Genomic DNA, 60948 nt, shown 5'->3' with positions numbered 1-60948 from the left:
TTACAATAACTAGAGCATGCAGAAAAGTTCAGTATAGGCAAACTGATCCCAGTCGGGGAGGATCTACATAGCTGAATTTTAATGGTTTACAATGCGGTAATGAAGAAATTTTGTCAGCAGCTCAAATAATTAAGGCACTTCCAATTATTAAATGAAAGTTCTTCCAAAAACAGATATTCCAAGGGATATGGAGCTGTGCAATAGCAGGGCATGCACTAACAAAGCAAAAATGGAACCAAAAGTGTGACTGCTCCTTGGGGGTTTTAACAAATGCTTGTTGACCTCAGTATACTGGGGTATTTGACACCAAATCCCCTGTTTTGCCCCACCCTTCCCATAGTGGGGAGGTGGCTTGTGCATAGCTACTAGATCGGTAGCTATGATCATGATGGAAGTAAAATCGAAGTGAACGAACGCTACACATGTACACCAACATCTCAGATACAACTCAAAGGCATGCAGGTTGAGGTTAATTTGTTCCCAGGTGTACCAATGACCATACACAATAAGATATCGAGATTGGGAGAATGGGCTGGAGCACTGTAGCCTTGAGACTTGACCCTTAATTTGTCATGTGAGATCACTTGACCCTCCAAGATTGGGTAATGGTAAATGTGTACCCCAATATCTACAGTTCTCCTTATCATAAACTTCCGAAATATTTAAAAAAAAATTTTTTTCAACTTTACAATAGCAAATCCTAACCACCTCATAAACTTTTATGTTGCTTTATATGAATTATTAAACAAAAATCAAGCCAATTAGCTTAGATTATCACATATTTTAAATTAATTTCATAAAATTTTGAAGCAAGAATTTCTGCATGCCTGCAGAGGTTGAGTAATATATGTACAAGCAAATACGCTATGCTAAAATTGCTCTGTAATGTTTTCTACATTGCAGTATGGATTCTGCTCCACACAAAAGAATTTTAGTCCCTATAAGTATATGGTAGTACATACGCTTTTTGGGTTTGTCACATAACTGTTCACATAAATCATTTAAAAGTAGCAATCAAAAAAATGCTCTGTATTTTCTTTACTTTACCATAGGTGAGCACATTAAATCTTGTAAATGTAGAATGTTACAATTTTCATTTGAACTGTTACATTTTTCATGAAAATCAGAGATTTTCAAGCTCAAATATCAATGTCTCCTTGCAAACACTTTGCAAATAGGTTCTCAAAATAAATATCTAATTTTGTGTCATAGTTTCAAATTGAATGGTAATATCATTTTCCATTGCTGAGTTATGATTTTTAAGAATCGTGACAAAATTTCGGAAGTTTATGGTAAGGAGAACTATATGATAAGGCTCTGGCTGGTATATTTGGTGGTATGCCATCTTACCCACACTAGATGCCCTATATGGTCCCTCCTAGCTGATATGCTACTGCGCAACCCATGTCACACTAACCAGCCATAGTTTGATACTATGAGTTAGTGGAAAGAAAGAGAAGAGGAGGGACCTTTGGGTGGGATAAAACCTTTCCAGCACTGCAAACAATTGGAGATACTGCTGCTCCTTAGCTGCCACTACTGCCCTGCTATAGCATAGAATGATCTAGAACAGGCTAGCTGCTACATATGGTACCACCTCAAACCTGTTGTTGATACCCTCTAACGTATACCACAATGCATAGCAAGCTAGCCCTATAATGTTAGTTGTTTAGACACCTTGCCTGCACATACGTAGCTAGTGCTTAACCTTAGTCTCATACACTAATGTTACTATGGCCACCTTCAAGTTAACACTGTTATATTATTATTATTATATTTTATAATTGTAAGACTCATATGCATGAGCATAGTACAATGATTAGTTACAAATTAAATTAGAATGTAAGTAAATAAGTAAGTAAATTAATTAAGTATAAGTAATTAAGTAAGTAAATTAATTAAGGATAAGTAATTAAGTAATTGAAGAGATCACTAGTGTACAAGTGTAGAGAATTGTTGTAGAGTTGGTGCATTGACAGTGACACTTGGTAAAGCATTCCACTGAGGGACTACTCGTGGAAAAAAACTGTACTTATAGCTATTAACTGTTGAAGATATTGTAACAAATCTTTTGTTGTGACCTCTAGTGATAAGAGAGTTTTTAATCATACATTCTGGGAGTGAAACATCTATTAAACCATTTAAGATTTTATAAAGGACGCATAGAGACTGAATATCTCGTCTTTTCTTCAAACTGTCCCACTGTAAAGTTGATAACATTTCACCAACACTGCTGTATCTGTTAAAATCAGACATCACAAAGCTCTCCTTTGAACAGATTCTAATTTGTTAATGTTAATGTTGGTATAGGGGGACCAAACAAAAGCTGCGTACTCCAAAATTGGTCTGACATATGTACAATAAGCATCAACTCTAATATTCCTCTGACAGAAATGAGTGTTTCTTCTTATAAATGCTAGGGCAGAGTTAGCTCTTTTACAGATACACTCAATATGCTTGTTGAAAGTAAGTTTACTGTCTAATGTAAGTCCTAAGTATTTAGCTTCCTGTACATGGGCAAGCATTTGATCATACAGTGTGTAGTGTGTGACAATTGGATGCACTTTGTGAGTAATTGTTAAAACAACACATTTAATTGGGTTAAATTGCATAAACCATTTGTTTGCCCAATGTTCCAGACAATGTAAATCATTCTGTAGGACATCGGAGTCATGCTTAGAGTGAATTTGGCGATACAATAGACAGTCATCTGCAAATAGGCGACAAGTAGATTTGATACAGCTGGGTAAGTCATTTGTAAAAACAAGGAACAGTAAGGGGCCCAATACAGAGCCCTGAGGTACTCCACTGGTAACATTGACAACTTCTGAAATAGAACCATCACAAATGCTGTTTACGGTTGGTTAAAAAAGACTGAATCCAGTTAATTGTCTCTCCGGTAATTCCGTAGTACCTTAACTTTAACAGTAAGAGTTTATGGGAAACTTTGTCGAAAGCCTTGCTGAAATCCAGCAGTATGCAATCAGTTTGTGCATTGCCATTTAAACTGGATGCTAAGTCATGGACGGTTAATAGTAGTTGAAGATCAGCAGAGCGTTTTTGGCGGAAGCCAAACTGATTGGTTGAGAGGATATTGTTACGTTCTAAATGACCCATCACATGCGAGTAAATAATGTGCTCTAAAGTTTTACATAATAAAGAAGTGAGTGAAATGGGCCTGTAGTTAGCTGGGTCGGATCGTGGTCCTTTCTTGAAAATAGGTGATACTGTTGCTTTTTTCCAATCTGTAGGGATTATGCCTTGTTTAAGGGAAGCTGAAAACAAAATGAACAAACATGGAGTCAAATCTTCAGCAAACATCTTCAGAAATTTAGCAGGGATGTGGTCGGGTCCTGCAGCTTTTGATGGATCAAGATCTGTTAGAAGCTTAGTTATTCCAGAGGCCTGTAAATTGATTTTAGAAATACTTGAGAAAGGAGAGTCCCCAATGCTTGGCAGGTCTTCATCATTTCTGTCTGGTGTAAAAACAGTACAGAAGTACTCGTTCAAGATCCTCGCTTTTTCTTGACTTGTTGTATAGGATTGCCCATTTCTTTCTAAGGAGGGTATACCAGTGTGATCAGATCTTAAAGATTTGATGTACTTATAGAACATTTTCCGCTTACCATACACATAAGGATTGTGGATAGTCTTATACATATACTGATTGAAAGCACATCTAGTTTCCCTTTGCATAGTTCTCTTAATATCTTTAAACCTATTCCAGTCAGAAATTGAATTTGAGGATCTTGCTTTGTTGTAGTACCTCTGCTTACGCCTCCTTAGCTGTTTGATGTTGCGACTAATCCAGCATTGTTTGTGGTTTATACGGACGGTATTAGATGGGATGTAATTGTCCATAATATCCAGTAAGTTATAATGTAAAACATTCCAGAGAAGCTCAACGGGGGTATCTTCAGTAAATACAGATGTGTAGTAGTTTTTAAGTGCCAGTAACTTAGTTTTTATGTCATTATGATTCAAGGAATTCCACAGGAATATTTTACGAGCTGTATTTTCTTGGTAGGATGCCTTCATTTGAAATGTTGTGAGAATGATGTCATGGTCACTAATTCCAGGAACTGGACCAGATCGATGTATTAGGGTTGGCCTGTTTGTAAAAAGTATGTCCAATAGGTTTGATCCTCGAGTTGGGAGCTCAACCATTTGAGTAAACCCACAATCAGAAACTAAGTCCAATGTTATATTATTGATCTCCAGAGGATATCTATATCCACTAACGGAGCTGGTGCTCCAACATATATCAGGTAAGTTTAGGTCACCTGCACAAACAATCACTGCCCTTGGATAGGCTAACACAATGCTATAGATAGCATTACAAAGTGAGTGGTAATTAGATACATCTCTATTAGGGGGTCTGTATACACTTATAAGTATCATTATGTCACTAGAGTTTGAAGATGCTTTCACTTTTACTGCACATATTTCACAGTGGATGTCACAGTCAATAAGTTCCGATTGGTACTGCCTTTTTATACCAATTAGAGTACCTCCATAGCCATCACTTCGATCTTTCCTATAGATTCTATAATTTTCAGGGAGAACTTCACTGTCAAAAACTGATTGGGATAGCCATGTTTCGCAACCAGTAATGAAATCAGGTTGGTACAAGTCAATAGATTCCCACAAAGCTTGCTTTTTACTAACTACGGATTGTATGTTTACTGAAATCAATGTTAATTTTTTAGAAGGTAGATTAGATGTAGGTGTACTATTAACAGGGTCAGGAACAGTTGTTAGAGGGAGGTGGGGTAGCTAAAGTAATGAGTGGCGTTTGATCCATGGCTTGAATTTGAGTTGGTGATGCAGATGTATGGGCAGTAGTAACGGGACCAGGGTTATTATTAACTGGCTTGCTTAACACTACTATTTTGTTATTTCTTATTACCAAGTTAGTTTCTCCACTTAACTTCCTTCTTTTTAATTCATCTCTGAGCATTCTAAATGTATCTCTCTCTTGTCTTGTTCTATCAGGTGAGATAAAATGTTTAACCTTCGATTAAACTTGTATGATGACTTCGGAGCATTTAACATCGCAAGTACTGTCGGGCTGCATCTTGCTCACGTGAAACTAATCAGTATTGTCGGCTCGATTATAGGCGTGGCAGTCATGTATAGGTCTCGATATCGTGTTTCGTCCGGATTATTGGTCGTCTCGGGTCATTCAAAGTCACGCTTTGTCATACAGTGACAACCCGGATTCAGTTTGACCATGAACGGTGAGTGGTGCTATGACCTTATAACTTTCATTGTGAGTTGGTTTACCGTTAAAAATTGTCAACAGGGGAACACGAAAACTCTGCTGAGAAGGATATTACTACGCAACCAACAATGGAAGATGTACTCAATCGTGTGGCGTCACTGGTTGCTCCACATTGGTATCAAATTCGAGATCATATTAGTTTGGCACTAGATTTGGATAGCGACTCCATGGGAAGTGTAGTGAAAATGAATAACAAGTTAGCCTCCACCGACTGTTGTAAAGAAATGCTCAGTAAATGGTTGAAAACTTCTGGTACTACAATCTTTAACCAGTTGATCAAATCTCTGAACTCTATCAAACTTGACAAGATAGCCGAAGAGATCAAACTGTTGAAGAATTCATTGGCCGGTATTGCTGAGCAGTATACAACATCAGGTATGTCCACTGTAGATATAAACACTGTTTTACTACTGCTTATGACTTGTGACATGGTCATAGTTACCATATGGAGCAGGGACATGACCTCATAAATCATGCATGGAAACTGTTGCATGCAAACTGTTGCATGCATGTTTCGTGGTGGGGTACGTTAGGGCTAAAACGGACACACCCATATGTGAGGGTATGACACTTCTATAAATCATGTACGCCCTTCAACTACCCAATCACTAATCAACATAGCTCAAGCAATTCGCCTACGCAAGTAATTCATGCTGCATCTTGAAAACGTACATACAAGCTCATAGTGATACAATACTACTTAATCATGAACTAATGTCCTTCAGAACCCAGTAGTAACCTTGCAAATCATACTGGCAATCACGCGTAATGTTTTCAAATCACAAATCAAGTTTCAAATCAGAAATGATTTCAAATCACATATAGATTTGCGAAGGTGTCGCACCCCTCGCCCATATGCTCTTATTTTATAGATAATCGGATTATTTCTAGACTTTTATAATTACTATGTACATGTGTAAAGCGTTTCTTGTTAGAACTAGGTCAGTTAAACCATTCTTAAAACTGAATTCTATGTGATAATGAAGATGTTTGCCATACATCAATGGAGATACCTGAAGATAACAGTCCATATTGAACATGTCGGACAAGAGTACGTATAGTAGCAGACAAGAAAAGCTTCTGTTGCATTTGCGTTGGATTCATTTGTGTTTGCATTGCACTTTCTAAGCAGACTTAAGTCTACAAAGGGCAGCTGATACTTGTCAGGCTATCCAAAGGGCTGCCATATAGGTAAACTAGGTATAAGTCCAAGCCCAAGTTTGCACGTCACTACTCAGCATTGAAACTGGTTCACTACTGGAGAGCTGAATAGCAATCTGAGCCAGATTACTTAAAACTGGGTGTGCGCTAAGAGCTACTGTATAGTAAAAAATTTTGGCAGTTAAAAAGTTTGGCGAAAACCCACTATTACAAAATTGACGAAAAAAACTTTATCAAATGGGGCTTCAACTGAGCTACCATGTACTGTACTACTTGAATGAAACATTGCAACACGAGAGTGCGAGTGGTTAAACAACTCACCAATTAAGGGGTGTGGAAGCCATTTCAATCATGAGTCTATCCCTCTGGATGAAGACTTATGATGGAAATGGCTGCCACACCCCTTATTTAACAATTGTTTTAATCACTTGTGCGTAGCGACATTGCATTCGAGTGATAGCTACCATACAAGTGTATGCATTATTCGCTGGTTCTAGTAATGCCGAGAACAACGTTTGGATTTTTGTGAACTCTTCAGTATGGAATAATGAACCTTGCGACAATCGAAGAGAACGCTTGGAAATACCCACAATACCTGTCATGATACTTCGATACCCATCCTTTCAACATAGCTAATGTGCTCATGTGATTGCTTAAAATAATTGGTGAATAAAATTTTGGTGATTGTAAGCTATTTGTCAAATTTGCCTTTTTTTTACTGTATGGTACAGTACTTTTGGATGCTCGCTAGAATGGTACAAGGATAGCTATATGAAAACTAAGCAGGTTAGGTTTATGATTAATGATATCAGTTGGTGGGCATGGTTCCACGTAAAATTGTGCATAGCAAGATACGTTTCTTGCAAGTGGGTGTGGCTTTGTGCATGCCAAATACACTGTACTTACAAACAGTATGATACATTCCCGATATTAAAGTGGGCATGGCTCACGATAAACTAACCTACCACAAGTCTAGACCATGTTTCATACAATAACAATCAACTAGTGGGCTCATCACCTATGGGCTGCAATACTAACAATAAATGGGCATGGCTGCACATAGGGCTACAGACAGTCATTCCAATAAGTATGCGTGGCTCACGAAAGAAACTGGGTCACATTAGGACTTGACTATGACTCATTTATACACTTCCTTATCGTCCAACTAATTAATATGCTTTCCAATCTGGTCAGCCCAGATTGCTATCCAAGTCAGTGTGTCATCCAGGTTAGTAGCAATGACTCAGCTTCAATACTTGATTTGTGGAAGTGTGTGTAAGTGTGTGCAATGTGAAAGGGGCTTTCCTTAGTGTTAATACTGTACATTTAAATGATTATTTCTACATATTATGAATTAAGAGTTTTTTATTACCGTTTTCTTGATGTCAGTAGATTAGCCAGTCGGCTATAATCTTCTCTATGCTCGTACTGGCAAGGTAAGCTGTGGACATCTAAGTAGGTAAAAAGAAATGGATACACATGAGTTATATAAATTATAGTAGCCACCAGATACTATACAAGCTAGTGCGGCAGTTTCTCTTTGTAAACACAATGCACTTATAATTAGGTATGCCAATTAATACTCCATCTTTCCTGAAAATTTCAGCTATGTAGCTGGCAAGGTTGGTGCCTTATTGCCATTTTTAAATATAAAATACCATTTCTTTACTAAAGGTCATTGTGCCCAAGTGGTTAGTTATGCAAACTTAGTCCACAATTATATTTGTGATGATTGTAGTAACTTACAGTGTAAGTCTTTCCAAACAGATAACTATCAGCTAAATAAAGTCTTGCAGTTTTTGGTCAAAATCCTATGTGAAATTATTTTTGACTGTTCTGGATGCAAGTATGTACACTATACAGTTGCCATAACCTGATGTAATTCCATTGCCTTTCATTAAGACTTTGTCCACACAATTATGTGTCTGTTGGGAGGCTCTAAAGTGTACTCAAATGAAGTTAATGCGATTGCCCATCCTACCAGATGCTTGCACAGGTACAGGCTTGTCTACTCATGGGAGGAACTGGAGTGGCTTGTGCATGGTCTGTGCCTAACAACCATATGTAAGTAAGAACGGAAACAAGTTACACCAAACACACATGTCAAACCTTCTTTCATGATCTGGGAGTATGCAGTCACTGACAATGTTCTGAAAATCCAATTGGTTTCTCAGTTCTGTTCTGGCAGGCAATAAGAAAGGACTACCCAGATTCCATAGGCAGAGGCATCACAGGCTACCACTATGTCTAATTTGGGGTCAAAATGTGCTAGTACTTAAGAAGACAGCAACAGTTTCTTTGACAGCTGGAGTACTTCCCCCTCCTGAGAAGAATACCAATGTACATTTTTTTCTGTACCAGCTGATAAAGTGGAGCCAAATGTGATGACATATTTGGAAAGAACTTTGAGTAATAGGACAGCAGCCCGAGGCAAGATTTTGGTTTAGTAACATTCCTGGGTTCTGGAGCATCTTTTATAGCTTTGAGCTCTGGATGCAGTCCCTCAGCATCAATACGATTGCCCAGGTATGTAACAGATGAAACTAAAATCTCACACTTTTGTCCTTAAGTTAAAGGCTAGCCTCCTGAAGCTTTGGAACACTGTATCCAGCCTTTGTAGTGATAGGCTTTGACAGAACGTGCACACGCACACACCATTATTGTAACACTTAGGTTATTTTTAGATTGTGCACGTGATGTACTGATAGACACATTTTCCAATTATAACACTACATGGTGGCAGTGTGCTCCGCAACTCATGGCACAAATCCATCTCCAGCCTCCCGATCCCTTTGATTTCAAGACGCCCGATGACTGGCTGTGATGGAGGATATTTGAACAATTTTGTTCCGCTTCTGGCCTGCAGGAGGCCTCTGCAGCGAAGCAGATGAACACCCTTCTATACTGTCTAGGAGAGGAGGCGGAGTCCGTCTTAACCTCTACGGACATTAGTGTAGATGAACGGAAGGACTATGCAGCAGTTCTGGCAAAGTTTGATGGGTTCTTCCAGGTTAGGAGAAACGTTATCTTCGAAAGAGCATGATTCAATTGCCGATGTCAACTGCCTGGCGAGTCAGCAGAGCAGTATATCATGGAACTATACAACCTAGCTGAACATTGCAACTATGGAACTCTCACATTCGAAATGATCCGTGATAGACTCGTTGTGGGCATACAAGATGCTTCATTGTCACAGCGACTCCAGCTAGATCCCGAGCTGACTCTAGAGAAGGTGAAGAAAATCGTCCGTCAGCGTGAGGCGGTACAGGAGCAGCAGCAGGTGCTCAAGGGAGCAACATCGGGTGATCTAGATGAACTGCAACGAGGCTACCATAGAACACCAAGCTATGACACAAGACGACCACAGCAGCAGAACCCAAGGCATTTTAAACAGAGACAATCTGAGGGCAACCTTGTTTTCAGTGTGGAAAGGGACCGGACAACACCCAAGGGAGAAATGTCCCACCAGAGATGCAGTCTGCCATCGCTGTCAGAAAAAAGGCCATTATGGAGCCTGTTGTCTTACAAAAATAGATGAGGTAGTTTCAGACCATTGTTGCACCTACGGCAATAGGAATATGGACACAATCTCGACCATACAAGGCCTTAGCCTAGAATCTGCCTTTTTGGACGCCATTGAGGACACACGGGCCACTACCTGGACAACTACAGTGAAACTAAACATGGTGGATGTACTATTTAAGCTGGATACCGGGGCAGAAGTCTCTGCCATTACAGTTGAAACCTACCAAAAGCTAAACGTCAAGCTGGCAAAGCCATTGAAGACCCTCTATGGACCATCACAGGCCACTCTGACAGTGGACGGACAATTCGAGGGGAAACTTGAGCACCAGGGTAAGCAAACCATTCAATTAGTGTATGTGATACAAAACCTGAAGAGAAACCTGCTAGGCTTACCTGCTATCGAGGCTTTAAACCTTGTAGTTAAAGTGGACTCTATGAGTAAAAACACCCAGTGTGTAGTAGTAGAGAAATTTCAGTCCCTTTTCCAGGACTAGGGAGCTTTGGTGATGAGTACACAATTACACTGAAAGAGGGAGCCATCCCCTATGCTATATTCACACCACATCACATCCCTATGCCACTGCATACCAAGGTGAAAGATGAGCTTAATAGAATGGAGTCATTGAACGTTATCTGTAAAGTAGAAGAACCATCACCTTGGTGCGCAGGGATGGTGGTTGTACCCAAGAAAACAGGTGCTATCCAAATCTGCATAGACCTCAAGCCGCTTAATGAAAATGTACAACGTAAGGTGCACCCTCTACCTTCTGTAGATGACACACTGGCTCAGTTGGCTGGCACCAAAATCTTCAGCACACTCAATGCCAATAGTGGCTTTTGGCAGGTCCCCTTAGAGCAGCCATCAAGGTTATTGACAAACTTTCTAACCCCATACGGATGGTACTGCTTTAACAAGTTGCCGTTTGTGATCTGCAGTGCCCCAGAACATATTTCCAGCGTCAAGTGGACAAAACCTTAGTAGGGTTAGAAGGCGTGCTTTGTCACATGGACGACATAATTGTTTTTGGCGCCAACAAAGAGGAACATGATACTCAATTAGAGCATGTCCTTCAGCGACTTCAATCTGCGGGTGTTACACTTAACACGGACAAATGTAGGTTTGCTAAAATAGAACTCAGGTTCCTGGACCACCTAATCACACAGCAAGGGATCCAGCCAGACCCCAAGAAAACGGCCACTATTGCTAAGATGTCTGCCCCTACAAATGTCACAGAATTGAAACGATTCATGGGGATGGTTAACCACTCTGGAAAATTTTCTTGCTGTCTTGCAAGTCTTAGTCAACCACTTGGTGAGTTACGTAGCAAGAACAATGCGTGGACCTGGGATGCCGCACAAGTAGCTGCTTTTAACCGAATTAAAGAGGAGTTAACAGAGCCAACAGTCCTTGCCCTCTACAACGTAAACGCAGACTTAAAAGTCTCTGCTGACGCCTCCTCTTATGGTTTAGGTTCAGCGCAGTAATCAGGTGTGGCTCCCAGTAGTCTATGCATCCTGTGCCATGACTGACACAGAACGTCGCTATGCACAAGTTGAAAAAGAAGCCCTCGCCATCACCTGGGCTTGTGAAAACTCTCCTCCTACGTTCTGGGCAAGAAGTTCCAGATTGAAACAGACCACAAGCCACTGTTACCTCTGTTAGGAAACATAAGCCTGCATAGCCTTCCACCAAGAATAGTTAGATTTCGATGGAGACTGGCACATTTCGAATACAACATCTCACATACACCAGGCAAGCAGTTGATCACGGCAGATGCATTGTCTTGTTCTCCACAGAGATCCACAGCCTCAGCAGTGGTCTGCTCCCTACAGGAAGAAGCAGAATGTCTTTTAGAGAGCTGTGTTGCTATGCTACCAGTCAGCACTCACAGGCTTAATGAATTTTGCGAAGCCCAAGCCAGTGACCCAGTTTGCTCTAACCTGATTGACTACTGCAAGAATGGTTGGCCATCCAAATGGAATGTCCCACTTAAACTCAAACCGTACTGGCAGTCATCCTACATTGCATAAGAACCTAACTACTGTACGGGCCTAGAATAGTGATTCCCAAGTTGTTGCAAAGAGAGATTCTTTCAAAGATCCATGAAGGCCACCAGGGCATACAGAAGTGCCGCCTTAGAACAAATATATCGGTATGGTGGCCTGGTATTACCACACATTAAGGACATGGTAGAAAACTGTCCAACTTACGTGAGAGTCTCAACACCAAGGAGAGAACCTCTTTTACCAACAGATCTCCTGGAAAAAGATTGGGACAGACCTATTTTTCCTGAACGGAGCCAACTATCTGGTTGCAGTCGACTACTTTTCCGGGTACATTGAGGTTATCAAACTTAAAACTATGACATCACAAACCATTATTGAGGGACTCAAATCCATGTTTTCATGACATGGCATCCCAGAAATGGTTATCAGTGACAATGGGCCTCAGTACTCTTCTCACAAGTTTGCTGAGTTTGCCTCATCATACAAGTTTCATCACATCACCAGCAGCCCGCATTACCCGCAAAGCAACGGACAAGCTGAACGTGCTGTTCAAATTGTAAAAAAGCTGCTTAAAAGCTCGTACAACCCATATTTGGCTCTGCTGACTTACCGCACTACCCCCTACCCTGGTGCAACTTGTCCCCAGCACAACTACTGATGGGACATTCCCTGCGCACCACTTTACCACAGATGGAGGACCAATACAAACCACACTGGCAATACCTTGAATCATTTGAAGAGCTAAATGCCAAATTTAAACTCAAACAGAAGACGGCTTATGATAGACGCCATCAAGCTCACTCTCTTTCTCCTATCTCTGAAGAGGAGGAGGTGTGGGTAACATCTGGCCGGTCAACAATATCTGGCCAAGTCAGGTCTCAAGCTGACACCCCCCGCTCCTATATTGTAAACACACCTCAGAGGCCAATCAGGCATAATTGCTGCCATCTTCGTGTGGTCCCAAACAGTAGCAATACTAATGCTGTACAGCAAGATGGCACCAATCCTGTGGACACAGTAAACCCCACTATGGAGGACACACAACAAGATAGTGGCAACCCCTCACGAATTGTTACCCGATCAATGACTGGAACAGCTATACGTCCACCTGATCGACTACGATTCTGAACCTTAAAGGAGGGGAGATGTAGTGATAGACTTTGACAGAACTTGCACATGCACACACCATGATTGTAACACTTAGGTTATTTTTAGATTGTGCACATGATGTACTGATTGACATGTTTTCCAATTATAACACTACAACCTTCTGAAGTGTTCCTCTGAAATAGTTCCTGAAATTAAAATGTCATCTAAATACACCACCACTCCAGGGATTCCCTGCAGGATACTTTCCATTACTCTTGGAAAATGTCTGGAGCAGAGTAAACACCATATGATAAGCGATTATCATACAGTACAGTAGGGACAGGGAAGGTGTGCAGTGCACGAAATAATTTTTGGGACCCCACTTGACTTACTGTCGGGGCATAATATAAATTGGAAGGACATTCTCAAAGATATCCGGACATGAAGATTTGATTGTAACCATACATATCTTTTAACAAAGTTACTGTACAGTGCAAGTATGTAAAATATATACAATAATAAATTGCAGCCTTATTATAGACTATTATAAATAAAGGGCAAACAAGTTACTGTATGAAGTCTGTATTACTATTACAGTCACAATAATTAGCATATTATATTACACCGTCAATCACAAAGAAATTAAATGGTAACAGTTATCACATAATTACAGATAGCTAGGTAACTAAGGCATTTTAGGCACTGGCACTGTATCTTATATACATCACACTCATGATACTATAATTACACAGTCATCATCACCAGATTCATTGTCATCATCATCAACGCTAGGCAGCTCATCATCAACACTAGGCAGCTCATCATTAGACTCTTCACCAATGCCAACTTGTACCCATTCTTTCCATTCATCCAAGGAAAAAGAATGACTGTCATCTTTATCTTTTGGTTGATCCTCTGACGTATGACCTGTGGTACTGGTAGTTCTACTGCTGGCAGTCAACCGTCTAGATTTTTCCTTGTACCATAATTCTATAGCACTCGAGGCATCCCACTTCTCCAATGGTGAACCTTCAACATTAATCTTTACCAGTTGGTCAAGCCTATTCTCAGACAAGCTGGTGCGGTGATCAGTCTTGATAAGTTTAAGCTGAGAAAATACTCTTTCCAGGTGACTATTGGAAAGTGGGAGACAAAACAGAAGCTCTACTGGCCCTAATACATTGGACCAATGTTTGGAGTCTACACGATTAAACAATTCCACCAAACATTGTTGTAATCTTGCACTAGATTCAGATACCATTTGCTGTACTCCACCATATATCATCCCATTCTTCCTGTATAGTAGAGGTATGTATGCCACCTTTCTCCAAAGGAATGGCAAACCACTGGCTGATTGCTTCTAATGAAGCATGCCCAAAAGAAGGAACAGCAGTCCGCTCCCACCCTCGAGTAGCAAGGAGTGTCATGGCATGTATAAGCAGCACAAGCTCTTCCTCTTGTGCTTTCTGTCGATACACAAGGCATTTATCAACAGCAGTGAGCCAAACCTTATAATCTTTTCTCAAAGAAGATAGAGCCTCAGAATCAAAGTGTAAACCAGTACCTTGATAACAGTAGACTGTCTTAGTACCCGTGTCAGTCGTTATTTCATTTTGTTGAATTCATGTCAAAATCTTTTTCACAGTTGGAATGTCCTCAAAATGCTTTGCTTTTAGTTCCTCCGATTTTTTTGTTTTGATCATTGCTTCAATTGCCCTTACAATACATAACTCATCTTCTTGTGCACTTTGATAAGTATTCCAAGAGGCTTTAATACATCATGGAAAAAGGTGCAACCTAGTAAAACCTTCAACTTCCTCCGTTTCAAGACATAGCCTTTCAATTTCTGTCTATCAAATGATTGGACCGTAGCATCCTGTGAGAGTGCAGTCAAGTGACCAAGGTAAGCTCCATCCATACCTATCGACCAATCTTGCCAGAGCAGACACCTTGTGTGCAATGAATCTCGTTCCACTTGCCCTAAGTGGTCGGGTACCTCCCTTCTTTAGCATTTCTGTCTCTGTTAGACATTGTTTGAGATCATCTACAATATCCTTCAGTTCGTGACACTTCTTCGGCAACTTTTCATGTACATAGTATAATACCCTGTAAAAGCAACTCATCAATTTCCTTTAAAAAGGTATCTTTTAACACATCTTTAACAGAAAGCTCCAGCCTATGAGCAAGACACCATGAAACAATAAGCCAAAGGTTGTGTTTTGTGAGATAACTTTTAAGACCACTCCCACTTCCTGTATTGGCATTAGTCCCATCATACCCCAGCCTAATCATCTTACACTGCCATTCTAATGGTGTCATGCCCATGTAGGCCAGAGTTTTCTTCACACAAATATAAAGACTTTCCCCAGTTCCGCGTGAGAGATGACAAACAGCAAAGAAATTATCCCTCACATGCACCATACCATCTTCTGAACCAGAGTAGGGATCAAAATAAAGCATAAAAAAGCTCTTCATCTATATTAGCACAATTAGTGCTGCTATCTATCATCAAAGAAAAAAACTTGGCCTTGGCCATTCTGTGTTTTAAGTTTTTTTTTTAGGTCTGTGGCAATAGAGTCTACGAATGAAGCACAGCCATAGTCATTTCGATAGCTTGCCCCAACCTCCACTCCATAGCACTCCTCGATGTCACTCAAAGGCTTCATCTTCTTAAAAGCAAGGTTTTCCTTCATTATCATTATATGCAATCTCGAATTTACGCTTCGGTTTCTATCTAGTTGCTTCATCCATCGACGGCTGTAGAATAGCTTTTGCTATTGGTGCGTACTCACAGACATTCGTGGAGTGATGCTTCTTGTATAACATCATAGCACGCTTGTGCATTTCTGTATAGGCGTGTTCCTTAAATTTGGGTGTTCTGGTATTCTTCGATCCATTAACAAAGGCTGGGTTATAATTACGTAGCAAAGTTAGCCGCTCATTAAACTGTATACAAACCCCACACTTGAGAGCAGACACGTGCTCGCGGTCACTAGGTACCATGTCAAACTTTAGCCATATCGTTGTATCTAGCTCTTTATCATTTTTTCTACTATCCATTTTTCAACTGTTCTTCATGCTAGCACTTGTTTCTTGCTTGAATCAGATTGTCCTGGTCCGTGCAGTCTAATTATTGCCTGGACAGGTGCTAATAATTTCCAGATATTGTCCAGTGACCGACCGTTATTTCACGCACTGGTGTGGGTGTGGCTCGTGATATAATATAACCCAAATACCTGCCTCAATTTTTCCTCACAACAGCATGACAGTATTGGTTGGGTAAAATGAAGCCTGAAAGTGTCTTCAGATTGACCCAAAATGTTTCTGTAAAGTTGCTACAGAATTTAAAAAAGTTATTCAACAGAATTTTCTAATGCCTGCCTGCCTGCCTGCCTGTCTGACGCCTTCGGTCAAGCGTAGTGGAAAACTGGCTATAGCTACAGCCCTAATTCTTTCACAGAAACATTTATAATTCAATGAAGAAGAAATCTTTGGTATATTGATAAACATACAATGCTTGTGCTATCGTCTTACCTTTATCCTTCTTTACCATGGCCATCAGTCAAGGTTCTACCGCTGATAATGCTAATAGACTACAGTAGGGCTTCCATCTACAGGTTTATATTGCATCAAACTATTCAAATGCACGTGGTTAGTTTAGCATTGCATTTCAACACACGTGGCTCAGTGGTTTTCGAAGTTGGTAGTTGATATCGATCAGCGAGAGTAACTTGCGGCAAATTATCCACTTGTATTGAAGTCAATAAATATAGTTCAGTAACAGCATTAAAGCCAAGTTGGGTCATCCAGGTCTCACTTTACAGATTATCTGGGTCTGACCCGGATTGGATCACATGCTAAATTAATTAGCATAATGATGTGGATGTGTATTAACACATCATAGCATAGCCCTGCTTCTTTTGTGAGACACGCCCGCTGGTGTGTAAATTACTGCCTGTAGCCATATGGTAGCAGTGCCCATTTATCAGTCTGTAGATATGCATGAATCTACATCCATTATTATCTGCAGTCTTATGTAGAGCCACGCCCACTAACCAGTTATTATTGTATGAGTCATAATTTAGTATAATATTATAATACTGTGATTAACTCTATATAATATTGTGTAAAAAGCAGGCTATTTAGTGGTCATGAGCTTGCAAAAGAAAAGTTCACAACCACGTATAAGAAAAAATTAGGAATTTTAAATTAGAGTAGGGATAGTGTATAGTGCTGCAATAAAAAGTACTGAAACTAGCTGGATTGGAGTAGTACGTAATGTCCAAATACTGTAAAACAATAACAAGTGAATGCTACAAAATGCACAGTAAGGATATCACTTCTTGTTGTTTTACAGTATTTGGACATTACGTACTACTCCGATCCAGCTTGTTTCAGCACTTTTATTGCAGCACTATATATAATGTCCCTACTCTAATCTAAAATTCCTAATTTTTTCTTATACTTGTATTTATACAAACCTCTGTGAGTGTTTATCACTGCCAATGTCTTCGATTCATTGTCATTCTTGGCTCAAGTCCAATTTTGAAAAAAATTCTCTTACCAGGGTATATTCATCACTTGAGGCTTGGTCACTGCTCTCCTTCTCAGTATAAACAGTGGACCCAGTGACCGGGGATCCAAGGACTCAGGGACACAAGGACCCTACGTTTTGTGGAATTTTTGGGAATTTTGTGTGCTTCACAATGTTTATACATTCTATCCTTGTACTAGATACCTTTACAAGTCACAGTGGCTAGCCTAGATCACTCTTTCTCTGTCCTGTCATCATGACAGTTCCTTCCACAATGTCTAGAAATTAAAAGTGCTCCTCATAGGACACTCATTCTTCGTGCTTTCAGTAACTGTAGAGGGCTTCTAACAAGTCATTTACTTCGTGTGCTACATGGCACAAAGCCTGTTTATTGAGCTGCTAGTGTACCTTGCAGTATTCACTTCACTGAAGCCTTCTTCATGTGCACTAAACTTTATTAACTGGTGACTAGCGTGCTCTTTGTGCTGCATGAATAGCCTACTGCAGGCAATTTTCAGAGGCACTCGTTATTTTTAATTGAACTAAATACAATGTGAACAATTGCAACAGACAGAAAGTTGATTGGCCATGTGAGATTAGCCAGCAAAAGTACAGAATGTATATAAGCATTGCGAAGTATGTAAAATTCCATGAAAAGTTGGTTCTCTGCGGGTCCTTGGATCCCGGGTCCACTGTTTATACCTACCCACTTTTCTGTCACCAATGGACTACCTTTGTTATTGGGTAGTGTGATCTGGACTTCCTGTTGCAACATGCCCATTTGATGTGTCCAATTATACCACATTGGTGGCATTTGGCTCCCTTGAATGGACATTGAGCTGGACTATGGCCACAACGAAAGCACTATCAGTCTGAAACACTAAACCCATTTTGTGAATAGAATCTGGTATGCCAGGTGTGACTTCCACTGACAGCCGATTTCTCAAGTGTTCTTTACTGCTGCCTCCAGGTCCTGAGCCAGTGCGAAAGCCCTCTTGAAAGTGAGTGTACTCTCTGGAAGGAGCTTCCACTGAATAACCTCATTATTTATTCCCACGACTAGCCGATCTCACAGCATGTTCTCCAAAGATTCACCAAAATTACACCATATATCAAGCTATCGAATGCAGTTCTGAAATATACTTAGCTACTTGTTGCCTTCTTCTCATGTGGAAGTGATACCTCTGTAACTTTCTGAAAGAGGTGGACAGTAACGGATGGTCATTGCCTTCATCAAAGCGCCGTATCTTTTCTCACCAGATGTCACTGGAGCTACAAGGCTTCCTGACAGTTTGTAGGCCAATAATAAAGAAAAAATAGCGTGCTTTTCTCTGCGTCTTCCACACCATTGGCTATCAGCTAGGTATTGTCTAAACATTTGACATACTGTTTCCACTCTTCCTGCCCTTCCTCGTACGCTCCCACTTGTCTGAAAGTCACCATCCCCATCTAAACAGCTGTTGACATACATAGCACGCCATGACTATATGTGACCAAATCTACAAGAACCCTACATGTTAGCGCAGTTTTCATTTTACATTTTCTTTATCTAGATAGCCAAAGGAATGGTCAACCAAAGTTTCAGCTCTAGAAGCCTTGAAGTTCAAAAGATACAGCGCTACAACAGAAAAATATGATTTATACAGTAGCAATGTGGAAATAAACTACAGGCACTTAATTAAACAGTCATAACTTACAAATGCAATTCTCTACCAAGATGCAACGTACACCATTGGATTCTCCATGAACAGGCGAATCCATTGCTGGATAAGGTTTGTCTTCCGGCCCTTCTTACAACCAGGGTGAATACGAAAACGTGAGAAAAAATAACGATGGTAAACCACTCATCCAACATGAGGCAGACTATCATAATGCTCATATCTTCCATCTCCTTGGGAGTACTGACACAAAACAAAGGTTTCTGAACTCCTCTTGCTTTGAGAATCACGATGCTACCAAGGTTTTTTTTCCATTATCACCTTCTGTCACTATGAAACAAGTGTTTCTCAAACCCTGGCTATGTTCACAGCTTGACTGTTTTTGCATAGAAGGACCCAGTCATATCTCCATGATTAATGGTAAACACTTATGTATAAAGATTTATCTGAAACCACATAGTGGTGTATTGTGCATCCAATAATGCCAGCAAATCACACAAATGTGTTACGTATTAACAAAAACAAACATAAAAAAAACACATTTTCATGCATACCTAATTATCTGAAATAAATGATATTTTACAGTGAAAATTCCCTCATCAACGTACCAGATTTGAGAAAAATTACACTAAGCATTGCAAGATATGTACAAGTTCTCAACAAGTTATTTCTTTTTTTCCATGCACTTTCATACACTTACAAAAAACTGCCATAGATCTATGGGCAAACTCTCTGAATCACAGTTGGTATAAATCTAACAAACAGTCATAAAGTTATGAGTGACTAACGTAATTATGGTACCGATTTTCTGTTACACTTGCAGGGCAAACAGTTGCTGAAATCCTTTGACTTCCATTGTTACAGTACCACTCAAATGTAACATCATCTCACAAGAACACGAGCGATTATAGATACATGTCACAAAACATCACATTGGATAATTTCATATCAAATCATCATAATGTTATTACTAAAGATTTATTATTATGTATGTGGTTTAACAACGTAACAGTGCATGGCTGCTGAAGGAGTTTTGGATGTCAAAATACTCACATCCAAGCTTTGAAATCTCACGGGGTATGCTGCAACTTGGCATGCTTACATATGCTGCTAAGCATTGTCATACAATGTCAGATCATGTCAGATCAACTTTGACTTTGATATGACATAATGTCAGATCAACAAAGACTAGTTATAATCTTCTCTGGCCTAGTAGCATGCTTCAGTTGTGAATAACTAAGTGTCTGTAATGTTTTTGCTGTATTGTTGCTGTGCAAATTGAATTTCTTATTGTTCTAAATGCCTAGTCTTATAATTCCAAGACAATTCATTATAAAAGACTAAAAGTTTGGCAGTCAACTCCTTTGTTACTATAGATACAGTACTGCTCAAATGTAACATCGTCTTGTGGGAGTGCAAACGATTAAAAACTTGCTAATTAAAGGCGTGACACCTGTTTTGCTTACAAGTATTCATCCCAAATGAACTGGATTAATACTTGTAAGTGAAATGGGTGCCATGCCCTTTAATTATCAAGTTTTTAAATTCAATTATGGTCATATACTGCAGGACATTTAAAACCTCTTTAGAAGCCACTAAAACATTGTGTGAACATGTGGTAGAATGGTGTAGATTGTACTTCATTGAAGGTGCAGGTTCGATTCCCTAGTCAGCCAACTGTTTTTGTTGTTTTGAATCTTTTAGGTATACACCTTTTGAAAGCTGTTCAGCTACTCTATTAGAGTTACTGATTCTATTACAGAATATCGATCTTTTTTTAGCAGAAAGCAGTTGGTCATCCTTGACTGGTTCAGTAGGTAATTGGGCATTCTTTGAGGTAATTGGTCGGTAGATGTCTGATGGCCGACCATTATAATCCACTCTGTATGAGGCAAACCATGAACCGGGTAAATCCATTAAGATTTCGGTATACAGGAAATTCAGCTAATGGAAGCCATATGGAAAAGAAGCCATAATGTTACCACAAGAATTCATTTATTGCATCATGCGATTAGATTTATGCAATAACAATATGGCCATGATGCTTGTTACAGCGCATGGCTGTGTAGTAAAAAGAAATTCGTTATTGTTGAGAGAGTAATAGTGAAGAAGACATTTACACAAGTAAGTAGAGTGGCAAAGAATGTTTCTTTAAGACAGTTCGCACTTTTCGCACAAAATTTAGGCAGCAAGATAATTTGTTTTAGTATGGTATCCTAAACAGTGAGTAGAGCACTTCTGCATCAGTTTACTAGCAAGTTAGACCTCTGTATTTGTGTTGGCTTATGTAATATATGTAGGAGTAGTGACCTATCATGTAAAGAAACAGCTTCTGTGGCTGTAGTGAATAGTACGGGCGATGTTTCACAACTCTGCAGATGACAAGAAATTTATAATTGTTAATAGCTCTGTTGCATTAATAGCTACCTAGTCGTCTGTGCTATTGGTCACTAACTAGTAGTCTGTACTAACGTCCAGTGTTGCAACAGTGGCTTGATACTTGTTCTGTTTATTGCAAGTTGATGTCAAATAGTTACTTCGAAGGTGCTGGTAAATTGCGATGTAACTCAGCAGATAAAGAGCTTGCTTATCTGAATTTATAGCTAATAGTAGAGGATACCTTGCTCTTTCAATTGCAATCAATCATCTGTGTTTAACATGTATGGTCTGTGTGCTAGAACTGTAGTTTGTAGAGGATGCATTTAATTGGATTTTAAATGACTTCCAGTATACTGTAACCTTAAGGTATAGTGCTTTTCCTAAATCACTCAGTGTGAACAAAGAAGAAGGAAGGAATGATGACAGTAAATTCTATTTCTACTATATGCATCGTAAATAAGTGTCATTATATGTATGTACCATGAAGCCACCTAACTTCAAAGGCTAATTTCAGGCCCATAAACCCTGGCTGGCCATGGTACAAATCATATGGTACATTTATATGTACCATGATGACCTTGATATGGGAGCAGTACTGCCCATTTCTTTATATAAAAACTTAAGTCGAAATCAATTGTGGGAATTTATTATTGGTCACATGATGAAAACCATTCGTCCAATTTTACATCCTACAGCACTCAGACAGAAGCGATTTGTCACCCTTGCCATTCTATGCATTGATAAACATTGGTGTAAGATGAGAACTAGTGCTATAGCATACATTCACAAGTGGTTCGCTGCATTTTTCAATACGAACATACCCACTTTTCGAGTAACACGAGATAAACACTCTACGCGAAGCTTACCCCTATAGATGTTTAGTAAATGTTGTAAATAGTCTGTAAAATGATGCAGTGGCTTTAAAATACTTGTAGAAGCGCTAAATTGGACTTTTCCGTGATACCCATAGGACTTGCCCGTTCATGTTAACAAACATAATCACAATGTTAGTTGCTGCTGTCCCATAATCGAATTTCACAAGTTGGTCTATATAACGAATTCGGTGGTTGGTCTCATATTGGTTTGGATGATTGATCACCCGCAGGTTCTTAGCCTGCATTGGCATGGTACATATCAGATGTATCACATACCCTCGTGATTTGCCTGATATGTACACCCATGCTCTCAGGCCTGACGGCTCTCAAGCTTGGTTGTACATATCAGGCAAATCACTTGGGTACATGATACAACTATTACATAACTCTTTTGCCTTTTGTTGAATAAATAAAAAACAATGATTTTCTTACTCTCCATGAACAGATTAATCTGATGGTGTATACATAAGTTTTATTGATTTGAACTTTGTTTTACCATGTACAAGTGATTAAAACATGATAATGTTTATATAGCATGCGTATCATTTTGTACTCAGTTTATTTTCAATACGTTTTATAACGAAATTGCATTTTGCAAAACCAACCAGATTTTGCTCAGATATTTATAATTGTAAACTTAAACCTCTAATAGTAGTGCTTAAATCCCAGTGTCAAAGTGCCTTGCTGGGGGATTATTACCATACAGCTAGACAGCTCCTGTGCAAAAGTTATTAGTTATTACATAATGATAGCTAAATTATTACCCTGTGGTCAAGACACTTAGACTGGTTTGTGACATAACAACTGCAAGTGGTATAGTTTACCAATAGAGAAATAGCCTAATATGGAAGAAAACACACCAGAACAGCACCTACATGTACTAAATCTTACAATGAAATGGTTAATCCTTTACATAGTAACACTATAATATTGTAATTTATCAAACAAATGTCAAAAAACAGTCTCTGTCTATTTTCAGTCACTCTGGCAATCAGTTTCAGCAGTGTACAGTGAAGAACTAACTGCTGGCTCCCTTATTCTATCTAAGGAGTAATCCTTGCCTTTTTTAGCCCTTGCACACCACATGATGCCACTCTGACACCATTCCCAGACAAAGGCGAATCGTACCTCCAGAAACTGCTGTCTTGTAAAAGTGTCCATTGCCTCAGTTCATAGCCTATATATCTACTAGCTATGTACGATGTTAAATTCGGACTCAATCTTGAACACACTAACAGGAACTTACTGCAAAGGAACTCAAACATGAACTTCTTTAGTATCCATAAACTGTTGCACAATCCTGCATGCTGCATATTTAGTTATTATAATATCCCATATACTTGGATGATAACATTGTTATTTCACTGGTCCTCACTTTGTCTCAGACTTGAGTAATGACAGTGATATCACCCTCGTAACTATAACATATACTTAAGACATATGTATGTACTAAGCATGTGGTAGAGGAAGCAAGTACTGACCTCTATACATGTCAATTACCCTATGACTGGTTTTGAGATGTTTGTGCAATAATTATAAATCTGCAAGTCTTCGGCTAATGTTTTGGAGATACATAATATTATACTCTTACATTATTTTGTTTGCTATATACATAAACATACTTGTTTATCAGTAACACATATTGGCTTTCCTTTGCCACTACAGTGCATCTTAATTGTAATGTTTGTATATGTAAAATGTGTAGGTGTTGGCACACATGATAAAATCAACCAACCACAATTGAGTCATCACATGAGTGCATATCGCAAGTTTCTGCAGAGCAAGTACAAGTTACTAGAATTGGTCTCTATTGATGACTTCCCAACATCATTGACTCTTGTGAAGATTGATAAACAAGGAAGAACAGTATCAACAGAGAACAGCAGAGATGACAATGTTACTTTATCTGAAGCACTTGATATCGATGATAAAATTAGAACGATGATTCTCATTGAAGGAAATCCGGAAATGGAGAAAACTACCCTTGCAGTCAACATTTGCAAATGTTGGGCAGAAGGCAGTTTATTACAAAACTACAATGCAGTTGTTCTATTGCCGTTGAATAATAAAAAGATACAAAAATCTCAAACAGTTGATGAATTACTACAGACTGCAGATGATGAGTTGAACAAAAATGTCATTTCAGAAATTACAAGGGATTTAGGAGAAAGAATTTGTTTCATACTTGAAGGATACGAAGAGCTACCTCACCAATGTTCTGTGCTTACTAAATTGAAAAAATATCTTCCTGAATGTATGTTGCTTTACATAACCCATCCTGAAGCTTGTGACAAGGACAGCTTGGAAATTTTAACTTCTCGAATTATCAAAATTGAAAAGTGTAAAGAAAATTCAATAGGTAAGTACATATACTTTCATGCACATTTGAACATGTTAAAGTGAGGAAAGTTATTGGAAATCACAAACAAATTCTCCTATACTATAGCATAATGCCATGTACTTAACTTAATTATACTAACTTGTGCTAAGACCATAACTTAATAACAAAAACAGTAGTACCTGTAGCTGCATGATAGGTTTTTCACTATAAACACAGCATGACAACAATGCTCCTTGATGATCTAACTGGACTTATAACAAGTGAGCATGACAACCACACCCCTTAATGGCATAACTACATTTTATCTGTACTATTAAGCCACCTAACTTTAGAGACAAATTTCAAGGTAAGTAGCTAATCATGGTTGGCCATGGTATACATTTAATGGCTGACTGTGGTAAATTTTATGGCTTTGATGTGGGAGCAGCACTGCCAGTTTCTTTTTATAAAAATTTAGGCTGAAATTGATTGTGTAAGTTTGTTATTGCTCACATGATGAACACCATCTGCCTCATTTTTGAATGTGGATAATGCCTACTTTTCTTATAACATGAGGTAACCACCCTATAGTGAAGCTTACCCCTCTAGATGTTCAGTAAACGTTGTAAACAGTTTTGAAATGATGCAGCAGCTTTTAAACAGTTTTGTTTAATTGAACTTTTCCATGATATCTGTAGGATTTGCCTGTTCATACTAGGGCTGGGCGATATTCCGATATTTATCGATATCGACGATATTAAGAACTGGCGGTATTAAGTTTACTACTGACGGTATTATCGAATCATCACGTGCATCATACGTTTCCATCACGTGCGTAAGCATAAGGGCGTCTGACGATGAGGAAGTCAAAGTTGACACCACTGAAAGAGACAACAAGGAGACCGATAGTGATGCTGTACTTGTTTCAAAAAGGAAAGCCAAAGCATTTGTGTGGAAGTATTTCAGCTTCGAAACAGATGGAAATGGCCTTCCTCTCTGTGTCGATTTACCAAAGTGTCGCTTGTGCCCAAACCATACAACGGTCGCTGCGAAGGATTCGAATACTTCGAATTTATACAGCCATTTGAAAACCAAGCATCCCGAGGAGTATGCTCTAGCGTGTCAAGCTAGCAAGAAGAAAAGCGAAAGTTTCAGCACAGAGGAAGCAGCCGCTCCGAAGTTAACACTCTTAGATTCATGGGATAAGCGCCGACCTTTGTCATCATCGTCAAGAGAGCACAAAACTTTGACTAACGCTGTCACATGCTGCCTTGCAAGAGACATGCTACCATTGTCCACTGTAGACAAGCCAGGCTTCCGGAAAATGTTACAACAATTTAATCCAAGGTATCAACTACCCACTCGTAAACACTTTACTAAAGTGGCAGTACCAGCACTAGTCAATGAGGTCAAAAGTGAAATTGAAGAAAAGATTAAAATCAAACAGTTGGACTACTATTCTGCTACTACAGATCTATGGACCTCAGCTGCTGGAGACCCGTATATGACTTTTACTGTCCATTTTATAGATGCCAACTGGGATTTAAAATCATATTGCCTCCAAACTCACTACCTTCCCATGGACCACACTGGGACAAACATTGCTGAGGCTCTTGAGGAAACCATACAGCAATGGGGCCTTGAAGTAGAGAAGCTAGTAGGAATCACTACTGATAGTGGTTCCAACATCAAGCTGGCATGTGACCTGCTTAATTGGAATAGGTTGAGTTGTTTTGGTCACAACTTAAATCTAGCTGTGGGAAAGGGATTAAATGATGCAAGGGTACAACGTACCCTCAGGGTTGTTAGAAGTGCTGTAGCTGCATTTTCAAGAAGTTGGAAGAAGCAGAGAGACTTGGTTATTGCACAAGAACAAAGGGGGCTAGAAATTCACAAGCTAAAAGTTGACGTAGTGACACGATGGGGCTCTGCATATGACATGGTTGAAAGAATGTTGGAGCAAATGGATGCTGTGAGAAATGTTCTTAGTGAAGACAGAGCCTCTTCACATTTATCACCCTCATGGCAAGATCGAGATGTTTTGCAGTCTATTGCTGCTGCTCTAAAGGGATTGAAAACCATGACGGATGCACTTGCTGCTGAAAAGTGTGTTACAGTTTCTGCAGTGAAGCCATTGTTGAGTCATTTAGCAGAGGAAGTGCTTGTGGCAGAAAATGATGACACTGACCTGACAAAGGAAATGAAGAAAAGGATAAAGGATGATTTAGAAGCAAGATATGATGATCCAGAACTCAGCTTTCTTCTAGAACTTTCTTCATTTCTAGATCCTAGATTTAAGCTCAACTATGTCAGCAATAGAGCAGAAATTTTAGAAGAGGTAGAGAAGGAAATGAGAGATTTGACTGACCGTTCAGTGGATGATTCATCACACTTACCTTCAAGTTCACAGTCTGGTAGTTCAGGAATGGCAGCTCCACCATCTAAGAAAGCAAAAGGACTAAGCAAGGTTCTTGGTCGCTGTTTGGGCAATAGTCAGTCGGTTCAGCTGACCCCTCGCCAGCAAGTAAAGCAAGAGTTGGATCAGTATTTAAGTCATCCGCAGCTAGATGTTGAAGCGTCTCCTCTTGACTGGTGGAAGACTGAAGCTGTTAGATACCCAAATGTGGCAAGGCTAGCACGTAAATATCTGTGTTTGTGTGCAACAAGTGTAGCCGCTGAGCGTGTGTTCAGCTGTGGAGGCAACATTGTTTCTTACAGAAGGACATGTCTGAAACCAGAAAGAGTTGACAACTTGGTATTTTTGGCTCTAAACATGAAAAACTAGTGTTGTCTCAGTTGTACCACTTATGTAGTTATCTGATTGTCATGATGGTTTATATATTTTGAAACTTGTACCATGTTAGATGTTGTATGTAACCTATAGTAGTTATCTTGATGGTTTGTAAACTTGTATTACACAACTTGTAATGTCAGACATGTAACCTATAGAAGAGAAAATAACAAGTAATATTGATTAAATAACGTAAAATTATACAATGGTAATATTGCAACACAATATATCGGGATATTTAGTAATATCGTCAAAAACTATGATATGATATATCGCCTTGAAATTTTGGGATATCGCCCAGCTCTAGTTCATACTAACAAATGTAGTTGCAACGTTATTTGCTGCTAACCCATAATCAACTTCATTGCAACCTTTTTGTCTCTGTGGCTGATTAGAATCACTCTTGCTGTGTGTGCAGTCTCATTTGTATTGGCCTTTACTGACTTGTGCATGTCTTCTTCTGTAGCAGCCAAATGGTTGAAGCATATCTGCCAGATCTACATAGTTCTCTTATTTCCATCAACGTTGAAACCGGGTCACTACTGCTGACCCGGATGACCCACTGACCCGGATAGCAATCCGGGTCAGACCCGGATTAATTAAAGCCGAGGTGTGCGATAAGAGCTATGTTTCGGCTAGTCTCGAACGAGCGAGCGAGACTACGTTTTGAGCGTTCGATTCGTGTTGAGTAAATATTGCAACTTCAGCCTAGCTGTAGGTTGAAGACCAAAAAAAAAAAAAAAAAAGTCATCACCTACTAATAGCCATAGATACCCTCAGTTTTGTGCTACATACTGCACTTATCAATAAATGGGCGTAGCTGAGCGTATGTTTGTAACGCGATAAGTGGGCGTGGCTCATGAAAGAGCTACGCGATAGCGTTAATAAGTTTCCACGTCATCAAACGAACAATTTCGTTTCTCACATGATCCAATCCGGGTCAGACCCGGATAATTTGTAAACCGGGTCGGACCCGGATGACCCGGAGAAAATGTGACCTGGATGACCCGACCCGGTTTCAACGCTGATTTCCATACCAGTAGAATCCAGCTAGAAACAATGTTGGACAATGTTGAGTTCTTGACTGGCCCACCTGAATCTGTTTGTCTTCAGGAAAAGAGATCTTAGTCACTGTAACTGCAAGATACTATCCGGTACAGTCACCGCCAAGATAACTTCCTGTTCTTGCCAGTCTCTACTTACTCTCTGTAATCATTGATGTTAGTAGTAGACACGGATGGTAGTAAGGCTGCTAACTTGAGCTGTGGTGGGTGTTCACAAAACACCACTGATGTACTGATCCCACTGCAAGCCAAATTGTACTGCATGTTTGCTGAACATCATCTTAAAACTTCTGCTAAACCTCTCAACTGCTGCATTGCATTGAGAATGATTCACAGTGGTGTTCAATTTTCTCATTCCTGACATCTTACAAATGTCCTTTATCAAGACCAAGAGGTTTGTACCTAGAATTGCTTCAGGCACTATATAACTTCTTCAACTAACAACTGGGCAATATGCACTGCTTTCTGGTCTGGTGTAGGAAAACCATCAGCCATTTCATAAATAAGTTTTGAAACACATTTATGTAATGGTTACCTATAGAAGTGATAGGTAAATCTTCCCCAACTATCTAAAAGGAATGCTATGGGATGTAGTGGTGATCTCTGTCATCTCCGTAAACCTTGCACTATGACACACTTAAGGATAACTGTTAGAATATTCTAAAGCATTAGTGTGCATTCATAGCCACCACCAATTTGCACAAAAGTTCTGTAAAGCTTAGGACCTGAGAAGTACCCTGCCAGCCAATATTCCTGTTTTATCCTTCAATGCATTTGCTGTGGTACCATTACTTGTGACATCTCTGTCTGTTTGGGACCTACATAATAAAGTGTGTCATTGAAAACGGCGTAGCTTTAACTGTTGATTATTACTAGTATATTACAAATTATTAATTTAAAAATGAAGTAGGGATCCAAGTGATCCCTACTTCATATTTAAATTAATACTGTATGCTAGTTTGTTTGGTTTTTGTTATAGCATACAACTAACCGTAAATCAGGAAAAATTCGTCATCTAAAAATTTTCGTCGCTGGCTGTATTGACGAAAATTAAAATGACTTAACTATTACAGGGATAATTCGCACATACAAATATTAACGTATAGCTAGTTATTCCGTCAAAATTTTTTTGTCGATTATGCAAGTGACGAAAATATGTATCGTCAAAATTTTAATAGACGAAAATTTTCTTTGTTGAAATTTTCCTGATTTACAGTATACGTATGACTGTGTTGTATTAGAGTATCTTGAGTCAGCCTTTCACCTACCGGGGATGTGTCACTATTTCATATTTTCACTGTGCTAGCATTATAAATACAGCTAGACTAATAATAAGGGGTGTGGTCATCGCAATCTCGTAAATGTAAATAGATTGTTAAGAGGAACACTAGATTTCTATTAATTTGTTAATGTTGCTCTAATCATGAAATTACAGGTATATACCAAGCATAAGTACTTTAAATAATTTTGTGATATCTAAATATGCTGCTCAAGGAAAGTGTTATGGTAAATTAACACTTTAATATGGTCTCGTTGGATAAAGAAGAGGATGAACAGATTTTTATAGGTGGAATTTTAGGCAACACGTGTCATATTTGGGGATCCCTACTTAGTCACTATCCCACTGGGGACCTACAAAGAAGACTACCGAACGTCTGTGAAGTAGTGAGTCAGAAACATGATACTAAAAATGTGTTGGATGCCCAGACCAGGTGGTGATCGACTTGATCCAGAGACAGTTGGTAATACCTGAGGAGCCACATCTCAGCCCTGGGATCCAGGATTTACTCTGCATCAACACAACATGACTTCTTCTGTTTTATTAGTGGATTGATTTTTAGTTACTACTGTTCAGGAAGTTCTCCTTGTGCTGTCTCAGTGGTTACTTGGGCTCTCTTCCCTTATAACTACATCATGTACATCAATTGAGAGCAGGTTAGATCCACCTCAAAAGAAACTGGAAATTCATCTTTTCTATTGTACCTCTGGCTCTATCTCACTGGCACTTCCAAGCTCTTAACCACTTTTCAGTTGTTGTAAACCAGTATGGTTGAGAAGCCTTGATCAACTGTTACTAATGAGTCATCAACTTGTAGACAATTATTATGAAGTGATTTGTCAGCCTCTACCAAGACAGATACTCTGATATTCTTAACCCTCACTGGTACAGCTGTAGAGTGATATACAGGCAGGTAGCATATAGATCTAATTAAATTTACTGCTGCAGGCTGAGTAGCAATGAGGTCCTTGTTTGACATGTCTAAGGAATCCTAGTTTCCTGTGCCAGTTTAAAAAGACTTGGTAAAGTAACTGGTTTGTGGTCTCTCAGTTTTCATTAAGCACTGCTGCTTCTTCTTGACCTCCTTTCTCTGGTACACAACTCTTTGTAATTCTGAGCATTAGAAAGGTGACTCCATCAAGTTCTAACCTTTCCTTCGGTACTTTAGTAATGGCCTGGTAAGATTCTTATATTCTGGCTTCTTGGATTCTTTAAGTGGTATCCATTCATTCCATCTAGATGCTCTCTGTCTCTCCTTGGTAATGAAAGATCTACTGGTGGTGCCTTTCCTTGGAGAGGAGCACAAGCCCAACTTTTTACTAAATCTAAGTATTTCAGTAGAACTTATTGGTTTACTAGGACATCAGACAACAGTGTTTGACTTATTTATACCTGTTGGCTAGATTGACACTTAAAAGGAAAACTTCTAATTCTGATAAATGATCTTATCTGGAGTTACAGACCTACAAAGTAGCAACAACAGAAAAATCAATTTATACAGCAAGTATAGGGAAAATAAATTACAAATGCTTACTAAAACAATTGTAACTTACGAACGGATTGATGTACTGGGCTGAACTTTTCACCATCGTGTTCACCATGGATAGGGGAATCATTTACTGGGTATGTTTGTCCTTCTATCACCTTTCTTCACTGCATACAAAGGCAAAACTCATGAAGAAAATTGATCGCATACTATTGCTTTGACGTGATGTAAACAAACGCTCATAACTTGCGTATCCTTGGGTCTACTGCAACAAAACAAAGAGTTTCCAACTCCTCATGAGTAGGCGAATGAGATGATATTCAGGTTTTTATTGTTAGTCCCTTCCTTCACTAAGAAAGAGGCATTCAAAAAAATTTATGGAATTTTTTCAACAATACGCAAATATTTCACCCAATGTTTTCAATACTTTATACTGGAAATTTAGGTTTGTGCTGTTGTGTCTGGTTTTTGCAGATTTGGTCACATATGCCAAAGTAGGGACTTTCACACTGATCTATGTTTTAGTACCATCATTTATCTCTTGTTTTACTACTTTTTATTGCATAGATCCCTACTTCATTTTTAATTCTTTTAAAATACCAGTTTGTTTGGTTTTTTTGTTGTAGCACAACTAGGTACAGTGTAGCTTGTGACTGTTCTATTAGAATGTCACACATGACTGTTGTATTAGAGTATCTCAAGTCAGCCAAGGGGTTTATAGCTAGCTAGACCAATAAGGGTTGAGGTTATCTTGTTTACTGTTAAGTAAATAGCTAGATTGTTAAGAGGTGTGGTATCCGTACTCCATCGCTATTAGTCCACCTAGATTTTTATTTGATGGGTGTGGTCATGAACCTATTGCAAATGGGATCCCCATTGCGAAGTTGCAAATATATACTACTAAGCTTGTATACCGTATAGTAAAAAACTTTGGCGGTAAAAACATTTGGTGAAAACCCATTATTGCAAAATTGACAAAAAAAAACTTTGGCAAATGGGGCTTCACCTGAAAATTCTCAGCTACCATGTACTCAAACGCAACATCACTACATGAAAGTGCGAGTGATTAAACAACTCAACAACTCACCAATTAAGGGGCGTAGCAGTAATTTTGATCATGGGTCTTTATCCCTTACATTGAGGGATGACGACTCACGTTAGAAAGTCTTTTTTTTTCAGAAAAAAAATGCCCACACAAAATAAAAAAAGCAGTCCGGCTACGCAAGACTATAGCTACCGTACAAGTATAAGCATTCCTTGCTGGTTCTTGTAATGTCAAGAGCAATCTTTGAATTTTCGTGAACTCTTGTGGGACAATGAACCTCGTGGCAATCAAAGGAAATACCCATGACACCTGTCGCGGTACTTCGATACCCATCTGCTCATGTGATTTCTAAAAATAATTGGCAGATAAAACTCTGTGATTGTAAGGCTATTCGCCAAAGTTTTTTACTATACGGTACCTCTTATAATAGTGCCAGGACTAAAGCGCTTCTGAAATCCAGCTCTGAAATAATTCTGTGGTGTCTAAATATGCTGCCGAAAAAAATGTTGATACAGAAAATTAATGCCTTGATATGGTTTCATTGGATGAAGAAGACAAGTGGCCTGATTGAAGATAACAGAAAGGATGAGGTGCAGAGGGCTTGTACTCATTGGAACCCCAAATCCCACTGGTGAGTTTGTTATTGTGGTGTAAAATGGTGGCCGTGCGCTGTTTCGTTTGGTCTCTAGCCTTGTGACTGTGGTCAGTGAGGCAGTGAGATTAGAATGTGAGGATTTTTAAAAATTCTATATCCAGCCACCTATAAGTGTTTTGCTATATTTAATGTATAATATGGACTCGTAAAAGTGATTTTTGTCGCATAAGATGTCTCTAGGATGAAATCAGAAGCAGAATTTTGGGAAGTCCGCAAAATTTTTGGGGCGATTCCTACTTAAACAACACTACTGTACCATTTGATAAAAAAAATTAATGCCTTGGTATGGTATCTTCTTAAGAAAAAGACAGTGATGACAAGGATTGGTGAATTCAAAGCACAGAAAGCAATTATGTACTTGTTGGAACCCAAAAGGAACACACAAGAGTTTATCATTGTCATGTAAATGGAAGTTGTATTATGCTCTAGCCTTTCAAACTGGCTGACTTAGCAGACAGGCAGGCAGGCAGGCAGGCAGGCAGGCAGGCAGGCAGGCAGGCAGGCAGGCAGAGACAGACAAACAAGCAAACAGACCAATAAATGGATTTTGGTGATTTTTTAATTGGATATTGGCATTAGATCATAGAAGACTAAATTTTCAGTGCTAGAATTGATTCAGCCTCCTGTGAAAATATTTTTCTTCACATAAAATTCTTCTAGGATGGATTTTGGTGCAAACGTTTAGAGTGTGAATGGGATGCCATTTTCTTTGGGGTGACTTCTACTCTACTGTACAGCACTATGATAAAAAAATACTTAGCTAATCAAGTACATAACTACCTATTATAAGGGAATGCTAAAGCTAGAGGATTGTCATCATCATCATCGTCGTCATCATCGGTGCGCTGTAGTGCCCAATACCTCTTGCTTTGTGTCCGATATTTCATACCTCAGGTTTTTTCTTGCATTCTAGCACTCTAGATCATTTCATTATGCTGTCTGACAATCAAATCCATTATTTGAAAGCTTTCAATAGTATTATGTCAAATGTACTGTGCTTAGTGTGCTACAGAAGTTGTAATGGAGAAATTTTTCTTGCTAAGTAAAAATAAGTAGCAAAGGTTACTACTCATATACTAATCTCTGCCACAATACTCTAGGACATGTCAAATAGTCCTGACAAATGGATCTTCATGTATTTGCTCAATTCTACATATTGTACAAGTTTAACCGCAGGTTAAACAGTGTTAACTAGAAGGTTATTTTACATTCATATAGTTAGCACTGTTGATCTAGAAATATGAACAACAGTGTAGTCACGTGTACCAACATAGTGTGGGCAGGAATTTTAAATAAGATTGAGGTGCCCACCAACTGGTTACTTAGCTACGTTCAACAGACAAACCGTAGTGAGCTGGGAAGCTGCTTTTCCCACCCTCCCTCCCTTTAATTCACCTAAATTCGTCTCCATTGATCATGCCTAACCTGGTATGGTTAATGGGACATGAGTTTAGGGTGTCAAAATATGGACAGCTGTGGGGTTGTTTACCACATGAGTTTGTATAATGAAGATTTGTAGTGGCTGAATTGTCTCCCGGATCACGTGAGCATCTCACGTGTCCCCTAAACCAGGAATATGGTTAGCTACACAATAACAATACAAGACAATTCAGCCATTCCACCCTGACACACCCATTCCTCCACACGAGCCTCATATGTATTCATATAATAGTATTGGTTGGTCATAGAAACTGCAACTAGTTAATACTCTTTATACTGTCTTAATTCCAAAAATATAACGTAATGCTATAGAATTAATCTGCCAAGACATCTGTAAATAAGCCTTTTATTTAATTTGTGAGCCGTCAACACATGCTTCCAATGTTTACAGATTAATTTTATTGATGCATCGCTAATCACTATAGAGTAGTGTCTATCATTAGTGGGTATTGTGGCAAAGATAAATAGTAAATTTCATTTTGCTTTACTGCATGTACATACGTTGTGTTATGGTGTTATGTGTGTACGTATACCAACTTGAAAGTTGTACGCTGTCCTTGTATTCACAGATGATGTAATCACCAACATGAAAATTACAAGCATCAAAAATTACAAACAGCTGAATGTTTTTAAACTCTACCAAATTATAGCACTATTAAAAAGTAAAGATGCTACAGCACTTATCACCTTATACGCACTTACCTCAAAAAATAGAGAGAGTAAACCATCCATGTCACCAAAGTTTACAGATATAGAGAAAATTTTTCATAATCCATTTGACAACAATCATAAAAGAGTAATACTTATTGAGGGACGTCCTGGAATTGGTAAGACTACACTTGCTAATGAAATTGGTTTTAGATGGGCTAAGGGTGAGCTGTTGACTTCCTGTAAACTGTTATTTATTTTACCATTAAGAGATCCTACTGTGCAGAAAATCTCCTCATTAAAAGAATTTGTCTCATATTTTACACATTCAACCAAGGAAAAAAACTTACTTTGCAGTTATTTAGAAAATAAAGGTAATGTCACTATAATTCTTGACGGTTTTGATGAGTTAAACAATAAACTGCATGATCGTTCCTTTTTCATGAAATTGATTCAAGGCCAGTGCTTGCCAAAGGCTAGAATAGTGGTGACTTCACGACCTCAAGCCTCAGCTTGTCTGCATGGTAGACTTGATCAAAGAGTTTTAATTTTTGGATTTAGCCGCGATAGCCGGGAACAATATATCCATGATGCCCTTAAAGGCTTTTCTTCAGAAACCTTATGGAAACATCTTCAACAACATCCCAGTATTGATGTATTGTGCTACACACCATCAGTAATGGCTATCATCACCTTTGTTTACTTGCATCAGCCAGATGAACTCCCATCAACTGCATCCAAATTGTACAAAATGTTTGTCTTACTCACAATATATAATTACGTGAAAAAAGAGAAGATGATATCTGACGACATCACCATCAATGAGGTAGAAAAATTTCCACAGTCAATTAGCAAGTTTCTGCAACAGCTACAAAAGTTTGCATTTAAATCTCTTGTAGAAAACAAATCTGTGTTCACTGAAGAAGAAATACTAGACGTATGTCAAGGTAATCTGGCGTGTTTTGGACTGATTCAATCCATTGAGCATGTCCACAGTTCTACCAAGTCTTTTCACTTCGTAAATTTTTCAGTTCAAGAATATTTAGCAGCTTGCTATATCACAAGTCTACAATCAGATGAGGCAGATCAGCTATTTAAAAATTTATTTTCCAGTATTGGTTGTGAGGAAGTTTCTGATCATATGGTTCGCTTCTCCAACATGTGGATGTTTTGTTGCGGTCTTACTGATGGAAAAGATGTTTCTCGATGGCAAACTTATACCACTAAAAATATAGAACTAAAAGGAACTTTTAAGGCTCTAACATTATTGTTCTCTAACAACGATACCTTTTCACAAGAACTTTTAGAAGATCCTACAAAAATCTTTTATTCATCGCAATGTTTTCAAGAAGCCCAAGATGATAGGCTTTGTGAGGTTTTTTCCACATCATTCAATGATAAAATACTTAATCTCAGAGATAAGCAATACTCGATCCCACACCATGTAGAGTCTCTGGGAATTTTTCTGGCAAGTACAAAATGGACAAAATTGATTTTGTCTAATTGTCAAATTGGAGATGATGGTATCATTCTGCTTCATCGTTATCTGTGTAGAGATACCAAAAAAGACCAAGAAATTTCAGTAATTGATCTTATGGAAAACAATCTTACTGATGTGTCTTTGCCTCTCATATCTGAAATAATCATTTATTGTTGCCCATATACTTTGAGGTTAGGTTGTAATCAGTTTTCTAGTTTGGAAGATATAACTAAAGCTGTAATCATTTCTTCTGCGCCGAAAGTGCTTGACGTGTGGGGTTGTAACATAACAGCTCAAGGAGCAAAAGCAATAGTTGACATGATGAATCATATAGTGGAATTGGTTATTAGTAACAACAACCTCTCAGATGAAGGAGCAAAATATGTAGCACAAGGACTGGTCAAGACTAAAAGCCTACAAGTGTTGTACATTGTTGATAACAAAATTGGTTCAGAAGGAATAGTCACCATTGCACGTGGTCTTTCACTGAACACTTCACTGAAGGTACTAAACATGACTAACAATGTCATAGATCAAGATGGAGCTAGAGCAATTGCTGATGCCATTCTGAATAACAATACGCTAGATGAACTTTTTCTATGGGGTACCTTGAATGAAGAATCGGCCATTTTGCTGCTAGAAATGTTATGTAATTCTAACAATACCATTACTAAGCTGGGATTACCTGAGAAGCTTTCCACCAACAATTGCATAATAAGCTACATGGAAAATATTAACTTCACAAGAAAAAGGTATAATAAACAAGGTATAGAATTTGACTTTTACTAGGTCCAAACATGCACTGTATTAATTGCTAATACATACAGTATATATTTAGCTATTTTAGTTGCACACAGCTATGTAGTTATATGTAGTCTAGCTTAGATTTATAAAAACTGTAAACCTGGATAGTTAAATAAGAACACTAAATAGTTTGTTGTCTGATAGCAATCTTATGTTTGTACGCTAACATTAAACATGTAGTGATAATATTTGTGTGTAAATTATTTTTGTTTGCCAAGAGAGACCTGTTGATATGCATCACAAAATAGCTAGTGATGATGATCACAGCATCAGCGTGCAAATATGTAACCAAACATTCATCATGCATGAGAAAACGTTTAGGGGTGTAATTATCATGATAATTGATACCATTATGAATTAATAAATCTTCCTAAGCAGCCATACAACAATAGCAATGGATGGTACATACACTTGTGAGAAGGTTCTCCAATTCAGGGGTGGATCCAGTGGGTTTCTGAGATTTTTCAGAAACTGGTCAAGTATATTCAGACAATTAAAATTTGCAAAGGTATCAAATCGAAATACTCTAATAGAGCAGTCAACTATCCTAATAGAACAGTCACATTTTGTAAATTTAAGATTTACATAGTTTACCTGAACCAACACAGTGTAAGGGTGATTGAGAACTGAAACTTTTCCTGGGACATGCCCCAGAATGGCTGCTATATGCTTCAAACTTCACATTGCTCCAGCTCTTAACTCTTTTGTCTTCTCCTGATACTATGCCAACAGAAGTAATACGTATAAGCAGCCTATAAGATTGTTTTGGTGAACTTTGTTATCAGACTCAATCTAGAGTACACAATTTTCAAAAATTTCCTGGTGGAGCATGCCCCAAGACCCCCCTAGATCTAAGTATACATGCAACTAAAAGTTTGGAAACGTTTCACAAAATTCCTAGAGCTGCCCTTGCGATTAGTTGTGACAATGCTGAAAAATACTATTTTAGTAAGCATACTCATCTTTACTTACATTGAGATGTTATTGTGTGACAACAATAATGTATAAGGTGCTGTAGTTACATTATTTCATGGCCCTGCTGTAGTTCCTTTCTTGCAAAGCAATAGTTTTATAATGCCATATTGCTTCATGAAGATTGTCAATAATATCATGAAAAATTGCACTCACAAGAATATCCACTTTTATGACATTGTTCATAATTCTAATTTCTCATGCTGAAACTAGTCAAGCTGCAGAAGCAAAATATTATTGATTTCAGTTTTAGTATTATACTGAGACTTATTCTAGTACTGTTAGTATTTGTTGAAATGGCAGTATCAGCTCTACCTGGTTTTATGGTTACTATTCCCAGGCATCTAATGACATCTTCGGAGAGTGACTGTGGAGATTTTGGAGTTTGTTTTAGTTTAATTGGAGTCTCTGTTATCACTTCCATGGACAAATCTAGGAGGCTAGATGCATCCATGTCTTCTAAGTTGCTTCTTGTAGGAGAGATAAAAACAGATATCAGCCTAGACTTGTGAATTTGTATTGTATATGTATGTATGTATGTTATTAGAGAGTGGAGAAGGAGTGAAGAAAGAGGGAACTCTGAAGTTCAAAGTTCCAGTAGACTCTAACAATGGTATTGTCAATAGTCAGGTAACTAAGAACTCTATTAGCAGCCACTTATTAGCAGAGTAGTTTCAGAGTACTCTCAGTGCTCCCAATAACGGTCTGTTGTCTGACAATTTCTAGACAAATTAGCCAACATAACTGTATTTGGCAGGACATAATGTCCTATCAACAGAACTCACAAAGCCTATACATTTGATAACTGTTTGTTTCACTGATAATAGCTGTCACTTGGTTGCTAGGAGATTAAACATTCAAGCCACCCAAGGGAGTGACCACAAATGTACCAATGCCAACCCCTCAAATTTAACAGTGCCTCAGCGCATAAAAGAATGCCTATCCCCGCAAAAACAAAAGGAATGCCTACAGCCAGAGTGCCTTACATTAGAGAATGCCTACTACAGCTGCAGGCAGTGTTAAAGGTCACTTGTGTCCATGCAATGTAAAAGTATGACTGAACAACTGTTTTTGTCAGATCATTTTTTGTCCTGGAACTTAAGAATTCTTATCAGGAGTGCTGCTCTCTTCACTTGCATGATTTTAAACAGCAATTTATGCAGTGAACTCTCTTTATAGTTTGGGGAATAATATTACGTAGGTGAGAAAAAGAATTGTCAGAAAGAAAAATTGGAAGTTTAAGAGCATCGTAGACTTAAGCCATTATATAGGAGGTTGTGCTGGCTAATGGCAGTGTTATAATAAATTTTATAGTTGGGGATTAGAAGTGGTCACATGGTTTAAATGCTATAAATTATTTCAATGCATGTTTTATTTGTATCCAATATATTATTGCAAATCTGCTTTGTACAAAATTTTGCCTCATGCACCTATATTACTTATGAATATAGGTATAATGACTACTTTATTTTTACGAATGTATGCATTTCTAACTGAGGTTTATAAAATTAAAATCCACAGTTTGCTCTGATGAAATAATGCCTTTGACACAGTACTCGTACTCAGGGATACAAATATTAATTTAAAGATTCAAAGTAGGGCTGGCCATTGGAGAATATGGTTGTCAGGTATCGAGATATAGGTTAACCATTATCGCACAGCCCTAATTCAAAATACTACAAAACTGGGATTGAAGCAAACATCAAATATGCCAGCATAATAAAAAGCAAATTAGGCTGGAGTGCATAATGTTAATGTATTAGGTGGATGTTTCTGATTATGGAGCTTAATTCCACGAAAATAGATTGATACTCCCTATTAGAACAGTCAGTGGAAACTGCAATAGAGCACTCAAATGCATTGTGCTTAGCTCCTAGCCTTACTCTCTAATAGAACAGTCACCTTGTGGTGAAATATTCTAATAGAGTATTCAATGAATGACACTGATTAAAATATTTCTAGAAAATTGTAAGAAAAGTTGCTAACCTAGGAGCATAATGCAAGCAAATGGGAACAATGAAGGACATAATATTGGGAATTCCTGAAAGCGTAGTGAGCAAAATTTTGAGCACATTTAACTCAGGCCTAATAAAAATAAAATTGCTAAAAAAAGAAACCTAAGAGCAGCAAGCATGTCATAATTAGGGTCATGGTGCCTTCATACTGATCAAAAGTTCATAATAATTATGAGCTCACATGTCTTGGTTCAATAGTAGGACCACCACACTCCAGGTTAATTAAAGTACCAAGTTCAGAGATATCACTGTAGAAAATCTGATGAATTCACTTGCAATTTTGTCCACTTAAAATTTAAAGGATTTTGTAAGACTATTTTGTCAAAATTCTTATTTGTCAAAATTCTTATTTGTCAAAATAGTTTTATTTATTTATTTATTTACAGATTGGTTAGAACCCATTAAGTGTAAAGTGTATACAAAAATAATGGTAATAATTTAACAAGAACTGTAAAAGTTCCTTTAAAAGAGTCGAAATCACAAATTAATATGTCCTCAATATTGTTCCAATCGGATTGTCCTTGGTAGTGGTAAGTGGTAACAATTTGTTGTTGTGTACAGTTGCATAAGCTTTTGATTGTGGTTCACCAGTGGCGGATCCAGGGGGGGCACAGGGGGCACGTGCCCCCCTCCCTTAAAAAAATGTATATAAGATCGAGATACTCTAATAGAGCAGTCAATCACCAATCACTCTAATAAAGCAGTCACAGTGTTCATGGGGAAGTGTAGCTTACTTAGGAAGCTATAAATAGGATTTTATTTTACATAATATATTTGGTAAAGAATAACTAGCTATGGTAATTGTTAGGGGATGGTGCTGGCAAGTATTGGGTGGGAATCTGTTTCATTATGTTTAAACAAAATTAAACACCAGTGTCCTCTACATTTCTCAAATGATGGCCAATTCAATGTTTGTAGCATTTCAGCTATATACTGTCTTGGCGGTTCCTCCTCCATCGTTTGTGTTTAGCACAAAGCACACATCACGATGCTGTACTCTTCTCCATGGATGTATGTTTGTTGGTCTGGATCCCAGATTGAAGATCAATATTCAATGGATGATAAAACAATTTATTTGTATGTTGTTCATTTAAATGAGATGGACAACGGTAAAGAATTCTGCGTAAAAATCACAGTAGACAATATACTTTATTGCAATGTGACAACTTAAGTGCACCTAAATTGTGATGATTCTCAACAACCTGTAAAGGATTTTGTACATTGTATACGGAAAATTGCTAGTGGAATGTAGAATGGATATCCGCATGATACAACATTTTATTCACAGTTACTTCTTGTCCACCTTTTGCCACATAACTATATTATAGTTAATGTATTGCTGCAAATTAGTGCCGTATAGCCATACATTAACTATATTACAGTTAATGTATTGCTGCAAATTAGTGCCGTATAGCCATGCATTGATTATGCCAGCATAATTTGGGGCATACTAAGGCACAATGCCAGTATAATAAGCAAGTTTTTGTGAATTGAGAAAAGATGAAACTCTGTATAATTACACTGCATGATCCACGATGGAATTGTCCAATAAACATGTACTAGATTTATAGCTCCTTGTGAAGAAAAGAGTGGCTAGAGAATAGAGTAGTCACTGCACATTGAAATAATTATACTAATTGAACATTCACAGGTACATTAACACCCTACTAGAACAGTCAAGATACAGTTTTCTAGTAGCATATTTTGGGCATAATGGAGGAAATTTTAGAGCATTGTTGCAAAATAGGGGTAGTTTTGTACCGCACTAAGCTATAGTTGGTTCCAGTTACATTACCTAAACCCTTGCTTCTTGTTAATAACTTTAAATCTGTAATGCTGAAACATTTTATAGTGATGGAAAGCCCTATAAGCACTTTGATGCAATTAAGTTATATGAGGTTTAAATATCCCACACATTTAGTATGGACAACTCAGGGTGCACATGTTTGCAACACTTGTTCCAATACAAAACCACTGAAAGTGAGTACATATATAATGATATAATATTATGCATGCTCGACTCTTAGATATTAATGTTTTTGGCAGGTAAATGAGAGTTGGGCTGCAGCACTGGTATTAATAATGTGCCAAGATCATTCTCCACACCTTTGAAGCCCCATACTAATTAGAGCAAAGCATGCATGGAGGCTAGCTTGCAACTAGCTATTTATTAAATCTGTACTCATCCAACCCCCTTCTTCCTACAATGCATCCTAAGTTATTGTCGATCACCATTATACAGTGCTACACCAGTCTTAACTTACAGTTTTTCTCATCATTGGGTTTAAGTATATGTACTATACATTCACGAAAAATTATATAGCCATCAAAGATAGATACTTGAAAATATTTAGTCCCATTATTCTATCGCAGCTTACAGCATACCATAATTGTTTCCATTATAATATAGGCTGAAATTTTTAGCCTGTTGGCATAGCACAACTGCTAAGTAAATTAAATACATAATACAGTGCGAGACATCATAAACTTCCAAAACTTCAAACTTTAGGGAAAAACTTCAAGATATTTTTCAAAATATCATTTTAGGACTATGATGTACTCATAAGATAATACACTTTTGCTTGTTTCAAATATGGAACAGCTCTACGATACTAATAGATTTATAATTGCGTGGGTGGTAATTTATTTAGCCCTGTTACTTTAAGAATTTTAAAATTCTGTTACAGTGGAAATTTTACAATATGTGTACGCTGTTTATAGCATAAATTTCAGAGCCATACCTATAATGATTCACCAGATTTTTTCCAGTCCATACTTTCAAAAACGCTGTTATATCTTGTTTTCTAAGGATAAATTTGCAAATGTTTTACAGTGGAAATTTTTGTTTCAACTATAGGTAGTTTGAGTTTTAGTAAATAGTTGGCAGATACACCCAAACTTTCAAAAAAATGTTAAAACATAATTTTCTAATAAAGCATACACTTGGTGCTCTAACAATAGAAAGAATTTGAATTTTTGTGTACAAATTGCCACAATATGAAAACAATCTATACAGAACACCTGTTCCAAATTTGGTGGCTTTATGTTTCTTTGAGCTAAAGTTATGAAGGAAAACTCTGAGTGTGTCGTTTTATTAAGTTTATGATGTCTCAACTATAGGTTGGTACCTAATTAAAGCTCAACATGACAAAAATACTATGCTATATGGCTAGCCAATCCTTGCCTCTAATAATAATTAAATCATGTTCATTTGAATAAACCTTAGATTTCAACAAAATCACTAAGGTTGTATATATAACTTAGTACAACATTGTTAAACAGGCTGTAGGACCAGGTGTCCTACAGACCTTCAGCACTGCTGTAAAGCTTTAATAAAATTAATATCCACAATTTTGAAATACATTATATATTATGGCAATCAATTATAACAATAACAATAAAGTTCTAACTACTACTACCTTTTTTTATTGAAGAAAATCATGTGTACAGGATTAATGTACGACACAACACATACCATACATACGACTACTACTACTACTACTACCTACTACTACTGCTGCTGCTAAGTTAGTCTTGTTACAAATATTAAAAAAAATCTAAATAAAACTATTTCATATAAACTATTAAGGATGAAAAATTTTAGAAATATCAACAATGGCTTTGATGTACATCACATCTTCCTTGACATAACTTGGGTGATCAAGGATTGAGAGCTTGGCAAAGTTAGGACAACCACTGGCAACATTCATGTCACTAACTGGTCTCTTGAAACTTCCGGACTGTAGGTCAGGCATAAAGCTTTGGACTATATGCTTCAAATGATCTTGGTCAACAAGGATTAAACTGACTCTAGGCTCAAACGGCCATTGAAGGAGGGGGTCATACTCACCCCTCATTAGTACAAAGAAGATGGAGAGGTGTGTCCCCTCTCCAGTACCATCACCATTAAGATAAGCTCTGATGCACATTTTGTAGCCATTCCTTCCTGTGTAAAATGGTGGGGAATAAATGCTGGTGATGCGACCAGTTATAGCATCTTGTATTTTTCGACAGACTTCAGGAATACGCCATAGGAATGCTCCATTGTGGGTACTAGCAAGAGAGGCTTGTAATTGTAGCTCTAATTCTGAATGATGCACACTAAGGACATTAAGTGTACGCTCAACTTCCAACACCTTGTCTTCAACTTGTTTGACTAACTCTGAAGAGGGTGGCTTCTCATTAGGGACTACTTTACCACCACAACCTGACTTTTGTTTGATTGCTACAGTTTGTTGTGGCTGCTGTTGAACATTCTGAGAATAACTTTTAGTGTTTGAGCTCTTTACAGAATTCATATCCTCTCTCGTTGTGGTCCAATTATTTTCTGTCACTGCTATTCTCTGTTGGAGCTGCTGAATTTGTTGACCATTGCTGTTCACCTGTGCTTCTACTTGATCACTGTTTCTTGGAGAAATGGCTGAGGATAGCATTTCTTGCAACTGCACATTCCTCTCAGTCAGTTGTGCATTTTGCTTTTTCATTGTTTCACTATGTTTTTCACAAGCTTCAACCTTATCACGCAAAGTATCAACTAAGGTTTCATATTCACTAGATTTGTTTTCAAGAAGAGCTATTTTTTCGTTTAACTGATGAGCACTCTTCTCAAGTGATTTGTTCCTTATTTCCAAGTCCTCAACTTGCTTAATTGATTGTTGGTAGGCTGCAGTCATCTCCTGGAAAGCAAGGGACATCTTGGAGAACTCACTGATCATTGGTGCTAAACGATCATCAAGTTCACTGGTGTCCTTGAGATTGTCACTGCCAACCTGTGAATGATTGCACAAATGAATATGCATTGATGTAATGTACATGTAGGTAAACGTGTATATTCTATTAACCCATGTAGTGTTTAGAGTACTAGAGACACAAGGTATCACCTAAAATTCTACAAAAACCAATGTGCAAAATATGCTCAAATCAAGACACACGGCAAGGTGTCATGCATCCCAAGAAGGCAGTGCATCACACGAGTACGTCATTGTGATTTTCACGCCTACATACCAAATTTGAGCAAAGTTATACATGCCTGGTAGTCCTGGAGATACGATCCTTCAAAAATTATTCTTTTTGTTCCTTCTTACTTGACTTCGTCTTTTTGCACACTTAAAAAAACACACATGTTATTGATTGCCTCGAAATTTGGCACCAAGAAGAGGGGTTTCATGGTAACAAGTTTGGTTTGAATATGATAAGTAGTTGCAGAGTATTTACGAAAATAACAAATATGTTATCATGCCCACAGGATAATGAGAAGATACTGAACTACAGTGAGGCAAGTCATGTTCAATAGGTGTCAGCTAAATATGATAGAATTTAAAGCCAGGTTATATACTGATGGTTGCTAAGGGCAGACTCCATGGTAATTTAAGAACTTCATAATTGACCTAATTGAAAACAAAGAGCCCTTTGTCTTTCTCCTCTAAGCCACAATGCTATAACATATCCACTCATATATTTTGTTCAATGCCAATGTAGGGATTTTCCCACCAAGCTAAGCTATGACTTCATCATTCACTTCTTGTTTAATTACATTTTATCGTTTGGATTATTCGTTTTTAATTAATAATCTCTAAAATACTAATTTGTTTGAATTTGTTGTGATAGCAGACAGCTATACAAGTGTGACTGTTCTATTAGGGTGACTTCTGTATTAGAGTGTCTCAAGCCAGCCTTTACCTAACCAGGGGGCATGTCATATTCTCTAGATACAGCTAGACCAATAATAAGGGGTGTGGTTATTGTGATCAAGTAAACAAATTGTTAAGAGGTGTGGTCTCAATGCTCGATCATTATTAATTAACCAAAATCATTAATAGGCGTGGTCTCAAACCTATTGTGAAGTTACAGTTATCTACTGAGCATACGTGCTTCAAATAGTTGCGTATCTAAATTTGCTGCTCAAGGAAAGTGTTGATACAAAAAATTAATGCCATGGTATGGTTTCACTACATGAAGATGACAACTAGCCTGATTGAAGAAAAAAGGAAAGACAGGTGCAGATGGCACACTTGTTGGAACCGCAAAAGGCACATGCCACTGGTAAATTGGCTTTGTGGCATAAAATGGTGGGCATGTACTGCTTCATTTAGCCTCCAGCCTTGCAACTGTGGTTAGGCAGGCAAGCAGGCAGGTTCTGTGATATATTTTCTATATCCAGCCCACCTATAAGTGTTTTCTTGTTATTAATACTGTATTTGATGTTAGATGAACTATTATTATTCCTTAAAGGTGACGTAAGATGTCTCTAGGATGATTTCTAAAAGGAGGCATTTTAGGCAGCATGCGTCACTCCTACTTAAAACACTACTACCATAATGAGACATCGCAAAACTTTTCTGCAGCATACAAAGAGTGGTATTCACTAAACTTTTCCCACCAATGCTATTTGAACACCTTTGCTCCAAAAGTTAGACAGTAGTCAGATACATGTAGGCTACTTTGTTCAGATAACTGAATCTATTGATTTATAGAGATCCATTCAAATATTCTAATAGAACAGTCGTTTATTCTAAAATGAAATGCTCTAATTGAACAGTCACTCTTGGCATACAGATAATGAGTTGTTCAGATTACAACTGAAGTTTGGATACTAATAGCTGCATCATTACTTAAAACCAGCACAACATTGTGGACCAGTTGTATAGCCACAAGACATGGGAAAACACTTTGTAATTTAGTTGGTCAAAAAATTAATTTTAGATCAGACGTATAATGTATGCTGAAAATACACAGTAATCCTATATACTGTATGTAAGATGTTAAGGGAGTCTAAACAGCAGGCAGAAGAAAGAGTTGTGACTGGACATATGTGACCGGATCTGCGAAAACCCAACATAATGGTGCATTTTTCAAATTCTTTATTATTGAATATTTATACCCTACTTAGCTGAGTACATGCTCTGGCCAAGTTTCAGCCTTGCATGCCAACAACTTTTGGAGTTACAGCCCTACAAAGTAGCAGCAACAGAAAGATCGATTTGTACAGCAAGTATTGGGAAACTAAATTGCAGGTGCTTACAAAAACAACTGTAACTTACAAATGCAATGCAATGCAATACAGAGTTGCAACTTGCACCATTGTGTTCCCCATGAATAGGGAAGTCCATTACATGGTGAGTTTTTAAACCGGGCTTACTGTAATTGTTTCCGTAAAAGTGTATGTGTGTACCTATCTATCTACCTATCTACCTATGTTTGTCTGTACGCACCCACGTGAGCAAAATCGTTTAATAACGGTGAAAGCAGCTTTTACGTAAGAAGTAAAAGTGAAATGAAGTCTGTATTAAACTTCTGCACAGGTGAACTTTGCTCTGAGGTGGTTTCTTTTCGGCGGACTGAAATACGGGTGTGGTGACTTTCCTCAGACTACCTTCCCCTTGAGGTTTTCAGGCATTTAGCAACTGAAAAACAACGGTGCAGGCCTCGTACACTGCCAGGAATAGCCTATCGCTTCGAGTTGAAAGGGGGCGTATCCCTTACATACGCGAACGAAAATGAAGAGCAGCTTTGAGGCTTTGTCGAGAGAATTTGTGGGAAAAAACACATTAGTCACACTATAAAACAGTTTAGAAGATAGTTTTGTGCGTAATATGTTGGTAAAAGCGGTTTATTTAACAAACGCTTCCTTAGCAGTGCATAGCAACGTAATTGAATGAATTACGAATATTTCATGAATTACGAGAAATAGCTAATTATATTATTGCACAACCCAAACTACCATATTGTAAAGTAGTAATACATAGTTGGTTAATTCATAGTAGTATATACTGTCTATAGTTATTCCAGATGAGTTAGCTAGCTGCATGGCGCCTGGTTTTTAGAAGTAGCACAACATCAACTTGTTTCTCCTACCACCTTTGTTCACTACATACAGAGACGAAATCAGTGAAGAAAAATCGATCGCTTATGATCGCTTCGACATGACGTAAACAAATGCCCATAACTCACATATCCTTTAGGCTACTGCTACGAAACAAAGATTTTCGAACTCCTCTTGAGTAGGCGAATAAGGTGGTACCCATGTTTTTATCATTGCACCCTTTCTTCATAAAGAACAAAGCGTTTAAACATTTTACAATTTTTTTTCATTTACACAAATATTTTACGCATTACAATCAATAGCCTATATATTATACTGAAAATTTAGGCTTGCGCCATTGTGTCGGGTTTTCACAGATCCGGTCACATATAATATAAGTACACTCTTAAATTACATTGCTACAACACATACCTGGGATGCTGATAGTTTCTTTTTACAGTTCCCACAAAATTTCGGAGCATTAGGACACAGTTCAGTGTGTTCCTGTAAGTATCATCACATCACCCACAACACTACAATATCACACACCTTTAGCTCTGTGTAAACCATCTTCTTGCCACAATCCTTACACTCTACTTGTCGGTAAAGACATTTCTCCTTCAAGTGCACATCTAGTTCTGACATTAACACTTGTTCACCACATCCAGGGTTCTTACACTCCTCTGTAACAAACTGACACATGTCTGTGTGCTCCTAAAGAGTGATATGTACAAGACAGTCACACATGTTTGAAATATATACGTACCATCAACTCCTTCAAGAATCCTGTCCAACGGCATCCAAACATGTGGTTATCACATTTCACTTTGAGGTTATCTATCTCTCGCTTTTTATGACTATCTGATCGAGCCTATAGTAACATGATGTTGCTATGCAGTTGTTATCACTAAGTACAGTAGCACTTATAGGGATCAAAAAGATTTTCTGCCAAACAAGTTAATGTTGTGTCACTTAAGGGCTAGGTACAGTGTACATTTAAAAATCCTGGATCACAGATAGATTATATAGTAGATACCACTGGTATCTACTATATAATCTGTCTGTGATCCAGCTAGGTACAGTAACTCCCGAAACATTGCACTGATTAACCTCAGACTTGCTGCATATTAATCACCATTGATTTTACTAATAGAAATTTCTAGCAGCCGAAAAATTTCCATTACCACAAATTCTAATAGGCTTCCAATTATGCTTTGAAAGCAGCCAGAAACAATAAATATAGTAACAGTACATATTTTCTTAATATGAAATGCAGCAATAAGGTGTAGTGTGTTCATGTTTGCTTTTGGCGTGCAATGTGCATGTTAATTTTAAAAATCTTGAAAATTGCCTTATTATGCTGGCATAATGCTTGATGCTTTTGCTAGCCTATTATGCTTGACATTATACCAGCATAATTTGGTGCAAGCCTAATTTTCAAGCACAGCTACTTCTCACTATGTGGAATGGCGATTACAGCACTATACCACTGATCTATGTTATAATGCACCCCAGTTACATGGTGATTTCTATTACTAGGGTGTCACTATGGAGTAGAAGCCTTGAACATTTTCTGACACATGCCATACCCATAGTATTATTTTGTCAGTAATTAACTTCAAACTCTACAATGTACCTCAAATAGTGTGTCCTATGGTGGATTAGGTAGAATTCAAAACCTTTTTGTTTACGGTTTTCATATTGCACCCAACTAATACTGCCAAGACGATGGATGTCTATGAAGTACGTACTGTACATAATATGAGGCAGGTTTCTCCTTAATATTTTTTTGTGGAAGGTAGTAGGTGGGACAAATTATAAACCTTTGTGATCCCTACTATTTACTGTACATGCACTCACCTCATCTCCAGGATAAAACTTGATGTTTGGATCACTACAGTGACAAGTTAATTAGACATAAAACACTACGCTATACACATAACACTTTTAAAATGTACCAAATGTATAGGTAATGGTGCTCATTGGTTACTGCATCATCTCAAAATTGTGATCTAGGTATTTATTTCTTTTCACCACTAAACAAGACTACATGCTTTAGGCATCAAAAAATGTTCCCATTCTATTGAATTGCATGGTACGTATATCACTGCTGTTTTCAGGTGCCATACAAGCGGCATTCTGTCTTCATTTCAATGCCATTTAAACACCATTCCCCTGCCATTGCAACATAACAAAATACTGGCAAACTAGAATATTTTTAAGATGTCTACTGTATACAAGGCCAACACTCATGTAATCCCAGAGTCAAAGTGCTGAAATGATTATTCAGATATTTGACTATTTGGTCGGCATGACATATTCAATTAGTTAACACTATTCAAATGTTCGTTAGTCATTTGGAAGCCATGATCAGATGGATGAAGCCAACCTTGATGCTTGCCTTGAAACTGTATAGACACATGCTTAAAGAATAATCACATATTTGGGTGTTCAGTTCACAACTTACTATTCATGCACTTCAGCACTGATTTTATACTGTATTGTTTTCTACAAAATATTTCATAGATGTAAGAAGGGTTTTGCTTGGACATTTTTGGCACTGCCTAGAATTGCTAGAGAATGTGACTACATCAAGCATTTCCTTGAGCTGAGACCCAATACTTATTGGTATTTTGCATTCCCACGAACTAAACTACACTAGGCAAGGGTAACAAGACCACTGGTAAGTACTACCTGCTGTTACTATTGCTTGATCTTGTGCAATCGGTTTGAAAAAATGGTGGTATAAGTGTAACATACAACAGCATCTTTGTGCATAGGCATAATCAGTACTGCATCCCTGCCATATATGGTACAGCTTTAATCCAACGTTGCTCAAGCAATTTGCTTTCCATTAAAGAACTTGCTAATTAAAGGGCATGGCAGCCGTTTCGCTTGCGAACCTTCATCTTATTGACTCGAGGGATGAAGACTCGCAAGGAAAATGGTAGCCACGCCCCTTAATTAGCAAGTTACTTAATCGCAAGCAACTTGCTCGAGCGATGTTGGATTAAAGCTGTACTGCAAATGAAGGCCACATAAGCATTGTAGGAATTAAACTTTATGCAACTTTTACGTCAGTTTGAAGTACTAGTCTAAACACACTGTGAACAGTTTTTTTTTGTCAGGCTGTACGGAAGTTTTGATGGTCAGGAAAAAAAACTTTTAGGTTAGTAGGTATATAGAAATGGTGCACGCCTATGAGTTGAAAGGGGACATGTTCCTTTTATATGTGTACAGAATTAAAAAAATAGACTCAAGGCTTGTCAAGGTAATTTTAATAAGAGAACACAATAGACAAACTTTAAAACAGCTGAATATGTGGATTTGAAGCAACTACGCAAGTAAGTCATGCTTCCTTTACACAAACAGTAGTAATTATGTAATGAATTACAATAATAAATAATGAACTATGAAATACCTGGCATTTAATGTATTATTAAAAAATACACTGTCTACAGGGTGAATTATACCAACATCAACAATAGAATTTTAAATTCACTAAACAGACAAGCTATAAAAACATTCTTAAGCTTTGTAAACAGTAACTAAAACCTAGGCAGTCAACATCATGTCCTATGTTGTCACCACTTGCAAGCCTTTGTGATTACAGTGAAGCCTGTGTTGTATTTTGGGTACCTTGGTACCTGAACAAAAGAATCCTGATTATCGAGGTGTCCTGATTTCCATGTGTCAGTAAGGGATACAGGTGTCTTCATTTTCAAATGTACACATTAACATGTTTCACTGCATATACGTACATACATGCATATCATATACAAACAATATCAACCGTGCAGTGTCCAGCTACTACATTGGTAATTTGACTTACTTCTGAGCACTATCAAAACACATCCTGCAAAAACAACGTCCAGTTTGAGTAGTTTGCACAGGGTCTTTCATCACCAGACGACAGTAGAAACAAAGTAGTCCATCAGGAACTTCTCTACCATCTTGTGGGTATACTTTGTGCCCTTGCATGGCTCAGTAACAAAAGCCAAGAAAGTCTGTACGTATCCTGGTAAGAAAACTGCAACATTACAGGAATACAGCACAGTATAAAAGCCCCAATAAAAACTGACAAAATGTGCTGTGTGACAAATGATTGTAAAGTGAACCAACACACTATGATAGTAAAATTACAAGCAGTTTACATTACTGTGGTTTTGCACCTTACTAATAGCTAAAAACTTTTCCACAATCAAGTTATTTGCTGAAAGGACTATATGGTACATTTTGATTAGTGCACTAATACTCAATTATATAATTATAATTTTAAATAACAAGTTATAACTATAACACTTTCTGACATCATGCATCATTAGAATCTGGCACACAATAATGGGAATATATAAATGATGCATGCATACACGTGTAATTTGTGTGCCTAAAAACCAGCATCGCTTTCCCTTCGTTCATACCAGCTTGGCAGCAATGATTAGGTAAAATTTTAAAAGTGTTTTTGTGAACTTTTATTTAACTGAATTTTATACTAATTGGCTACATGTAGCCATGCAACTAACTGATGCCTTCAGCAAGGCATACTGTAACTTGACTATGGGTAAGGCTAAGGACTTGATTTATTTATTCAACATCCACATACTACTACATACATACACACACACACACACACGCACATACTAAATGCACGCAAGCACACGCACAGTTTACACCAGGCCACCGGGTTCCCATTTAAACAGCTGGGTATACTGCCATGCAAGAGTAAACTTTCTTGCTCAAGGAAGCAACACCAATTCGGCATAACTGGGCATTGAAACTAGAACCTTGATTACCGGGACGATGCCCTAGGCACTTGGCTATGCATATACTAAACACACCCACCACACACTAAATTAGAAATTAAACATCATAGATGCAATTAGCAATGAACAGGAGAGATGCATAATGTTTCACAGGTGGTGTTTTTGTATACCCGAGTACCAACCTCACAATCAGGACAAACATTTGGCATTGGCTTTCCCAGTCAACTATAGGTCCTTATTAATACCACTGAATAATTGGACCAATGCGAGTAAATGTTTCCTGTCTAATAGCAATAATAAACCTGGGACCAATACTATACACAGACACACACAATGGGGCAATGGAGCAGGTGAAAGAGTGAAGAAACTTTAATAAGGCCTTTTGGCCTTCACTGTAGTTTGAAGCACAGAAAATACACGAAGCTTGGCAGCATTGGTTAGGCACAGCCAAGCCCAAAAATGTCTTCAGACCAACCCAAACCCTTCCAAAAAAGTTTCTATTTTTTTTCTTCTATTTAACAGAATTTTATGCTGACTGACTGATGGCTCCAGCCAAGCATAACTAGACAATGGGTAAGAGTACAGGCTTGATTTCTTCACTTTTTGACATCGCTTCATCCCAACTGCAGTACGTATGTACACTACACACATCATAAGACTTGCCTTTGTCCTCCTTTAATTTGTCTTTCCATTGACAATGCAAAGTGTTGACTCGCAATAGCGCAATGCAGTTTCTTTGTGGCCATTTTGGCATATCATCCTTATTTTCCGTAGCAACTGGATTGATTACAGAGACGCTTCTCGTAATGTTCTTTGTTTGTAATGCTGTGTAACAGGTGGTCATAGCTGAAAACAAAGTATAATGGCCACCTCCCTTTCTATTATGTAATTGATTATTGGTGTGTGCATTGTGACACAAAATTACTGTTATGACATGATTGGTGCATTCTTTCTTTTAATGTGGTTCTTTTAATGTGGTATACATGGGTTCATTTGTCATAATTATGTTATGAAAAAAACAACAAAAAAAATTAAAGTTGGATTAGGGATCAAATTTAAAAACAATTTTTCTTTTTGTTGTGAAACAAGAGAATGAACTAATAAGTGGTAAAACAAGGAAGGTTGCCTATACCTGAAGGTATACCAGTGGACATTTAATATCCCTAATCCAGTCATGGTTATAGACTGAAGTTTAGGGATCTAATATCCACTAGTATACCTGCAGATATAGACAGTGTTGGGCAAGTTACTTTATAAAAGTAACTAGTTACATATTACATATTACTTGCAGCTGAACTATTTAGTTACAGTTACATATTACCCATAAAATAAAGTAACTGTAATAATATTACATATTATATTACTTTGTATCCACAGCCTTAAGCTGTCACGTGTGAAACTACCACCTCATCACGTGACACGATTGCGTTGTTAAACAACGTACAAATCTTGATTTTGAGTAAGAAGCTGGTGAATAAGCTTCATTCAGTAGGCTTCATTACTTCGTTGTGGCTAAGCGTTACTCAGTGGATTGCTAACGAGATTAGTAACTTCGTTACTTGTAGTAATAATATTTCGTAATATTAGATTCGTTACAGTAACTATATTACTTAGGTAACGCGTTACATTTATAAGTAAAGTAACTGGAGTTATATTACCTGTTTTTATAGCGTATTTCGTTATATTACTTAGTTACCACAAAAGTAATAATATTACGTAACACGTTACATATGTAACGCGTTACTCCCAACACTGGATATAGACAACCTCCTTGTTTTACCACTTTTAAGATAATTCCCTTGTTTCACAATTTTAAAATAATTTGATTTCTAATCCAACTTAAACTTCCCTTCTACTTGTCATGCACAAACTGAGATAATATTGTTATCATGGTTGATTGCAGTATCTCAGTATATATACATAAATTAAATCAGCATTAGTTTGATAGCTTTGTATCTGCTATAGTAAAATACCCTTTAAAATTACTGAGCTACATTTTCTCAATACGATAGCTCTGGCTCTTAAATCTCAGTGAAGGATTTGCTATCGCTATTACATGCACAAATCTATTAATTTATTTTGTCGTGGTATATTTGATTGCATTGTTACATAAAAGACCACAGAACAGCTTATGGCGGCTCAGAACAATTTCCATATGATTAGTTTCACCATGAAATTTGCAGGGCCTAAAACAAGTAAGTGATCACCATAAAACCCCTTGTACTAACAGAACTCTTAGACGATTTACCCGATTGTCTACCATTGTGCAGAGCTATTTTTCTTATCAGCCCCACGCCACAAAAAATTTTTTTTTGAAATTTGCCATTACCAGATGATAGCAACTAAAAAAAATGGCTTCTGTACATGCTGCTTAAACTTTGACAGCCATATCTTGAGAAAATAGCAAACAGGTGTGCTGTTCACCATTGTATCGAGGCATACAGGGTAGCAGGTGGCTGTAATGATCTGTTTATGTAACAAAATTTTACTCAGTTGCAGCAGGAACTGGTGGTCAACCACAATACCAGATTCATGGTACGGATGCAAACTTCTTAATTCTTCCTTCCACTTGCTATATCAAACTACCAATGTGGTCTGTATGACCTAACCAGACTGCTATCTCACCTCTTCTTTTAATTTGTGACATTATTGGTTGCAATTGGTCGGAAATAGTCTTGCAAAGTTTCATTGACAAAGTTGCACATATCCACAAAATTCAGTATAATTATTGATTTCTAAATGTTGGCATGTCAAAACATAAAAATTTACCCAAACAAGACTGACACTGTTGCTAGCTACACAGTAACAACAGCAAGCTATGGCAACTGCTCAACTGTAAAAACACAATTTTGTTAACCAAATTTCATCAGACCCTATCTTACCAACCAATAGCATCACAAACCAAAAAGCAGTAGTCAAGTCTGGCCATATGAGACTATGTACCCTATTACACTATGATCATACTGATGTGCAAAAAGTACAGTAGGCATGGCAAGGCAGAACTACAGCGATTTTTTGTAATCTTGCCATTTTGAAATATGCATGTGCAAATTTTTAAACCAGCCGTGCAAGCCGTTTAAAAACTGATGTATTTATGGTGATTTTAATGATGCACAGTTGTGTTATCACACATGTGTAGTAAAAATGGTAAGATTACAAAAAACCACAGTAGATAAACTACAAACCTTGTGACCCTTGATTAAGGAATGGAAATGACGAACATTTATATAATTTTCTTTCCCCTGTAATTTAGCTTTGGAACCCACTCCCCAATGTAGTTTTTTTTTTGGAGGGGGGGAGACTGCATCAGTAGAAAACTACTGCTTTTCAGCAGTGCCCATACATAACATACAATATAATTATATACACATTAACATACATGCAAGAGGTAGACACCAGTGACACAAATTTAACGTTAGTTTTAGTAATCACGTGGACAGATCTAAATGACAGAATTAGAAACAGCCAAACACCATCTATTAAAACGTAGCATGGACAGTTTTATCCAGACAGTATATTCTACGTACCCAATATACTATCTATGTTATGCTTTTATAGTAGACAACATTATTTAGTCTGCAAATTGTTCAAAAGGCTCCACGGGGTGCTGCGCTGTATTAAACCAGGACAGTTTTATTCCTGCAAAACACATGTGCCACTTCGCTTCAACTGTATTTTAAAAAGCACATCTCTACAGGACAATAAATGCGTTCGATCATCATAGGATTGGGCAGAGTTTGCCTCTCTGCCCACTGTTTGAGCGTGAAGACCTTTTCTTGTACTATTACCTTTTACAAAAAATTCGTTAAATTAGTACAAACTTACAGATAAATGTGGCACAAACTAGACAAGACAATATCCAATCGTAATTCTCCAACTTGGAAGTAAACGCTGTTCTACACGGTGGGAATACAAACGTGCCTCAACCTGAACTAGCCCCAATATATACCGCCCCAATGCGTTCGGCCCCACCCCCTTTTCGGAATGCAAATCTGAGCGTTAAAATGGCTCCCCAGTTCAGTGGAGTAGCGCTTGAAATAAAATAAGTCAACCAATTTTCCTAACACTGGAGTTGTGGCCAGATTGCTTTCTTCTGGTATTTCTCCAGTATAGAGTGTTTTCATCGCGTGATCTAAATTACGTAATTTTTCAAATCCGCCATTTGTCTGCACATGTGTTGCGTATGGAACAGGACTCATGCAGCGTTTATCGTTATACGCCGAAAACCTGCCACCTGATGCCAAAGACAGGTACCTTGCCAAAATCTCGGTTATTAATGGAACAGATCCTCTATCTGACGGCCTGTTTGGGGAAGAAGTGGATGTGACACCTCCCGTAGATGCGTGTGATTTGGTGTCCTACCTAGTACTACAGACTAGTTTCGTCACAGCTAAGCAGTTTAAAGCCCGTAAAGGCCTAGAGGCATATAACCAGTTTGTTTGTGGATGGGTGAAGGAGATTAAGACTCGTAAAGTTGCTGACAAGTATCTCACTACTGGTCGAGTGAGTAGCTATTTCGTACAACTTCTGGCTCTTTTTGCCAGCAACATCTACATGCATTTCTTGTACTATTATTACACTGCATTGTGTTGAATAAAAATGTTTAAACTCTTGTTTGTTCTAACGTGTAGGTCCGTCATTCACAACGGCTGAGAGAGACTCCATTGAAGTGTTGGGTTATCATTGAAACCACTGGTGAAATCTCCTGTGCACATTGTAACTGCATGGCAGGGCTAGGAGAAGTGTGCACACATGTTGCAGCATTATTGTTTTATTTGGAGGCTCTGTACCGAATGGAAGAAGTACAAACTTGCACACAACAGCAGTGTGGTTGGATAATACCTTCAGCATCAACAGCAGTTGAGTACTTGGAGATCAGAGATATTGACTTCACATCGGCACGAGGAAAGAAGAGAAAATTGGATGAAACGTTAGAGGGCAGTGAAACCAACTCAGATAGACCAGTTTCCAAAAGTGGTACATTACCAACAGACACAGAAATGGAGCAATTTTTTAACAATCTGAGCTTGTGTGATACAAAGCCAGCAATTCTATCATTAGTTCCACCACATTCAGATAGATATATTCCAAAAGCATCACTTTCAAATTTCCCCAAACCACTACCATCACTCCGTACTTCAGATAGCTGCAAACTAAATTACCCTGATTTGTTGAATGCCTGTGAAAAAGTTTCTATAGAAATAACTGATGACATGTCACAGGCTGTGGAGAAGGAAACAAGGAAGCAAAGTAAAACACCACTATGGTTTAAGTGCAGGGCTGGAAGAGTTACTGCATCTCGGATGAAGGCAGTCTGTCACACTGATGTAACCAACCCGGCTCAGAGCTTGGTAAAAACTATTTGTTATCCTGATGCTTTCAGCTTTACATCCAAGCAGACAAGCTGGGGTTGTAGACATGAAAAGCAAGCCAGGGAAAGGTACGAAAAAACAGTTAAATCCAAGCATACAAACTTACATGTAGCTGAATGCAGGTTGTTCATTAATCCACAATGGCCTTACATTGGGGCATCTCCAGATGGCATCATCTATTGTGATTGCTGTCCCAAAGGTGTGCTTGAAATTAAATGCCCTTATTGTCATCGTGATGAGTCCATATCAGCTGCTGTTGCAAAGGATAAGAATTTTTGTCTTATTGAAGTGAATGGACAAATCAGCCTAGATCATGACCATGCCTACTATTATCAGGTGCAGACACAGATATTTGTTTGTGATGTTGATTATTGTGATTTCTGTGTGTGTACCTTCTCTGGGAATGAGGAGTCTACAATTCACATTGAAAGAATCTCCAGAAACAATGCGTTTTGGAAGAATGAATGTGTACCAAGAGCAGAAGCTTTTTTCAGGACTTGCTTGCTTCCTGAATTATTGGGTAGTTGGTACACACGACCCCCCACTACACCCAATGAGATTACAATTGATAGCAGTACTTTGGAAACTCATGGCCACAGTTCATCTCAGGGACATGTAGACAATTCTCAGTATAGCAGCAGTGTATCAGACGAAACCAGGCCACCACCTAGTCAAACTTTTTGTTACTGCAATGGCCCAGAAATTGGCGAGATGATAGGGTGTGACAATCTAGATTGTACCATTGAATGGTTCCATTTAAAGTGCTTAAAAATTAAGGCAGATTCTGTGCCAAAGGGAAAATGGTACTGCCCAGATTGCAGAATATTACCCAGATTCAGCAAATCAAAAGGGAAAAGAAAATCAAAGAAGTGATTATTAGTATACATGTAATAAAATGTTCACAGTGTATGTACATGAATAAAAATGTTCACTATGTATATAGTACATGAATAAAAATGTTAACAGTGTATGTACATGGATGAAAATGTTCACTATGTAGTAGTTAACAAAGTGTGCTATTCGAACGGAACAACGGAATCACATAGGTTGTTCAAGGCACAACAGACACGGACAATATGGTCTAGAATAGGCACTTCTTCATTTGCCCTTTTCGTTACAAAATTAATTGGTACAGTGCTCCGCAAAATAGAGTATTTCTGCCTGACACAGCCAATCACCCGTTCAACATGAATACGAACATTTGCAATTTGCCTTGTGTCTTCGATTTCTATGGCTGAAAGCTGTTGTTTACCCCTAGTAAACGCTGGAATATGCAAACTAGCTTGCATTAAACCAACAGATTCGGCAATGTCAAATCCCCTGTCAGCCAAAACAACATCTCCAGGTAGCAACTTGCCTAAAAGACCACAATGGTCTGTTAGGTATTTATCGCTTACTCGGCCTCCCCAACATTTTGACACAAACGACACTACTCCTTGGGGTGTAATGCCAATAAGCACCTTTACAGTGTTATTATGCTTATAGTTGGACCAGGTGCTGGCTCGAGCTTGCAAGTTGGATGGTCGATCTATGAAAATCTCAAAGCAATCGATAATGATAGCAACTTTCTTCCCAAAAGAGGCTTGAAAGCAGGCTGGCATTGTTTTACGAAGAGCTTCACGGTCTGGCCACAATATCAAATTGCTTAGTCGTAAATCCATCTGCTTCAACCACTTTAAGAATATTCTAGATACTGTCGACGGTGAGACTCCAAAACGATATGCCAGATATTCCACTGAACTATTCATTCTTAACTTGAGCAACACACACATGAACTCTTGAAATGGTGATAACTTGGTTACACCATCTGATGGCAGAGTCTTGAGCACATGCTCAAAAACAGCTTTTACAGTTTTGGCATTAGGCAAACCAGTGTGAGTCTTTGCAAAATCGTCATCTACTAAGCATTCTTCATTAAAAGTGAGTTTTTTAAGTTCCATTGTTAGAGATGTAGCATGCTCTTTACTCTTAGCAAGTTCCTTCTGCAGACTTTCAATCTTGCTTGAGCACTCACAACTGTCCACTGGTCTAAAGTACTGTCTTGCAATTTCTATTTGCTCTGTGGCAACTAGTCTAATCTCTTCTGCAACAATTACCTGGACTTCCTCTGCTACTAAAGTGGGCAACAATTCTTCTATCCTCTTCCACTTCTCTCTTTCTTGAGCTCTTCTCCATCTATCCACTGAAGCTGTGACATCCGCTGTATCAGCACTCCCATGTTCCTTGTGGCCAAGGTGCAAGGTGGGTAACCAGTCAGGATCCGTTGTATTATAGAGATAAGCCGGCTTGCCAGAATGGAAGTGCTTTTCACAAATCTTGTAATTGTGTAGTGCAGTTAGGTCTAAATCTGCCCTGGAAATAGCAGCCAAATATCCGTCTCTCCTCTTTTTCCATAGTTCAAGTTCTGCTTCTCCGTATCGATCAGTCACAGTAGGAATACCGTAGAAAGATATTCCGCTGCCATTGTCAGAACGACTTGAACAGTCGACTATCGCGCATAA

The 60948-nt window shown here is 38.1% G+C and overlaps 4 protein-coding genes across 5 annotated transcripts in view; 2 read left to right on the top strand and 2 right to left on the bottom strand.

Moving 5' to 3' along the window:
- The first annotated feature begins 5104 nt into the window (after positions 1-5104).
- LOC136266322 (NLR family CARD domain-containing protein 3-like) lies at positions 5105-37747 on the top strand. Its single transcript, XM_066061332.1, has 4 exons — positions 5105-5240; positions 5306-5659; positions 24218-24871; positions 35162-37747. The coding sequence occupies exons 1-4, from the start codon at positions 5234-5236 to the stop codon at positions 37507-37509; spliced, it is 3363 nt and encodes a 1120-aa protein (XP_065917404.1). The 5' UTR covers positions 5105-5233; the 3' UTR covers positions 37510-37747.
- A 6167-nt stretch (positions 37748-43914) lies between these two features.
- On the bottom strand, positions 43915-57047 carry LOC136266192 (TNF receptor-associated factor 2-like). The gene is made up of 7 exons (XM_066061193.1): positions 56901-57047; positions 52145-52330; positions 50173-50206; positions 49079-49183; positions 48862-49026; positions 48745-48816; positions 43915-45280 (listed from the first exon to the last, which is right to left on the bottom strand). The coding sequence occupies exons 2-7, from the start codon at positions 52291-52293 to the stop codon at positions 44096-44098; spliced, it is 1710 nt and encodes a 569-aa protein (XP_065917265.1). The 5' UTR covers positions 52294-52330; positions 56901-57047; the 3' UTR covers positions 43915-44095.
- Positions 57048-57178: 131 nt separating this feature from the next.
- Positions 57179-60833, top strand: LOC136266191 (uncharacterized). Of its 2 annotated transcripts, XM_066061192.1 has the most exons (3): positions 57179-57578; positions 57707-58515; positions 58570-60833. In XM_066061192.1, the coding sequence occupies exons 1-3, from the start codon at positions 57273-57275 to the stop codon at positions 59318-59320; spliced, it is 1866 nt and encodes a 621-aa protein (XP_065917264.1). In that variant the 5' UTR covers positions 57179-57272; the 3' UTR covers positions 59321-60833. The 2 variants fall into 2 exon arrangements, with proteins under 2 accessions (XP_065917264.1, XP_065917263.1); XM_066061191.1 differs by having other exon boundaries at positions 57707-60833.
- The window catches only part of LOC136266194 (uncharacterized), a 2010-nt gene continuing 86 nt past the window's right edge, over positions 59025-60948 (bottom strand). The window contains exon 1 of the mRNA XM_066061195.1: positions 59025-60948. This exon is cut by the window's right edge and continues 86 nt beyond it. Coding sequence (XP_065917267.1) covers positions 59464-60948 — 1485 coding nt within the window. The 3' untranslated portion in view covers positions 59025-59463.

This window comes from Dysidea avara, chromosome 9, assembly GCF_963678975.1.
Source record: "Dysidea avara chromosome 9, odDysAvar1.4, whole genome shotgun sequence".
In the NCBI taxonomy this organism is placed as follows: domain Eukaryota; kingdom Metazoa; phylum Porifera; class Demospongiae; order Dictyoceratida; family Dysideidae; genus Dysidea; species Dysidea avara.
The sequence above is the reverse complement of the archived record's forward strand: the minus strand, read 5'-3'. Positions and strand labels throughout refer to the sequence as shown.

What these genes read in the sequence shown, in the direction of transcription:
- LOC136266322 (XM_066061332.1), top strand. An exon ending in TGAGCAGTATACAACATCAG is followed by an intron (nt 5,660 to 24,217) that starts GTATGTCCACTG and finishes TAAAATGTGTAG; the next exon opens with GTGTTGGCACACATGATAAA. An exon ending in GTGTAAAGAAAATTCAATAG is followed by an intron (nt 24,872 to 35,161) that starts GTAAGTACATAT and finishes TTGTATTCACAG; the next exon opens with ATGATGTAATCACCAACATG.
- LOC136266192 (XM_066061193.1), bottom strand. Translation starts at nt 52,293, where the DNA reads ATGCAAGGGCACAAAGTATACCCACAAGATGGTAGAGAAGTTCCTGAT. An exon ending in GATTCTTGAAGGAGTTGATG is followed by an intron (nt 49,027 to 49,078) that starts GTACGTATATAT and finishes ATCACTCTTTAG; the next exon opens with GAGCACACAGACATGTGTCA. An exon ending in TGGTTTACACAGAGCTAAAG is followed by an intron (nt 48,817 to 48,861) that starts GTGTGTGATATT and finishes TGATACTTACAG; the next exon opens with GAACACACTGAACTGTGTCC.
- LOC136266191 (XM_066061191.1), top strand. Translation starts at nt 57,273, where the DNA reads ATGCAGCGTTTATCGTTATACGCCGAAAACCTGCCACCTGATGCCAAA. An exon ending in AGTATCTCACTACTGGTCGA is followed by an intron (nt 57,579 to 57,706) that starts GTGAGTAGCTAT and finishes TCTAACGTGTAG; the next exon opens with GTCCGTCATTCACAACGGCT.